The following is a 72,089-nucleotide window of genomic DNA, read 5'->3' as shown; positions in this document are numbered from 1 at the left end:
TTCAAGTAATAACAGACAGAACAAAGTAAGTTACCAAGCACAATAAAACAAAACACACAAGTCTAAGCCTAATACATTAAGAAACTGAATACAGGTAAAACTCACCGTCAGATGTTCCAATAAGCTTCTTTCACAGACTAGACTCCTTCCTAGTCTGGGCCCAATCCTTTCCCATGGTACCTTGTTAGTTCCAGCTCAGATGGTAACTAGGGGATTTCTCATGACTGCCTCCCCTTTGTTCTGTTCCACCCCCATATATAGCTTTGGCCCAAGGTGGAAATATTTTGTCTCTCTGGGTCCCCACTCCTCCTTCTAAATGGAAAAGCACCAGGTTTAAGATGGATTCCAGTATCATGTGACATTGTCACATGTCACTGTAAGACCTCATTCTTCATTACCCACCTCACTTACACAGGAAGGCTTGCAGGTAAATAGACCCATTCACAACCAATTATCCTAGTCAATGCATGAGGCAGAAACTTAGCCATTGAGAGAACTTTTACCCTGAAATCTTAGTCATTGAGTCAGTTTAAGTGCTTACGAGATTTGAGTTTTGTGGATTGCAGTGGAGCCAAAACTGGGACTTAAGTGCCTAAATACCTTTGTGGGTTGCACCCCTAGTGTCTGGGTGCATAAAACCTTGTTAAACACATGATGGCTGTTTTTGCTAGAAAGGTATTCAGGTTTGTTTATTAGCGTAGACAGCATGTAGTAGATTCCTGTCATTTGGAAACTTTAGACCTAATCTGGGGAAACAGAATTGTTTCTAATTCTGCAATACCGGAGACTTATTCTGCTTTCAGCTTGAGGAATTCATAAACCATGCAATACCTTTATGTACTTTCTTTTTTTTATTTTCTTCTGAAGTTCAGTCTAACAGAGTTGAGTGAATTTGTAGACACACTTCTCCCAAAAGGCATCTCTAATGTTTGCATTAGATTAGATTAGATTAGATTTGACCAATTTTTGTCCACAGGTACTGAGAGCACATTGGTACATTGAGCCTTTGGTAACTCAGCCCATAAGGTGAAAAATCAAACCAAAATATGGGGACAAGTATCTTTGCCTTCAGTGCTCTATATCATAGCACTTATGTACATCCAACTTGTTTTCCCTTTATTTTTCTTCTTGCTCCCTCCCCATTGCCAGTGATGTCAGGCTTGATAACCCTTTACTCTCCTCTCATAAGTATTTATCTTCTTCCAAGCTGTCTGTGGAACATCCTTCTTGAACCTGTTAAAGCTACCTCCCTTGCCATAGTCTTTGGTGGCAGGGAATTTCTTCTGTCATATCACCTATAAAAAGCGTGAGGGATGATAATATACGTCTAGGAACAAAGAATGTAGCCCATACTTGCATTCCAGGGGCTCTGTTCTAGGAAGCTGAGATTCTGGAAAAGATTTGAGGGTCATCGTGGATAATCAATCCATTTGCCCACACCATTATACTGGGACTTCATTTTCATCTGATGTTGGCCCTAGGGTGCATAAATAGTGGAATCTCAAATAGGAGTACAGAGGTTATTTTAACTCTGCATTTGCTACTGGTGTAACCACTATTGTAATACTGTGTGCAGATCTGGTGCCCACAATTCAAGAAGGATGTTGATAAATTGGTGAGGGTTCAGTGGAGAGCCACAAGAATGATTAGAGAATTAGAAAAGATATCTTACAGTGATAAACTCAAGGAACTCAATCTATTTAGATTAACAAAGGTTGAGGGGTGACTTGATTATAGTCTATAAGTACTTAACTAGAGAACACCTATTTAATAATGACAGGTTTCAGAGTGGCAGCCGTGTTGGTCTGTATTCGCAAAAAGAAAAGGAGTATTTGTGGCTCCTTAGAGACTAACCAATTCTCTGCTCCTTGAAGTCTTTAAACCACGATTTGAGGACTTCAGTAGCTCAGACATAGGTGAGAGGTTTTTCGCAGGAGTGGTGGGTGAAATTCTGTGGCCTGCGTTGTGCAGGGGGTCGGACTAGATGATCATAATGGTCCCTTCTGACCTAAATATCTATGAATCTATGAAGCATATTCCAGATACATTAGCATATTTCCATAAAACATATGGAGTGTAACATCACAGGATAACAAAAGCCGGTAAAGCAAACTAAAATGGAGAAGCCAACTTGGAAATAAAGGGCTGCATTAAGGCTGCTCTCCTGTCATATAGAAAAATGGCTGTCAACCAGGGATACACACATCCCTAGGGTATGTAGAAGTCTTCCAAGGGGTACATCAACTTATCCAGATATTTGCCTAGTTTTACAACGGCCTACATAAAAAGCAATAATGAAGTCAGTATAAACTAAAATTCCATACAGACAATGACTTGTTTATACTGCTCTATATACTGAAATGTAAATCCAACATTTATTTATTTTATAATTATACGGTAAAAATGAGAAAGTCAGCACTTTTTCAGTAATAGCGTGCTGTGACACTTTTATATTTTTATGTCTGATTTTGTAAGCAAAACCATGTAAGCAAAGATTTTGTAAGTGAGGTGAAACTTGGGGTACACAAAACAAATCAGACTCATGAAAGAGGTACAGTAGTCTGGAAAGGTTGAGAGCCACTGCTATAGAAGACTATAAAAAAGGTTTTGTTTCATCTCCAAGACTTAAGCTGTCATTGATCCTGGAACAAACTGTGAGCAATGGGAGCTACTGGGCTAGTATTCACCAGGATTTAAAGGCTTACCATAATTGGTGTCTGATAACTACTGGGTGGGAGAGATGCACAGGGTAGGAAACACAAATCCCTGCTGGTTGTGTGGTGTGCATGTGTATGATGGGTGTGTACAGTTGTATTATTTTTGTTGTTGGCCTGCAAATGTTTCCCCCTTCCTTTTACTGAGATGTGGGGTATTCCTGACTCATGAAGGTGACACCTTTAGACGGGAAAAGAGGGGTGACTGTGTAAGTCACTCCCAGGACACAAATCTCAGCACCTTCAGAACAAAATGTATCTGATATAGCTTTCCTATGATAAATAAATAAATGACATATGGGATGGTAGGGGGAAGGGAAGGAAGGTGAGAAACTTCAAATAAAAAAAGCTGTAAAAATAGTTTCTAAACATGTTCTCAGATGTCATTGTGATGGGCACAATATATAAAATATATAGATAAGTCAGATGAAAGAACAGTGGAGTGCTTGTGAAAACTGCCAACATAACAACAGACTGAAATCCACGATGACTAAACCAGAGAATACAGCAAAGGCAGTAAGTGCAGTGTACATTTGCCCACATTGCCTTGCTAATGCACCTTAATCTGCTTTGGGGTGACTTCTAGGGGGAAAGAGTAGATCAATCTTTGCTGAGATTGCAAGAGAGCTAATATGGTGTGTGCATATGTGGGGGGTAAATTGGGACAACTGTTCACCAGCAACTGAATTGAGCTCACCATGTCATATAATCAGAGAATCATAGGACTGGAAGGGACTTCAAGAGGTCATCTAGTCCAGTCCCCTACACTCAAAGCGGGACTAATATTATCTAGACCATCCCTGACAGTCCAGTTCTGCCTCCTTAGAAAACTCTCAGAGAGAAAGAGCTAGTTCTTCCATGACTAAAGGCAGGTCTACACTACAAACTTACATTATTCCACATCGCTAGGTGGGAAAAATCTATACCCCTGGGTGGCATAGTTATACCGAGCTAACCCCTAATATAGACAATGCTATGTCAATGGGAGGGCTTCTCCCGTTGGCACAGTAGCGTCTTCACTAAAGTGTTACACCAGTGCAGCTTTTTAAGTGTAGACCTGTCCTAAGTCTGTTGAGGAAAGTAATGGATGCGGCCACACTAAATGTGGGTGTAGGGTGTATATATGTGCATGCACATATGAAACAGCTGGGACTAAGCAATGAACTCTACACAGCCAACTGCATTAATTATTCCTGTTCTGAGCACTAATAGAATGCATGGGGAAACTATTAACTCCCTATTAACTATTACCTATTAACTCCCTTTAATAGCAAGTATAAGCTAAGACTGCAACAGGAGAGGTGCAAAGAGGGAAAGCAGGGGTGAAAGCCCTATTTCCACAGGAAATAGAGAGGCATAAGAAAAGAGAATAGCATGTACATGTGCCTGAGCTGTTTGAGCACATGTATTGTATTTTCTCTGCACAATCCAGAATTTGACCATATACATATAAGAAAACTTGTAATTTATTGGGGGTAATTTTCAATGCTCCGGGACTTGTGCTCCTATACAATTTAGCTGTGGTTGGAAATCTCCCCCGTGATTAGTATATTACAATGCTGATCAATTTTCAGATTTAAAATATATGGAATTTAACTCACTGGGTCTGCTTTTGATGTCATTTACACCAGAATAAATGAAGAGGAACTCTACTGAAATCAATGAAGTAAAAGAGATAGAAAATGAGTAAAAGGGAGATCAGAATCAGGCCCAGTATAGCTAAATATATTACACTATATTGAAAGTGATGCAATAGATCATTGCATTGCAAAATATGTAATGAGAAATTTAACATTCTGGATATTTTATATAAAATTATATATAGTTAATTACATGGAACATCATTCACCATTTTTAATAACCTATTAAATACCAAACTAGTCTATTATCAGAGAGGTAGTCATGTTAGTCTGGATCTGTAAAAGCGGAAAAGAGTCCTGTGGCACCTTATAGACTAACAGACATATTGGAGCATAAGCTTTTGTGGGTGAATACCCACTTCATCAGATGCACGTAGTAGAAATTTCCAGAGGTGTTCACACCTCAACTGCTAGAAGAGGGCCTCATCTTCCCTGATTGAACTAATCTCATTATCCCTTGCCTGATTCTTGCTTGCATATTTATACCTGCCTCTGGAAATTTCCACTGCATGCATCCGACGAAGTGGGTATTCACCCACGAAAGCTTATACTCCAATACGTCTGTTAGTCTATAAGGTGCCACAGGACTCTTTGCCAAACTAGTCTATGTTAGCAATGTGCAACCATTTCTGTAAAAAACAAAATTAGCTGTGGCGACAATTTAAAGAGACTGGGCCAATCACTGGGAGTTTGGACTGAGCAAGGACCGCAGGATTGAAGCCAAAGAAAGTAAGGGCCGTCTAGACTGTGGCTGACCCGTATAGGAGCCGTCCCTGACTTGCACACCTGGTGTAAACTGCAGTCTCACTCTGAGTCTTAGTGCATGCAGATTAGGTGGGAGGGCACAACACTTCCAGCCTCCCCAAAAGCAAGAGCGTGAGGCCATGACACCTTATCCCTTCTGCACAAGCTGCCAGCCTGAAGCCAGCCTGGGAGGAAAGTACACACTGTGCCCCTTCAAGGGGTGTAGCATTTACTATCCGGGCATTGCTTCCCTAGGATTCTTGCGACCATTCTGGATGCCCTAATGCTGAGGCAAGCAGGAGGCCTCAGTGACTTGCTGCTGGTCCAGAGTCCCTTCTCGTACCCACCTATGTAGCAGCCTATGGGTAAGTGGAAAATCCCAGGAGAAAGTGTTCACTGAGAGGGCGATGAGCATGTAGATTTATCTGCTAAGTAATGCCACTGAAATGAACACATAAATGAAGTCAGTGACTACAGCAGAGAGCAAGCCATTTTAATGAGGAGAGAAGATACAATGACAAAGCAGGAGGGAAGGTGAGATAAACCTAAAGGGATCAGTCTTGTCAGAGAAAGTGCCGCTATTACTGTCTTACTAGTTCCATTCCCCTAAATAAATATTATGTCAGCATGGCTGTAGTGCTGCATTAAATTCGTGCCCACATTCATGTGCTCTTAGGAGCCAGAATATTCAGTTTCATTTGGGTATCATCCGTGGGATTCCTCTTGTAGCATTTGCCTCTCCCACTGCAAGATCTCCTGCCTTCGCTAAGCATTGCTATTTTCTAAGAAAGCCTGTTCTGATGTTAGTGACGGGGAAACTCTAATGGTTCCAGTTAGAGATGCATCTAAAAATTCACATGTATGGATGACTTCAAAGCAAATTGTCACTTGGGCCCTGCAGTCCATGTTATCCCTGCAATTCATGAGCAGCTCTTGTCTCTCTTTCTCTAATAGCCAAACTGAAGGGTGACAAAACAACTCAATGCAAGAGTCCCTTTCTGTCTCCAACAACGGGACCAAAATCCAAGGCAGCTAATAACCTGATTTCCTCCCTTCCTTGATTTCCAGCAGCTTGGGGCTGTATAGATTGGAAAGCCAGCCATGTGGAGATGCCAGTGGGGCTTCAACACCAGTCTTCTTATGGGATTCTTAATACTGTCTGTTTTGGAATGGATCAAAAACATCATGAAAACTCTTTTCACAGGTTTCTGCAAGTTCCCCTTTCAGTCCCAGATGAAACAGGAAATGTAGCAACAAGAGAACATTAAAAAACAAAAACAAAAAAACACAACCCTAAACTTTAGCCAAGTCTTACAAAAGGTTTGAACTTTAGGTAGAGGTTTGAGCTTAGCCATTCACTGCTTCTGGCAGACAGTGTCCAGGGCCAGAAAAGGCAACTAGCTGCCAATTCTACAGCAGCAGGGAACCCCTAGGACAGGTGAAACAGCAAGGCCAGCGTTTACTGCTTATGTTCCTGGGACATAAGATGTGAGCTGTTATCTGTGTGGCTGACTTAGAGTGCTGTGGGGATAAGAATTCAAGCCAACTGTGGAATCAAGATTTCTCTCCCTGTATCAGTGCTCAGGATAGGGCACAATGCAGGTCCCCTCTTCCCTCCCCGTTTAACAGGAAACCTCCATCATCTTCCCCCTTAACACTCAACAAAGCAGTTCCAGGGTCATTACCTATTCACTGACCTCCCCCTATAGGATTAAGCCCCCCTCCTCTTCTGGTCTGGCAGAGCAGATTGTAGTAGGTGTGGAGACAGGGGAAGGTTGTACACTGAGTCTTGAGCCTTGCAGCTGAGGGGAGTGAGGCAAAGAAAACAGCTTCAGAAAGAGACCCAGATTTGGTTGACTCTCAGATGCATGCATGTTTTATTTACTGGAATTGGACAGCCTTAACTTTTTGCCATCATTAGCTCTCCAGTCTCTCGCCAGCCTTGGCAAACCTTCTCCTATGCTGTCAAAAGTCTGCGCCTCTATTATTTATCTGGCCCCATCTATGTCCCTGCAAAGTTAGGAGGTCACTTCAACCTATCTCAAAGTGGGTTTGCTCTGTTATCTGGGAAGCCAAATGGCAGTGGGTTTATATTTTATTTACACCATTATCCTGTTACTCTACTTCAGGCTGTTCTATGATTAAACACAGAGGCAATGGGCTTGTTCTCTTTATTATCCTATTACTCTATAAAAGGATGTTGCAGGCATTTCTGTGTAATTTTAAAATGACACAGTCAACATTTTAAAACAAATCCCCCCCCCCCCGTTGTTTATATGAACCACTTGAAAGACAGAAGCCAACATTTTCTTCCTTACCGAGGGCTTTATGGCTGTTCCTGGCATGGAGGGAAGCAAAACTACACCAGTCACATGAAAACAGGCCTCAGGATGTGGCAGGGGAAAAGGCAGTAAAGAACATGTTCCTCTCACCTCCTGTGCTACAGGAACTCCCTCTATTATTGATGCTCAATGGGATCTGGGTGGAGTGCCAAGCATTAAGAAGGTCTCAGCTGAGAAGCAGCCTGTTTTTATGGAACAATGCTTTCCTATCAAATCTACACAAATTCCACTTACTTTCCTCTTGGAAGTTAATGCAGCTGTGACTGAATGCACCCCTGTATTCACACCCTACGCACCACTGTAATAATCTTTGTACAAAATATGCCTTGTGAGGTATAATTTGAAACTATTAACTCACTGGTCAATTATATCACAATGAAAGTATGTAGCAACACTATATGCAAAGTTATGCACATAACTTCAGCTTATGACGGATATGTGTTTGCCAGACAAGTCTGGGGAGTGGGTAAATCAGTTTCTCAAAAACAAAGGAAAACTGACACCTAGAATATCAGGGGTGGAAGGGACCTCAGGAGGTCATCTAGTCCAACCCCCTGCTCAAAGCAGGACCAATCCCCAATTTTTGCCCCAGATCCCTAAATAGCCCCCTCAAGGATTGAGCTCACAACCCTGGGTTTAGCAGGCCAATGCTCAAACCACTGAGCTATCCCTCCCCTCTAGCTATGTATCAAAGATGACTGGCAATCACCAGGCAAGTAGCCATTCTTTGGCAGCAAATGGGGGCAGGAAGAGAGCAATTTCCATTTTAACAAACAACATGAAACCTCTTTCAGCACAAGATCCCATGTCTCCATCCTCAGAGCTAGAAGGAAATTAGTCTATTGGGAATCTGTGACTGAACTATAAAAGTGAGGGGCAAAAATGCTCTGGGTATTCTCTCTCTCTCATCCTTCTTGCTCTTTCACCTGAGAAGACAAAGGAACCAGCCTTTGGACTTTGAGAGGGGTTCTGACCTGAGAATTTGGTCAGCCCTGTTGCTGGGAACATGTGGTAAGAATTTTACATCTGATGAAATGAGCTGTAGCTCACGAAAGCTTATGCTCAAATAAACTGGTTAGTCGCTAAGGTGCTACAAGTACTCCTTTTCACTTTGAACCAAGTCTAACTTATTAAGTTTTAGTTACTAGAAAGCACTTTGTTCTTTATTTCTCTTGAAACCATTTCTGACTTCAATTCCTTATACTTGTACCCACTTAAAACCTCTTTATAGTTAAAGCAACTTGTTTTATTCTTTAACCAAAATGAATCCAGTGCTGTCTTTCAACTGAACTGTGTGAGTAACCCTCATTAAAGTAGCAAACGGTTGTACATTGAACCCTTTCGGGGGGCAATGGACCTCTAATATCTGGACTGTCCAGGAGAGGGCTGGACAGTGCCACACTTTTTTTGTGGGAAAAATCCAGGACTGGGAGTATGCAAATAGCAACCAAGGCTGGTGGAAGCCAGAGTGTGACTGATGTGTGGCTGCTAGGGTGAAGCTATATATAGACACTCAGGGTGTGGCTTGCATGGTGGAAGGCTGCTTGTGAGCAGTCCAGAAGGGAGCTACCACAGCAAAGCATGGTGAGGCACCTAAAGTTGCCGGGCAGGTGGTGATGCAATCCAAACCAGTGCGGGGGTTGTACCTCGCAATGTGATAGCCGCTTCTTTAATTTTGATTCTTCACTCTTGCCTAGAGGGCATCAGGTTAAATGTGCAGATGCAAATGAGGCTCAATGAGGATATAGATCTAGCTCTGCTGTCAGGTGAGTGGGAAAGCCTCCTACTTTGCATAGAAGAATATGCATACTGAGCAGATGTCCTGAGAGCCTGGCAGTTGGGATCAGGACTCCCCATCAGGACTTCCGGCAACTCGCAGAAGCTACTAGATCGCACGCCCTGGTTCTCATGGGCGACTTTAATCATCCTGATATCTGCTGGGAGAGCACTACAGCGGTGCACAGACAATCCAGGAAGTTTTTGGAAAATGTAGGGGACAATTTCCTGGTGCAAGTGCTGGAGGAGCCAACTAGGGGGAGAGCTTTTCTTGACCAGCTGCTCACAAACCGGGAAGAATTAGTAGGGGAAGCAAAAGTGGATGGGAATCTGGGAGGCAGTGACCATGAGTTGGTCGAGTTCAGGATCCTGACACGGGGAAGAAAGGTAAGCAGCAGAATATGGATCCTGAACTTCAGGAAAGCAGACTTCGACTCCCTCAGGGAACTGATGGATAGGATCCCCTGGGGGAATAACATGAGGGGGAAAGGAGTCCAGGAGAGCTGGCTATATTTCAAAGAATCCCTATTGAGTTTACAGGGACAAACCATCCCGATGTGTCGAAAGAATAGTAAATATGGCAGGCGACCAGCTTGGCTTAACAGTGAAATCCTTGCGGATCTTAAACATAAAAAAGAAGCTTACAAGAAGTGGAAGATTGGACATATGACCAGGGAAGAATATAAAAATGTTGCTCGGGCATGTAGGAATGAAATCAGGAGGGCCAAATCACACCTGGAGTTGCAGCTAGCAAGAGATGTTAAGAGTAACAAGAAGGGTTTCTTCAGGTATGTTGGCAACAAGAAGAAAGCCAAGGAAAGTATGGGCCCCTTACTGAATGAGGGAGGCAACCTAGTGACAGAGGATGTGGAAAAAGCTAATGTACTCAATGCTTTTTTTGCCTCTGTCTTCACGAACAAGGTCAGCTCCCAGACTGCTGCGCTGGGCAACACAGCATGGGGAGTAGGTGGCCAGCCCTCTGTGGAGAAAGAAGTGGTTAGGGACTATTTAGAAAAGCTGGACGTGCACAAGTCCATGGGGCCGGATGCGTTGCATCCGAGAGTGCTAAAGGAGTTGGCGGCTGTGATTGCAGAGCCATTGGCCATTATCTTTGAAAACTCATGGCGATCGGGGGAAGTCCCGGACGACTGGAAAAAGGCTAATCTAGTGCCCATCTTTAAAAAAGGGAAGAAGGAGGATCCTGGGAACTACAGGCCGGTCAGCCTCACCTCAGTCCCCGGAAAAATCATGGAGCAGGTCCTCAAGGAATCAATCCTGAAGCACTTACACGAGAGGAAGGTGATCAGGAACAGTCAGCATGGATTCACCAACGGAAGGTCATGCCTGACTAATCTAATCGCCTTTTATGATGAGATTACTGGTTCTGTGGATGAAGGGAAAGCAGTGGATGTATTGTTTCTTAACTTTAGCAAAGCTTTTGACACGGTCTCCCACAGTATTCTTGTCAGCAAGTTAAAGAAGTATGGGCTGGATGAATGCACTATAAGGTGGGTAGAAAGTTGGCTAGATTGTCGGGCTCAACAGGTAGTGATCAATGGCTCCATGTCTAGATGGCAGCCGGTATCAAGTGGAGTGCCCCAAGGGTCGGTCCTGGGGCCGGTTTTGTTCAATATCTTCATAAATGATGTGGAGGATGGTGTGGATTGCACTCTCAGCAAATTTGCGGATGATACTAAACTAGGAGGAGTGGTAGATACGGTGGCAGGTAGGGATAAGATACAGAGGGACCTAGACAAATTGGAGGATTGGGCCAAAAGAAATCTGATGAGGTTCAACAAGGATAAGTGCAGGGTCCTGCACTTAGGACGGAAGAATCCAATGCACCGCTACAGACTAGGGGCCGAATGGCTAGGCAGCAGTTCTGCGGAAAAAGACCTAGGGGTGACAGTGGACGAGAAGCTGGATATGAGTCAGCAGTGTGCCCTTGTTGCCAAGAAGACCAATGGCATTTTGGGATGTATAAGTAGGGGCATAGCGAGCAGATCGAGGGACGTGATCGTTCCCCTCTATTTGACATTGGTGAGGCCTCATCTGGAGTACTGTGTCCAGTTTTGGGCCCCACACTACAAGAAGGATGTGGATAAATTGGAGAGAGTCCAGCGAAGGGCAACAAGAATGATTAGGGGTCTAGAACACATGACTTATGAGGAGAGGCTGAGGGAGCTGGGATTGTTTAGCCTGCAGAAGAGAAGAATGAGGGGGGATTTGATAGCTGCTTTCAACTACCTGAAAGGGGGTTCCAAAGAGGATGGCTCTAGACTGTTCTCAATGGTAGCAGATGACAGAACGAGGAGTAATGGTTTCAAGTTGCAGTGGGGGAGGTTTAGATTGGATATTAGGAAAAACTTTTTCACTATGAGGGTGGTGAAACACTGGAATGCGTTACCTAGGGAGGTGGTAGAATCTCCTTCCTTAGAGGTTTTTAAGGTCAGGCTTGACAAAGCCCTGGCTGGGATGATTTAACTGGGAATTGGTCCTGCTTCGAGCAGGGGGTTGGACTAGATGACCTTCTGGGGTCCCTTCCAACCCTGATATTCTATGATTCTGTGATTCTATGCTCAAAGATATTTTAAAGCTCAGTTGGCCAAACTATGGTTATAAAACAAACTCCTACATGATGATGCAGTTTCCATATAATATACCTGCATTAGGTTTGACACAGAAAGATAATTATGTTTTTCTAGCAGGAAATGTTGCCATTAGCCTCAGCTGCAAACAGGGAGCCAGGCTCCAACTAGTGTAAATCAGTGTAGTTTCATTGAAGTCAATAACGTTACACCAATTTACACCAGTTGAGGATCTGACCATCAGCTTTTAAAGGTAAAACTTGTACTATAGTTACCTGGTACACTAACACTTGGGCAACTTTCTATAGTGCGGGAGAAACAGTTCCATTATTCAGAAGGAAATCCAAGTTCTTTAGAGTAAAGTAAGCCCATGATCTTTGCTGATTAATCTGACCAGACGAGAGCATTTCAGATAACTCTATGCATAACTCATCTGGAGTACTGTGTCCAGTTTTGGGCCCCACACTACAAGAAGGATGTGGATAAATTGGAAAGAGTCCAGCGAAGGGCAACAAAAATTATTAGGGGTCTGGAACACATGACTTATGAGGAGAGGCTGAGGGAACTGGGATTGTTTAGTCTGCAGAAGAGAAGAATGAGGGGGGATTTGAAAGCTGCTTTCAACTACCTGAGAGGTGGTTCCAAAGAGGATGGATCTAGACTATTCTCAGTGCAGAAGATGACAGGACAAGGAGTAATGGTCTCAAGTTGCAGTGGGGGAGGTTTAGGTTGGATATTAGGAAAAACTTTTTCACTAGGAGGGTGGTGAAACACTGGAATGCGTTACCTAGGGAGGTGGTAGAATCTCCTTCCTTAGAAGTTTTTAAGGTCAGGCTTGACAAAGCCCTGGCTGGGATGATTTAGCTGTGGATTGTCCTGCTTTGAGTAGGGGGTTGGACTAGATGACCTCCTGAGGTCCCTTCCAACCCCGATATTCTATGATTCTATGATTAATCTAATGCACTCCAGGCAGCTGGATGGTCACATCCCCTCTGTGCTGGCACCAATCCCTTCCTACTGAAGAGATAATCTACTTCTCCATTCATTGCAATGAGATTTGCTATTTTACCTGAAAGTAGATGACATAAGCCATACATTTTCCCTTTTCAATCACTTGCCCACCCCATACACAAACACCCATTTGAGCTGTAGGATTATCCTTTCCTAGGAGACCAACTTTTGATTTTATTTATTTATTTTTTTGGTGAGAAGAGATTAAAACATTTGAAAAATACCACTCCCAGAGGTAATTGCATTGATTTTGCAGACCCTTTGCTAAAAATCAGGTTGCTTAAAATACAGTCTAGTTTAATTAAACCTGTGGAGATCAGAGTCCATAAATATACAAAAGGTTGTGGACCATATTTTGGTTTTAATCCTTTCACGACTCCTACCTAATTCTATTGTCTGCCCTCTCCATTTTACTGGGATGACTGACAATTTACTATAGGCAAATGTGAGGATGAAATATTCATTGCTGGTTCAATATTGTCTAATTTATATGGCTGTGTTGTCATACGAGAATACTTTGCAGCAGTCTGAATGGTCAGTAATTGTGAATTAATGTGCAGAACCAGCTCTTTAATTCAAAGCTGAGAACAAGTAGATAAAATATACAAGCTGGCAGAATCACCATAAATTGCTCTAAGATTGTGATTACCATTTGAAAAAAAATTGTAGGGCAAATGTATCTACATGCACAAAAACTCCAGTATGCATATGTAAATCCTGATTTGCAGGTGTGTATAGATTTTTCATACCAACACAGCCCTTCCTCTTACAAGATGTATAGAGCAGGAGCTATCAGGTCTTTTGTGGTTCTGTATCATAAGTGGTTCTAACTCCACCAGTCTGAAATCATTACTTTCAGTAAGAACTCTGCTATCATGATCTTTTATTATGCTTGGTAGTGGGGGAAAACTTTTTGATAAGTCTTACCACTGTGAACAAATCTTTTGAATTACTCAAGTTCATTGCAGTTTGCCCTGATGCATTCACTCTTATCTCATCTGGTCTGCCTTTGAATATACCAGTTCAATTCCTTGTATTTCCTGCCACATTCTTCAGTCTAAACCACTCTTTCTGTCCATGTTAGTTATTTTTTCACCAGCACAAACATGTTCCCCATTATCCAGGTGTGGGCCAATGGTGACTTTTAGGAACACATCCTTTGAGCATGATCATTTTCATTTTATTCCAAAGTTTGTTCAGGTTCGTCTTCTCTTTCACCTGTGGAAATGTGTCAGACTCATTCTTCACAGAAGTCATGTAGTCATGCACCGGGGTAGATAAATTATCAGCAGAATTGCTAATGACGTTTGGTGACCACGGTATTGATCTCACATGGAAGATTTGCAATGATGTATGGATGACTAGCAATTGTCCAGACAACTAGATGAAAGGAATCTTTCCACCCTTATCAAAGAAAAGGGATATAACAGAATGCAGTAATTATTGTACCATCTCCCTGATATTGCACATGAATCAAGTGCTGCTCTGCATAATTCAGGATCTCAGGAAGTGAATGATAAAAGCAAAATGACCACCACAACAAGCTGGTTTCAGAAAGGGTGAGGCATGTGTGATCAAATCACAAATATCCGTCATATAACTGAAAGATGTAAGGAGTATAATCATCCATTGAATATGTGTTTCATTGACTACTCCATAGCATTTGTTACCTGGAGGATGCTGGCAAGGATGAGGATTCCAAAGTGTCTCACTGAACTCATCATAAGTGTCTACTGTGGTCTGTTGATGACAGTGTGAACAGCTGTTTGTGACAGTGAGTGGTTTTCCATTGGGCAGAATGTGAAACAAGAGTCCATACTGTCCACAAGTCTTTTCAACATGTATGCAGAATTTATTATGAGACAAGCCCTGAAAGACTTTGATAAAGTAGAAGGAACTAGGATTTCCATTGGTGGACACTTCTTAACCAACCTCAGAGATGCTGATGACATGGAACTCTTTGCTGCAACCACTGATGCAATGCAACAAGTGTTGGAGTCTGTAAAAACAGTTAGTGAGGTTTATAGACTGTTCCTAAATGTGGTATAAATGCACTACATGTGCACTGATACAAACAACCAACAAGATACAAGCAGAAATCATGATTAAAGGCCAAGCTGTACACGCAGGAAAAAAAATTAATTATCTGGGATTATGTCTATCCAACCAAGGAGGCTGCTCCAAAGAAATTGGAGGAAGAGTAGGGAAGGCTTACTCAAACCTGACCTTCCTTATGAAAAATGTGGAAAAACTGTAGCGTCTCAAAATGTACAAAGGTTCAACAGGAGAAAAGCTTTTTTTTCTCCTCCATAGCAATTATGGATATGAATCCTGGGAAACTAATGCTGCTGACAAGAAGAAACCTGTAGCCTTTGAGGTGTGATGCTGGCAAAGTCTCCTGTGTATCTCCTGGATGGAAAACAAGATGAATGCTTGTTAGAAATACAATTGGAGAGGAGCGGACTCTAAAAGGTGCAAAAGTACGTACTTTGGTCACATCAAGTGTACAGATTGAAATAACCTTGAGAAAGTTATTGTGGAAGGAATGGTGGTGGGTCATCGTAATATGGGATGACCAGCGAGGATTGATGGTGTGCAGCAGATCATTGGGAGATCAGCTGCTGAGTGTGCAAAGTTGCAATGGCTTAAGAAAGCTTCTGAAAATTCTGCTGTGATGTCACCAGTATTCAGAAATCAATAAATGAACTTTACTATAGGCTTCAGCACAAGAAAAGATATTGTTGTGATGTAAAGCACTAGATTGGAACTCAATATATTTGGGTTCCTGACTCCACTTCAGACTTCCTCTATAACCCTGGACAAGTTACTTAAACTCTTTGTGCCTCAGTTTCCTATCTGTAAAATTGAGCTAATAATACTTTGTTTCTTCCACTGTCTGACAGTTTTGCCTATTTATACTAATTTGTTCAGGGCAAGGACAGTCTGATATGATGGGTGTCCACAGTGCTCCACACAATGGGTCCCCAATATTGGTGGGTTGTCTCTATGCACTACTGAAATTCAAATTAATAATAATGAAAATCAGGATTTGCACAGTCACTGAAGTTCATTGATTACTGAAACCAGTTGGGATGATCTGCACTATTGGAATGTTAACATCTAGGTTATAACCTATTCAGGAAGGATCAAGTAGGTAACGGGGGCGGGGGGGGGGGAATGGCACACAATGTTGAAAATGGCATTACCTGTTTCTGAGTCTCTGATAACTCGGAAGAAAATTATCTTCAATGCTTATGGATCAATGTCCTAACAGATAAATGCAAGATGCAGTATTAGTTGGCATCTGCTACAGAGTGCCTCCTTCCACACCTATCTGTAATGTATAGGAAAAAAGCCATATGATCACGGGGACCTTTAATTTGAGTGATATATGATGGAGGTCTCATGCTGCCAATACTAAAACATCCCTAGAATTTATCAACATTATGGATGACGATTTCCTCACACAAAAAGTGTTCCAGCCAGCACAGGGGGATTCTTTATTAGACCTTGTCTTAAGAGATAAGGAAGAACTGATCACAGAACTAATAATGGTAGCTTAGGTACAAGCGATCATGACATGATCACATTTATAATGTGCAAGCAGAATAAAGTCCAGACAAGTAATATATACTTGGTGCTTTAATAGGATCAATTTTACAAAGCTGAAATCAGTTATGAGCCAAATCAGCTGGGAGGAAGAATTTAGTCAGAAAAATGTACATGATAATTGGGAATCATTTAAGAACAATTTACTAGATGCCCAAAAAATCGCAATCGAGGAAGAAGGCCATACTCATTAAAAACTAACCTGGTTTAGAAAGAAGTGGAGACAGCTATAAAAAAAATAAAATAAAAATATATAGGAAATGGAAGAAATAAATATATATCAATTTATAGGAATGAATATAAGTCAGAAGTTAGGTATTGTAGAAAATAAGGGAAGGCACGGGACAAGGAGAAATCTATGGCTAGCAGAGGACAAGAAGTAGTTTTAAAATACATTAGGAACAAAAAGAATCCTGACAATGGTATTTGCCCATTAGTAGATAGAAATGGTAGGATTATCAATAGTAATATAGAAAAGGCAGAAGTGTTCAATAAATATTTCTGTTCTGTATTTGGGGGAAAAAATAGATGGTGTAGTCTCATTATAAGGTGATGAGAACAGTCTTTCCATTCCAGTAGTATCTCTGAAGGATTTTAAATGGAAGCTACTAAAGTTAGACTTTTTAAAATCAGCAGGTCCAGATAACTTGCACCTAAGCATTTTAAAAGAGCTAGTTGAGGAGCCTGCTGGAACATTATTATTGGTTTTTTTCAGTAAGTCTTGGAGCATGGGGGATGTTAAAAAGACTGTAAGAAAGCTATTGTACCAATTTTTAAAAAGGGTAAATGGGATGACCTGGGTAATTATATGTCTGTCAGTGTGACATCAATCCCTGGAAAGACAATGGAGAAGCTGATAGGGGAGTCAATTAGTAAAGAATTAAATGAGGCTAATGTAATGTAATGTAACCTTCTGCTGGTGGCATCTGACTCAGATGATGAAAATGAACATGCGTCGATCTGCTCTGCTTTGGATTGTTATTAAGCAGAACCCATCAACAGAATGGACGCATGCCCTCTGGAATGGTGTTGAAGCATAAAGATACATAGGAATCTAGCTCATCTGGCATATACATATCTTGCAATGCTAGCTACAACAGTGCCATGTGAATGCCTGTTCTCACTTTCAGGTGACATTGCAAACAAGAAGTGGGCAGCATTATCTCCTGCAAATTGTAACCAAACTTATTGTCTGAGGGATTGGCTGAAGTAGGACTTTTAGGCTCTAAAGTTTCACATTGTTTTATTTTTTAATGCAGTTATTTTTTGTATATAATTCTACATTTGTACATTCAACTTTCATGATAAAGAGATTGCACTACAGTACTTGTAATGGGGGAATTGAAAAATACTATTTCTTTTGTTTTTTTACAGTGCAAATATTTGTAATCAAAAATATGAAGTGAGCACTGTACACTTTGTATGCTGTGTTGTAATTGAAATCAATATATTTGAAAAATGTAGAAAACATCCAAAAATATTTTTTTAAATGGTATTCTATTATTGTTTAACAGCATGATTAATCGCCATTAATTTTTTAAGTCTCTTGACCAGCCTTCTTGGTACCACACAACTGATTAAAAAACTAGAAAGATATAAAATTAACATGGCACTCATTAAACAAATTAAAACTGGCTAACTGATAGGTCTTGAAATGTAATTCCCAACCAGGAATCTTCATCAAGCAGGTATGCTTCCCCAAGGATGGGTTCTTGGCCTTATGCTATTTAACATTTTTATCCATGACCTGGAAGAAAGCATAAATCACTGATAAAGTTGGTAGACAATGCAAAAATTGGACAAGTGGTAAATATTGAATAGGACAGGTCACTGATTCAGAGCCATCTGGGTTGCTTGGTAAATAGTCATAAGCAAACAATGTGTGTTTTAATATGAATAAATGTATACATCTAGAAACAAAGAATGTAGGCCATACTTGTAGGATGGGGTACTCTATCCTGGGAAGCAGTAATTCTGAAAAAGATTTGGGGGTCATGGTGGATAAGCAGCTGAACATAAGCTCCCAGTGTGACACTGGCAAAAAGAATTAATATGATCCTGGGATGCATAAACATGGGAATCTTGAGTATGTTATTTTACCTCCATAGCTGGCACTGGGGCAACTGCTACTGGAATATTGTGTTTAGTTCTGGTGTCTACAATTCAAGAAGGACGTTGATGAATTGGAGAGGGTTCAGAGAAGAGCCCCAAGAATGATTAAAGGATAAGAAAACATGATTTATAGTGATTGACTATTTGATTATCTATTTAGCTGAACAAAGAAAAGGTTAAGGAGTGACTCGATTCCATAAGTATCTGCAAGAGGAACAAATATTTAATAATGGGCTCTTCCATCTAGCAGAGAAAGGTATAACACAATCCAATGGCTTGAAGTTAAAGCTAGACTAATTCAGACTGGAAATAAGGCATACATTTTTAACAATGAGCGTAATTAAAAATTGGAACAGTTTACCAAGGGTCGTGATGGATTCTCCATGACGGACCATTTTTAAAATCAAGATTGGATGTTTTTCTAAACCATATGCTCTAGGAATTATTTTGGGGAAGTTCTATGTCCTGTGTTATACAGGAGATCTGACTAGATGATCACAATGGTCCCTGCTCGCCTTAATACTATGAATCTATGCATGCAAGTCTGGTGCATTTACTTTTGAAAATTTTTTCCCCCGCATCACACAGCTCTGTGAAAACAGTCACAAAGGAAGTCTTATCTTCGCTTCGATGTTTTGGTTGCTCACATGTCAGTGAACAGTAGGGAAGTTTAATGAAAGGCTTGAAACATCCATTGACCGGGCAAACCTCCTCAGAATTAAAACTGTTCTTGGTATTTAAAGCATTTTAAACAGCAGCTGGCTTCAACTTCTTCAGTAGCCCAGGCATCTCACAGATGATAATGGCTAAAAGATAATATTAATCCCAGTTAGTCTGGAATTAGGGCTGTAAAGAGAGCCTGCAGTCCTGATAAGAAATGCCACTCCTTCAAGACTGATAAACTTAAAGATGTTGTTTTCTCCTGGAGTTTTGCAGGCTTAGCAGCAATATAATCTCCACCGTTTCTGTACTTAACTCCTTATGTCAGCCTCTCTTCATGCTGTATTTTCTATAGCCCAATATTCGAGGGATGCTTTTATATCCTCCTTCTGCTGGTTCCATGGAGATTTATGATCCTGGTCCCCAAAGTTTGGAACTGGATCTGAACATCCTGGATGTTTGGAAGTGACCAGATTTGGAATGTTGGCTTATGCCTATCTTGACCTTACATGTTTTCATTCAGCTGTTTTTCTTTTTTTAGACATGTCTTTGTCTAATTTATCTAGGCTACTGTCTATCATCATTTTAAAGAATAATTTATACCACTGCCCGACACACTGTAAGATGTCTTTTTCTTCTTCCTGTGACTCCTGTTTTCCATGCATAATTTCTGTTTGCTGTGATCCTGGGGTTTTTTGTTCTAAGTTTGTACAAAATTATTATTTTCATCCATTTATCTTCTGTTACCTTTTCTCCTAAGCCATCTTCCTTCCTCCAGCTTCTTTCTTTTCAGGTCAAGGAGTAGGACAATTGTTATGAATAGTCAACACGAAAGCATGCAAAACTCAGCACCCTCGGAGACGCTCTTATAATGAAGGCAGAATGAAACTAGGTTAATGGAAAATGTCATGGAGCTGCTTATAATAAAGCAGATGTACAGGAAGAAGGCTAGTTTGTTTAAGGGACAGGTTTAAGAATGAGGTATGAGTTATGTTGTAAATAACTGGGCTACAAATTTACCCTAATTATGAGCTCATATGTAAATAGTAAGTATAAGTTCACAATAACCTATAACAGCAAATGTTTATGGAAAAAGGCACAGAAGCAAGACAAGCTAAATTAGTCCAAACAAAAATGTGTTAACAAGTACTGTGTTAAAATTATGACTGGTAAACAAGAGGAACGAGGATAGGAAATCAATGAACCAATATTGGTGTTTCAGAAATTAGGCCTATTGGCAGGCAAAACAATGAGGATTGAGTATTCCACCCAACACGCCCTTTTGGGGTTCTTAAAAAGAAGATTTTTGGGGAAAAATTAGAAGAAGCAGTTTTCTGCCAACACCTGCTGCAGGAAGCTTTATCATCATGGCTGCCACCCTGACCATCCCCAGGGATCCTGGACCTTCTTCATGCTAATTCTGAGAGATATCCTACCCGGACTAGGCCAGAGAGAGGGACCCAAGTGACATTGCAACTTTCACTGGTTTGGCTAAATCCTGAACAACATCTGGGATGTGAGCCTTCATCTCCTCCTCCTTCCCCCCCCCCATGCCTTTTTCCTTCCCCAACTTATTTCTTTTCTTTCCTATATCTCTAATTTTGCCTTCTGTTTAATAAGAGTCCGGCTTAGCCATTCCAGAACACATGTTTTGCAATGCTGGTGTGAGCCTGTGACCAAAGAGGCAACTAAAAGCAATGCCCCAAACAGTCCAATGGTGGTATGAGTTTGCCAGGTCTCGGAGTGGCCAATAAGACCATGTGATTGGCCTGTGTTTCTCCAGCAGAGAGGTTGCAAGTGAAAGTGAGCACCAGAGACAGAGGCTGCATTTTTGGTCTTTGCTGTTCTTGTCTCTCCCTGTTTGTGAATTTGTCTTCTTAGGAAATGGGATTGGACTTTAATATTAAACAACAACAACTCCTCCAGCCCGTCTCAACTAACTTCTTCTCTTTGCCCCAAAAAGGACAGTTATTACCATCTATGTGTCTGTCAAACAAGGCAGGTTTTCCTGGTTAAAACTCTTGTCCAGCTAAAGGGAAAGGGAACAAGGTATGTTGTTAAAAAGAGAGGCTTATTTAATAATTCACATCTCAAGTGCTTTAACTATTTTTCCTCCTTTTCTATATCTTTAATAAAAGGTTACAAGGGTTTTTAATGGTGTGTTCTCCAGGGTGCTCTGCAGACTGAGTTCTCTTTATATCAAACCCAAAACTTGTTCACATCTGTTTAGTGTTGGACAGTGACTGGATTATGTTAACACCTTTGTCTCTTTTGGGCCCAAATATTCCATATAAATACATACAACAGTTTTATTCCACAGGCTTCCTAGGTGACCTTGAGCAAGCCACTTAGGTACTCAAGGGTATCTAGGCACTTTAACTCCCATTGGTTTCAATGGGAGTTAGGCTCTTAAGTCCCTTTTTGGGTCTGGCCCTTAACCTCTCTATACCACCGAGTTCCGATTTGGTAAATAGAGATATTAATCCTTTCCAAGATGGGGTTTGAAGTATTTTGGGGCTGGGCCTCTCTTTGTTCTGTGTTTGCACAGCTCCTAGCACAACAAGATCCTGGTCTGTGGTGGGGCTCCTAGGAATAACTACAATACTAAGAATAATAAATATACAAATGAGTTGTAAAGCACTTTGAGATCCATTATAAGAGCAAATATTACTTGTAGTTATTATTTTTTAAAGAGGAGTGTAGCAAAGTGAGACTCACTGCCGCAGCACCTCCTGCTGCTCATCTTGGGAATTAGCTCTCCAGCATACAGAGCGCCTCCTCCCTGCCAGTGTCAGGTCTTGCCTGCTGCTGGCCCCGTGTCCCTCCTAAACTCCAGTGCCCCTTTATCTCAAGCTTCTGCCCCCAGCAGTAACCCACAGTCTGAGTCTCCCCTCCCAGGGGAACCCCCAACCCTCTGTCCCCACCTTGCCTCAGCGGCTACTGCAGTCATCATCTAGCCCCCGCTCACTGGAGCAGACTGCAGTCTGTAAACAGTTATCATTGGCAAGGGGGGTTTTGGACCTGTTGGCTTTCCCTGCAACCCAGTATCTCTCTAAGCCTTCCTGTCAGGCTGCAGCCTGGGAGGTCTCTAGGTCTGAATTCCCCAGTGCTGCTCTGTCCACAGTACCCTATGCTTCTTCAGACAGCTAAGTCCATCTCTCTCCACAACTAGAGAGACTGACTCAGCTCCTAGCTCACAGCCCTTTTATAGGGCCAGCTGTGGCCTGATTGGGGCGTGGCCCCAGCTGTGGCTGCTTCCCCAATCAGCCTAGCCTTTTCTCTCAGGAGCGGGGTAACTGCCTGGCTACAAGGAGATATTTAGCAGCACCAAGTTTGACTCTTTGCAGCAACAATATAATTTCTATGTACCATCTGCCTTTTTCCAGATTAGTGTAACTGAAGAAATGGTTTCCTCTAGCCACTTGTGGCAGGTGAACCTCAAGATGCGTTTAGGTTTGGCTCAGATGAGGATCCTAAAGCTTATCTGAACAATCAGAAACTCTAGGTTTTCCAAAGCTGGGGTGCAAATCTCATCAGAATAGGCTATCTCTGGTCAGTCTGGAGATTCTGCAAGAATAGACTATCTTGGATGATTTTTGGCTCTTCCATTAACAATCTCAGGAAGATCTTTGAAACAAAGATGTTAATTAAGAGGAAGATTGTTAAAAGCATCTATAGGTTTTAAGGACAAAAGTCAGTGGGACTTGCATTCCTAAATCCTTTAAAAAAAAATTAACCAAAAATGTCCAGACCTCCAAAAACTTTGTTTGTTTGGGGAGAATGTCTAACTAAGGTTTGCCTGTTCCTAGTTATAATCAACCCATAAATATAACAGAGCAATCAAACCTTTAACCAAATAATGGACATTATTCTATATAAAGCATTTTTTAGGTTTCATGGGGCGCTGATGAGAAAAGACTGGCTGTCCAGAATGGACAAGTTCCAACAGCAGCATAATGTATGAAGCTTTCCCTAGCAAACTACAGCTAGAGATCAGTATCAGCACTGACATGTAAAGTTCATGGCAAGTGATTGAAGCTTTTCATTTTGGAATTGCCTAAGGGACAAAAATCTCTATTCAGTATTCATTAACCACTATTAGCTCTGTGTGGACTTCCTATCCTGTCAAGATATCAGTCTACCAAAGCAGATATTGGCTGTACCTTGTTTCTGGAAATAGCTTCTCTTTTATCTGTACTCAATTGTCAGATCCTGCTCAGCGTTTTAAATGATTTTCATTTGAAAGCAGCCTTCCTGACACTAATAACTATAAATGAAGCCATTATCCTACTTGGGAGAAGAGAACTTGAGAGTCAGATGTAAACCTCCTTCTCAAAGATTTTTCAACACAGACACACAAACTTTTGCCAAAAATATTACTTGGCTTTCCTTTAGCAAAGATAAACCAGCACAATACATAGTTCTAGGCATACCTTGCACTGAATAGTGTCCTTTTGTTTTTTAATCTACTAGGGTAAAATGTTTGCCTGCTAATTGGAGTAACTGGATTGATCCTTTGTGCAATATCCAGTTACAGCATTTTTGGCCAACACCAACATGGTCGAGGGACATCTACACAGAACACATCACTGGACATCAGCAATACTAGGAGGGATGAGCTGGAGTTCTGATGAGAAGCACAGTGCGGAAAGTAACAAATACTTTCCTCATGGATTGTATTTTCCAAATGGACAATCTACCCTAAATGCTCAATTACTGAGGGACAATCTACATTCATTCCTTTATTTGCTTTCTACTACCAACTCTGTATAACTTTTCATGAGTGATGTACCCTAGTATTCGGATTCTAATATCTAAAGTTTATTATTAAATTTATTCACCTTTGTTTGGGTTATTGCTGATTATGCACTATATGTATATTAGGACTTTAAAAACAAACTTTGTATTTGTGGATAATCTAAGCACTATACCCAGATGTACAGACACTTTTCTTAACCTGTGTACTATATAATTTTTTTAACATTAGCTTTAATAAAAATTTTAAATTTCTTCATTGCCAAAACTGTAAGGTATTTACAATTAATTTTTTTTACAGCTTCTAAAACACTCCAGAATTCAGTAGGAAAATTGGAAACCTCATTGTTGAACACACATGTTCCAACAGGATCTGCATCGTATGTGAGCCATTCACCTGGGCTGAGGCTGGTACAGCTCCTTAAGTGTTCTGGCTCTTTAAAGTTTCATGCTCAAATACCATGCAAGGTGTTTTATATTTTTATATTTTAAACCTCCAAGATGTTGAGCTACAGTCTAAAGAGTGAAATTAATCTAAGTTACAAATCAGCATTTATTTCTATCTTAGCCCATCTCTATTCTGCAGGACCAGTTGATATATAAGGAAACTGTTTGAAAAAGTGGTGCACATACAAAATCTGTGATCAGAGAGTCTGTCAGCCCCCTCCCGGGGAGAGAGGAAAGGTGACCTTGTGGTTAGGGTACTAGCCTGAGACATGAGAGACTACTCTGCTCCAGATTTCTTGGGCAAATCACTTAGGGACAATTTTTAAAGGTATTTAGGCACCTAAAGATGCAAATAGGCACCTAGTGGGATTTTCAAAAGTGCCTAAATGCCTATCTCAGTTAACGGAACTAACAGAATTATGTACGTGGGCACTTTTGACACTCCCTCTAGGTGTCTATCTGCCTCTTTAGGCACCTAAATGCCTTTAAAAGGCTAAACTTTTCTCAGTAACTCATGTCCCATTTCACTTTGATTTTGGGGTTCAAAAATCAATAACACCCTGAGATTGTCTTGGTTTGGTATCCAAGTGGAGAGGTTTGACATGAAACCATAAATTGGCTCATGTTTGCAAATCTGTCAGTGAACCTGAGCTGAGTTTAATATTTTTAACGAGAGCCAGTAGAAACATTTGAAATTTCAACATAATTTTGGTGTAAAACATGGAGAAAAAGTCATATTTTCCTGTTTTTTGACCAGCTCTCTTTGTAATGAAACCTAAACGATGAAGTTTCATGTGATTTCACAGTGACTATATCACTCATCAGCTTACAGTGAGCATGCTTTAACATTAGGATCTCCCTTGGTCTGTCCAAAAATGATTTATTACAAATAAAACATGTATCACTTTCTTATGCTGAAAGTAACAAAAAGAACATGTCCCTAAACATCTTTCCTTAAGAGTTACAAAGTACCTTTTAGATATTGTACAGTAAACAACATTGGGCATCAGTATTTTCTTCTTTCAACACCCAGGACACAATCAGAAACCACTAAAATGCACTGTGCTCTATAAATATGCAGGTTTTTTTTCCAAGGGCTTATGGCCAAATTCTGCCTATTGTTACATCCATGTAACCACATTGAAGTCGGTAGGGTTGCACATGTGTGACTGTGGGCAAAACTTGGACAGCTGCATTGATACAGCTTGCCTGCCATCTGGAACCAAGCCTCCTCCTGCTTTTTGATCAGACTCAAGCCCAGAACCACAGGGACAGGTTCAGACCTGACGATTTGTAGTTACACTTTCTGATATTTGGCTGAGTGGACTTTGGATCTGAAGTTCTAGTTTAGGCCCATTTCTAACGAGAATTACATCATTGTTGCAGATACTGGACCAGATTCTCCAGTCTGCTAAGGCCACTTAGCAACAGAAAGTGGCTTTATACCAGACAGAGCTTCTGAGTGGACATTTCCTCTGATGTTTGAGGAATCTGCACTGCCACTGAACTGGTGGATGCAGCATGGCTGCTTCCTATATTAGCTGTCCCCTCACTCCCTGCACTAGGAGCATGTCTGGAGTAGCCTGGGAGCATGTTGGAGGTGGGAGGAGTCCACCATGCCTGATCCTTCAATGCAGCAGCACCAGCCTCATAAGTTAGAGCTGGCTTCCCGAGGCTACCACTCTCCAATACATCTGAGCACAGCTTGGACATAGTGGAGAATTGGTGCCATTATTACCAATTATATCAACAGCACTAATAGCAAAAAACATATCCACTAGTTTCAGAAATAATAATAAAAAAAAGACAGAAAATAAAAAACATACATTGCTATTTTGCTTTGTTAACTATTTGTTCCACACCACATCATTCTTCTAAAATAACTACAATCAGACCCTTCATTTCTGAAGTCTCATCTGAATTTCAATAGGTTTTCTTTGCCTGATGAAGAGCAATAATTGTGTCCCTTTTGAAAATATGATGGAGAACACTCTTAAGGAGTCAAAACAGCTGTTTGTCATCATACACTCTTTGAAGCCACCTTCAACAACATCTTAAATGCTAGATCCACTTTCAAAATAAAGTTCTTTCTAGGGCTGAGCCTTAAAAATATGTAGGCAATTGTACTATGTAGAGATTGCAATTAAATTAGATGGCTCTTTAGATTAGATTTTCCAAAAAACAAAGATCAAAGACTTGTCTATGTATAAGAAGAAGGAATTAAGATGTAGCATCCAAGTCAGGTTTTACTGTTGAAGACACATACCAGGCCCCTCCTGCAAGCTCCTTTCCACAGATTCTTATACCCTCAAAATTCTACTACCAACCCAAAAGAGCTTCTGCTCACGGAGTGTACCAAATGCAAGTGTAACAATCATGTGAAAACTCATGAAGTTTAATTATTTTCAATGATTTAAGGACACATTTAAAACTCAGGCAGGGGAAACTCATTGTTTCCATTCCCCAGTGATTCCAGTGTCAACATTTTCTTCATTTTCCATCCACTTGAGGTCCCCCACAAATCACCTGAACCACTGAGTTTCTCTTGGTTTGGCATCAAAGCTTTGAGTTTAACTTGGTTCAAGGAGCTATGTGCAGGGGCGGAGTCCCTCTGTATGGAGTAACTTGCAGGGTAGGGGGCTAATATAGCACATTCAGGACTGTAATATCCCAGTCCGATGTAGGACATTTGGGGCCAGATTCTCATCTGTGTGGAATTCATGCTCAGTTGAGCTGAGGAGGCGGAAAGCATCTCTAAGCCACCTGTAACAAAGTTATTCTGCTGACTGGAGAATGGGGGTTTCTTGGCTCACCCACTGACAGGCCCAAGAGAGCACATCTCCTCCCAGATGACCAGGCCCCCTGTCTGAGGAGGTAATTTTGAGAGGAGGCTACTGGGTGTGTCTGGTCTTCCTGTCTCTGGAAGAGAAGGATATTGTTTGGCTACAGCAATAGCAGGAGAGGGAGCTGCCTCTGTACCCTCTATCAGTAATAAACAGGCATAGCTCTTGGGTTACTGACTCATGCCTCTCTATCATTATCCTGAGGCTTGTGTCTGTTTGTACTAATTTGACAATAAGTATTGATTGTAAATTTGCATTCCTTTCCAACTTCTGCCCATCCTGGGGCCCTGGGTCAATTCACTTGTTTGCTGTGAATTACTGAACAAGAGCTCATTGTATTGTAACATGGCCTTGTCATAAATATAAAGGGAAGGGTAAACCCCTTTAAAATCCCTCCTGGCCAGAGGAAAACTCCTCTCACCTGTAAAGGGTTAAGAAGCTAAAGGTAACCTCGCTGGCACCTGACCAAAATGACCAATGAGGAGACAAGATACTTTCAAAAGCTGGGAGGAGGGAGAGAAACAAAGGGTCTGTCTTTATGCTGCCTTTGCCAGGGATAGACCAGGAATGGAGTCTTAGAACTTTTAGTAAGTAATCTAGCTAGGTACAGGTTAGATTATGATTTCTTTAAATGGCTGAGAAAAGAATTGTGCTGAATAGAATAACTATTTCTGTCTGTGTATTTTTTTTGTAACTTAAGTTTATGCCTAGAGGGATTCTCTATGTTTTGACAGGTTTCAGACTAACAGTTGTGTTAGTCTGTATTCGCAAAAAGAAAAGGAGTACTTGTGGCACCTTAGAGACTAACCAATTTATTTGAGCATAAGCTTTTGTGAGCTACAGCTCACTTCATGAAGTGAGTCTCTAAGGTGCCACAAGTACTCCTTTTCTTTTTATGTTTTGAATCTAATTACCCTATAAGGTATCTACTATCCTGATTTTACAGAGGGGATTTCTTTACTTCTATTTACTCCTATTTCTATTAAAAGTCTTGTAAGAAAACTGAATGCTTTTTCATTGCTCTCAGATCCAAGGGTTTGAGTCTGTGGTCACCTATGCAAATTGGTGAGGCTTTTTATCCAACATTTCCCAGGAAAGGGGGGGGGTGCAAGTGTTGGGAGGATTGTTCATTGTCCTTATGATCCAAGGGTCTGGGTCTGTAGTCACCTAGGCAAACTGGTGAGGCTTTTTACCAAACCTTGTCCAGGAAGTGGGGTGCAAGGTTTTGGGAAGTATTTGGGGGGAAAGATGTTTCCAAACAGCTCTTCCCTAGTAACCAGTATTTGTTTGGTGGTGGTACCGGCCAATCCAAGGGCAAAGGGTGGAATATTTTGTACCTTGGGGAAGTTTTGACCTAAGCTGGTAAAGATAAGCTTAGGAGGTTTTCATGCAGGTCCCCACATCTGTACCCTAGCGCCCAGAGTAGGGGAGGAACCTTGACAGGCCTGAAGCTCTAAAACATTTCAATCAAAATGTCCTGACAATACATTGGTGTTTTATCCTTATGTTTGTAGTGTGGGTTTTTCCATAAGGGGTATATGGGGAGGTGGAAAGATCAGGGCTGGTAAGACTCTCGATATGCCGAAGGACACCCCAAGTAGAGACGAAAACTAGGTTCCTTCTTATAGGAGCAGGCAGACATGATAGCAAGAGACAGCATGGATGGAATGTGCTGAAAGGAAGCTGTGAGCTTTGTTTCAGTTTTAAGACAAACTAGTGCATAGGTAGGGAGATAAAGGGTGAAACAGCTTACAATAGGACAAATCTGAAAGACCAGAAAGCAGTACCTCTGTCAGTACTATATAATCAGTACTGTAATGGGGGCTATGGGTGCCTTAGCCCAGTGTGGGATTGTTACACCCTGTCACAAGGTTGTCAGCTTTTCCTGCTAATACAGAGTTGCAGAAAGCTGGGCTCCAGTCCCTGGCAAGGCCACGTAAACAAATAATCCATGGTCCCTGCGTCTCTGGGTTAAGTCTGACAACCACAACTGGAGTCCTGGCCCCCTTGGACGGGGTAGAACAATGATCAGTCCATAGCTCCTGGGAGGGGCAAAACGAACAAGCAGTCTACGGCCCCTAAGCCTTCTGGGTGGGGCAGGCAGTAGCAACTGTGGAATTGGCCACCTGGGCAGGGCAAAATAGCAGTAAATCCATGGCCCCTGGGCAGTGCAAAACAATCAGGCAATCTATGGCCCTAAACCTTCTAGTGGGGCAGGTAGTAGCAATTGGGGGAATCAGCCATTTTGGGAAGAGCAGAACAGTAATCCAACTGTAGCCCCGGGCGGGGCAGAGCAAACAAGCAGTCTATAGCCCCTAAGCCTCCTGGCTGGGGCAGGTGGTAGCAATAAGGGAATTGGCCCCCTGTGCTGAGCAAATCAGCAGTCTGTGGCCCTTGGGCAGGGCAAAACAAACAGTCTATAGCCCCTAAGCCCTTAGGCTGGGACTAGAGCAGACAGCAGCCATGCCTTGTGGCCTGTGCGGGTGGTAGGGTAACCCAGCCCCACCCTCTCCACCAGGTTCCAACCCAGGGCCCTATGAAGCCGGGGAACTCCCCATTAGGGGTTCAGGCATCATCTTCTACCACCTTCCCTGGGTCACTTCCTACCATAAGTTGTGTCATGGGATCTCCTCAGCTGGTGGCAGCTTGGCTTCCCCATCAGTCTCCACAGTCAGTGAGTCATCTGCAGGGTAATCCGGATCCTCGGGCTCCACCACCTAGAGCGTCACAGGCACCTCTACAGGAGCCTGCAGTACACATCCTTCCTCCTCTGCTGCCAGCCCTGACCAAGTTGGGCTGCTTCTTTTTATCTGGCCCTTTCACCTGGAGCACGCGCAGCAGGGGAAAGGGGGCATGGCCTCCTGGGCTTACAGCAGTTGGTCCATCCCCATTGGCCCAGTGCAGGGTTAGTTACCCCATCACAAGTACATCATGATCTTTTTAAAGTTGCATGTGAGAACCATGCCTGTTTTTTTTTTTCTCTCAGACAAACAGGGTTTTAGTTTTGTTCAAATGTCTAAAGAGTGAAGTCAACATTGCTAGGCAAAGTAACCCCAACCCATTAGTGTCAGTAGAGTAGAGGTATATTTTGGCTCTCTCTATTCTAATTAGAAGGACAAGAGAAGATATCCAAACCCTTGTTTAGATTCTCTAAGATACTCTCAGAGTTTAGAGAGACATATTAGCTGGAAATGGATAATGTTTATGGCCTAGAGCAGTGGTTCCCAAACTGGGGTTCGTGAACCCCTGGGGGTTCACAAAATGTTACAGGGGGTTCTCGGGGAAAAAATTCCCTAATGGTGGACCGAGCTGTCCCTAGGGACTCTGGGCAGCAGCCTGGAGCCCCTGGACTTCCAAGAGCTAAGCAGATCAAATCAAGCATATCTATCACACTGAGGAGATTTAAACTTCAAGACTCCTTATTAAAAAATGGAAAGGGAGGTGGATATTTTTTGCTGCTTTTAACATTAAATAGGCAGCTAGTATTGTTTTTAAAATTATTATGAAGAACAAGTTTAAGCTTTGTTGTAATGTGCGTTGTTTGCCTGGACTGCTCAAGACCTGAATGCTTGTGTAGGAGGAACGATTTGAGTTGGCTTCTTAAATACCATCATGCTGTTTCACATCTGATACTCCTTGATCAAGCACAGGCTTATTCAAGTGATACAAGCTATGAAAGTGAGATCTTGGAAGAGTGTTGCCATTTTCATAATGTAATAAAATACCATAATGATAAATAATATTAATAATAAATAGTGTGTAATAAGCATGTCATAAAAACATATGTCCAAGATCACTGCTTTTATAATTTACACTCAGGTAAAGGGGAAAATACGTGGAAATATTCATTTTTAGGAGGGGGTTCGCGAGCCTTGACATTTTAGTGAAAGGGGTTCACAGGTTGTTAAAGTTTGGGAACCGCTGGCCTACAGTGTAATTTCAGGCACAGCCATGAACAAAGTGCAGCATGTAAAGAACACCACTTCAAGAGTAGCCCAAGGAGGCACAGTGTGTCACAATTGCCTTCCTTCTTACTCTAGGAAGTGCCCTTAGTAATTTACGGCTGGCCTACACTAACATTAAATTAGGATATTCCTTGTCCTTGCTCAGTTGCACTGGCCACAGAGGTTTTTAAATTAATAAAATATATCTTCTGAATATAGGTTAATTTGTACCCTTCCTTTCTGAGCATCACACATTTAATATCTGGTGATGTTGTGCTGCTAGGGGCTCCAGGAAAAGCTCAGAGGAAAGAATGTAATTATTCTTATTTCTGCAAGGTTCACTCAGCACATTGCAGGATTGCCTTTCCCCTTATCCTTTAGTCCTTGTCCCTGACAGCCTGGAAGTAAACACAGATACTGTTTTAATTCCAGATCACTGTCCTGTCCTCTTGATATCTGACCAGGGACACACCTCTTACACATTCAGGATACCGACTTAATAACTCCCTGGTGCAAGATCACTGGCTTCATCCTACACTGAGAGCCTTCATTCAGTCCCTCCAGATACTGCATTCTGGGAAACCCTGAAAGCAACTTCTGTGGAGAAGGTGTCAGCAAAAAACCAAAGCTGTGATGGCAGGAAAGCTGCTGTGTGGACACAAAATGAGCCAAATAACCTATAATAAATAGTTACGCTGACTGTGACTCTGATTACAAAATCATGGCTATAGCTGTAGTACGATCAAGACTTGAAACCTGTGAGGGGAAGGGGGAAAAACATAACAAAACCCCATAGAATCATTGCCTTTCACTGATTCAGACCCAAGCATAAATTTTATATAATACAACAGACCTTCTAAGACTTGGGAACAACAGGCACTCTCTGTATTTCCAAAGATTTATTATTATTAATTATTATTATTTTGCTTTTCTGAGACTTGAAAATATTATTTTACAGTTTAGGTAAATATATGTTTTGTTTTCCATTTGCTGTTTTTTTCTTCTTGAGGCTGGGCCAGAGGGGAAAGGTGTGAGCAGAAAAGACAATCTACATAGACTGTGAGCTTGTTGGAGCAGGGACTGCCTTTTTATTCTGTGTTTGTACAGTACTTAGCACAATGGGGTCCTGATCCAGGACTATGGTAATGCAAATAATGTATAATAACAATAATAGTATTCTTAGGGTGAAATCCTGGCCCCATTAACTTCACTGCAGCCAGGATCTCACCCTCAGTCTTTTATGACCTTAATGAGGTCAGGACTCTGAATTTCCAAAGGAGAGTTTTAGATTTTAAATTTGTTTCAAAATTTGGCTTAATTCCAATTAGAAATATCCCCTAATTTTCAAAATTATCTGAGAAAAGGAATGGTGCCCCCACTCCAAGACAGTCTACCTTGCAGGCTGCCCCAGAGCCATAGATTGTGGGAAATCTTGTGGTCTTTGGTCCTGCGGCAGTCCGCATGGCCATCTGCCCAGAGCAAGAGATCCTGGAAACTTTGGCTCCTCAGAAGCCTGACTGGTGGGCTGCCAAGGAGCTGGGCCGGGGAGCTGGCAGGAAACAGGCAGGGTTGTGTCAGAAGTTCAGTGAAATTGAATAATCTCTGCGTAATGTTTCGATTTCACGGAATCGACAGTTCTAGTGGATAATTCAAGATAACTGTAGCAAAGATAGGCCCTAAAAGTCAGCTGTGAGGCTGGGTTTCCTTTGCACTGCTCTGAAGCTTTACTAAGCACATTAACAGCATAGTCACATCCTCTGACTTAATCCAAAGGAAATGAGAAAAGTCAGTTGTTAGGCACCTTGGGCATAGACTTCATTTTGATGCAGCATCACAACAGCACTGATGGCAAGTCTTCAGAACCAGGAATCAGGAGAAAGTGTTTGTGGGGTTTTCTGTGTATAAAATATCAGGAAAACACTAATTTTTATAAAAATTGCATCATCTTCAAACCCTGAAGCCAGATTCCAAATGTGTCAGCAGCTATAATCAATAAAGCAGAGTTAAGTGGACCTTTAGGGTATGTCTCCACAGCAAAGAAAAATCTGTGGCTGGCTGTGACAGCCAACTCAGGCTTGTGCTATGGGGCTGGGTCATTGTTGTGTAGACTTCCAGGCTCAGGCTGGAGCCCGAGTACTGGGACCCTCCCACCTTGCAGGGTCCTAGATCCCAGTCCTTCAGCCTGGATTAGCTCTAGATCAATTTGGAGACACAAAATCTCTTGAATGTTTAATTGACTTGTTAGTTACAGTATGGACACCCAAATGGATCAGTCAAGTGGCAGGGTTTCACAGCTACAGCATGAAGCTCCAAACAAGAGAAACCACTAGCATTCTTGTTTATTTGGTCTAACCTGGAAAAAGACTGATTTTGTTTGGAGCCTCTAAGGTCAATAGGAAACTGCAGCTGCCTAATGAAATACATGCAACCAAAGGAGAGTTTGCTTATCATTAAATTGTCTTTATTAGACAGTGACTGATGGTCTCATTATGGTCTGGGAGTGTGCATTCCCCCTTCCCCCCTTTCAGTGATTATTCTTGCTGTTCTTTGCAGAGGCGCCAACGTTCCCTCTTTCCCATGGGTGCTCAACCCCCCTCTGGCCCCGGCCCAGCCCCCACTCCACCCCTTCCATGAGGGCCCACCGCTTCCCCACCTCTTCCCACCCCTTTCCCGCCCCATTCCAACCCCTTCCCTAAAGTTCCCACCCCAACTCCTCCCCCTCCCTGCTCTTAGTCCAATGCTTTCCGCCAAATACCCGCCCCGCCCCGGCCCTGCCTCTTCCCCACTTCCTTCCTTGAGCACGCCACATTCCTGCTCCTCTCCCTCCCTCCCTCCCGGAGCATGCTAATGTTGCCAAACAGCTGTTTGGCGGCAGCTGGGTGGGAAGCGCTGGGAGGTAGGCAGAGGAGCAGGGATGCAGTATGCTCAGGGGAGGAGGAGGAGGTGGGGCAGGGGGTGAGGGGAGCTTGGCTGCCAGTGGCGGGGGGTGAGGGGAGCTTGGCTGCCACACAGTCGGCGCCTATGGTTCTTTGGCTTATTGGCCTTTTAGAAGGAAAATTTGGTTTAAAAAAGAGTAAAGGTGGCAAGGTGTGTTTATTCATTTCAGGTACAGAAAGAAAACTCCCACAGAGGTATGCAGTCGTGCTTCAAAGTCCGCTGCTTTTGACATGCTCCAATGCCCACTAAATCAGTGGGAGTCTTTCCACTGACTTTCAGTGGGTGCTGGATCATGCACTATCTAAGGAATGATATTATGGGATATATCCCCCCAAATTTGTTGTCCCTTCAAAAGTGGTTGCAGGATTCATGCATTTTCACTGCTGTTCCTCCCTCTATCAAGTTTTTGCTAGAGCTGCTCAGAAATGTTTTGATGGAAAGTTTGCCCGTTGCAAAATGCCAGTTTGTCAAAATAAACATGTTCTACAAAACTAGGCAGGTTTCCAATGGGTTTCTGATAGCTGCCCATCCATCCCCCCTCTCTGGTTCCTCAGTGCCTGGTGGCGAGCTTAAGAGTCAGGGCTTCTACTCACCCAGGCTCCTTGTTCTTCAGCAGCCCACCTGATTGGTACACTGAGGAGCTGGGCAGCTGGCTCCCTGGGCTGTCAAGCCTGCTGGCTACTTGCTATCTGGGCATCCAGACGGCCAGCTGGAAACATTCAAAAAAATCCATTTTGGGGTCTTCTGAAATGGACTTTTTCAATTATTTCCATTCAGCAGGAAACTTTGCATTTCTGACTTTTCATTTGGATCCAGAATGATTTTTTGGGGAGGGAAATGTGAAATTTCCTTCAGGACAGAAATTCTGATTCCTGCCCAGCTGTAGTAGTTATTGCATTTCTCCTGGCCCTATTTTGTCATGCCTCACAAGCGATTTGAGATTTCGGAAAAGCAGAATTGTCCTATGGCAGGGAGAGTATATATTTTTTCAGGAATGTGTTGCCAAAAATGCAAAAGGAGATATTTTATGAATGGTTGGCAATAAAGGTACTGCAATAAACACACAGTTCACCAGATACTAGGGCATGAAGGATAGATCAGAAAGGCCCTGTTGATCTAATCTGGCCCCTAAATATAAAGTTCAGCCATAAACCACAATGTAGTCTCTCTTTTTAAACAAGCCAAATAATTAACAAGAGACTTTTATACTGGGGAAAGTATCTCATTTGTCTTGCTTTTCATATGCCAGATCTTCAGCTGGTGTATTCAGAGTAGCTCCATTGACTTCAATGGAGTTACGGTGATTTACACCAGCTAAGGATGTGGCTCATACTTTTTAAGTCATCTTTCCTGCCATTTTTGCTAACTTGCAAATAAAATTGTTGTTTAAACAAGGGTTTGTCTCACAGCTTATCTCAACCTTTATCTTGATCCTGCTATGAAGTCCAGTTTAGTCTGTGTTCCCGTCACAGCCATTTTCATGATAAACTCTTTTGTCATAGACCCAGAAGTGTGACTTACCATCAAGACTGAGCACGTGAAGAAGAGAAAGAAAGTTCTTATTTAAACACAATTGCAAGAGCAGCAGCAGGCAAAATCAACATAAGAACTGGAATTGGAGTAAACAGCTTTTTGATTAATGCTCTTTTTTCCAATTTATCCCAGTGTGAAAGACTCTCCCTTTCAAATAATCTGGTCTGAACTTTGCCTCTTCCCTTTTTCTTGTCCCACACCTCCTGATTGCATCCAAATGTTGCCCGTCCTTCCTCCAAAACATTTCTGAGATCAGTCCTTTTTATTTCTGTCCAGAAACTCTGAACTCTCATCCACTCTCATCATATACAGACTTCATGATTGTAACCTCTTCCTTGCTAGACTCCCTATCATTCCCCCCACCGCCAGTCCATCTAAAATGCACTGCTGAGATCATCTTTCTTGCTTATTGTTCCGACCACATCATCCCTCCTCTTGGAACACTTCCACTGGTTTATAATGGGAAGTTGGTCATAACCCTAACTACAGTGTTGTTACGGGTGGCTTCCTACGAAAATGCTGAAGAATGCAGTTTTCAGAAGTATGTGAGCACCCAGAGCTCAGGAATGAGACCAGGAATGAGACCAGGAAGAAGCAGTGGCCGTAGCAACACAATGGTTTGTTGTTGCAGCAGCTGTGCTGGACGCAGCACTTTTACATTTAATTGCCTGGCATTTGAAATGGCATCCTAATCTTTTTTTATACTGAGCAAGGGCTCTCTTGCAAATATACGATGCCTGCTTCATAGTCAATGAAAAATTTAAGCACTACAGGAAATTAAATCCAAAAATAAGAATTCATAAAATAATAATAAATAACCACCCCAAACTGGGAATTTCACAGCTTAGGCTAGTGATCTGTGTTAACCTCAGTACTTTTCATATGTAGACCTCCATTACTTGACCAAGGAAGGTAAATACCATTGTCCTCATCCTACTGATGGAGAGAGTACAGAGAGATGTAGTGACTAGCCCAATAGGGGTAGGAAGTGCTAGATGGGTGGAGCCTCAGAGGATGGCAGGAAGCTTCATTAAGGGAAGGAGAGGAATTTTGGGGGGTGGGATGGGTGAGGATTGATTGGGAACAGGGTGGACTTCAATAAGGAAATGGGATTAGGGAGTTAACAAACCTTTGGATAGGACCAGGAGGCTACTGGGGTTCCCCTATTTTGTGATTCCTGTACAGCTGTTTACGTTCTGTAAGACTGATGTCATGTCCTGGGGGCATCTCTTCCTGTTCCAAAAGTCAGGAAAGAGAATCAAAGAAGAGACTGTCTTCAGAAGATGCATCCTGGGTCTTAAACAGAGTCCATAAACGTTCGTAATAGGACAGGACTACAGGAGTTCATGGAATCATGGGCAGAGACTTATGCAGTTCAGACACGATCAATACATTTGGAAGTCAGGTACCTTGCTATCAAGTCTCAGTGCCTTGATTTAAGGTGCTCACAGCAGCTAAGGACATAGCAGCTAGTACCTGACCTTCACAGTAATGCCAAATAAATTAAAAATGATACATTGTATTTTGTACTTTCCTTCAGCCTCTTTCCTGAAGAGTAATGATTGCTAATGAAACTGACATACATTTTCATGTAAGTAACAGTGCAGTTCAGAGAAACTACTGTATTACAGATCCATGATTAGCTCCCTTTTCTCTTTCATTCCTTTTAATTACAGATGGACCTGAACCAAAAGCCCTAATTTGAACTCCCCCAGGAATTTTGAGACATTCAAAATCCCAGCCTGGATTTGAATTGTTCAGCATAAGCCCATCCTTAATGCTCATAGGAACTGACTGAGCTGCTGTCTTTGTCCTCCATCAGTGGGTACAGCTAAGATCATTGCCAGCAACTTCAAAGAGGAAGGCATTGAAATATTATAGTTTAAATTTCCATTTTTCTCTTCATGAGCCATAAATTAATGTGATTCTGTTAAAAAAAAATCTTAATTTAAATGTGGACCTGGGCTGCTGATCTTAACTGACAACAAATGGTTCTTTATCTTGGCTTTTGATTGCCCAGATGTATTTAAATCAGTCCACATCTCTCATTGAAATGGTACTTCTAGTTAAGCTGGTTTAATTTCATGCTCCACCTCACAGCCACAACTTCATTGTACACACACGTTTGTTCCCAAATCTAGCTCTTCTATTAAATGTACAAACCATATTGACCTCTGCTACAGCATTAAGTTATGCAACAAAGAAAACCTGTGGAGTATTCTTGCCTAGCGTTTCACAAAGACACTTTCAAACTTAACATGGAGATCTCTAATTGACGGTCAGATTGCACGTTGCTCAGTGTGGGTGAGCAATAGCTTTCCACCCCCAGCTTGTACTACTGTGACCATTAATGGAGTTCATCTGAATTAACACCAGTATAAAGAGAGTAGAATTTGGCCAAAAACAAAGAGCACTTTTCCCTCCAGGTACTGAATTAATACTCTAGTTGGTGTTGGGGTACTTTGGTGTTGTAAGGGCATTCATTAGGAGAGATGTAAGATCAAAGTGCCAGGTACTTCTGGTTGCTAAGAGGCGCATAAAATTTTCACATGAGGAGAAATGATAACCTGGGTGTTCAGGTTAAATACTAATCTGGGTTACTAAAGTACTTTATAACACCTAAATTCCCCCCAAAATTAAATTGGTAATGTTCTCCACTAACTGCTCTAAACCATTGTGTTGATGTGAACTGTTAGGCGATTGCTGTGTTTTCAGCAGCAGAGGCTGTATTTCAGCAATGGCGTCACAGCTTGCCCACTGCTATTGCACCCCCTGTTAGTTAGTCTGGGGAATAGCTGATTCCAGGTCCAAAGCCTCCTTTCCACCTCTTGCCATACACCATGCCTTCTCTTCCTGGCTCTCAGTGAGTCTAGATGCTCTGTGTTCATGGCTTAGCTTCCAGCCAAGTCACATGTATCCTCCCCTTCCAGGGTATCAAAGTCTCATCTTATGAATGACTCAGGCAGTCTTACCATTTACTGCCCAGCTGATGCCACTTCCCCAGGCCTTCCCTCTACTCCAGGTTCCAGTTTAAGGACCCTCTAATCAGCAACCTAGGTCTGTTCCATTCTGCACCTTACTGCATTTTCCCTGAGTCTTTCCTAACCTTCTGGCTCCCCCCACCCCCAAACTTTGTCTGGGTTTGCTAACCCCAAAACTCCCCTGCCAGGGAGTAACTGTATGCTACTTTGGCTTTGTAACCCCTAAACACACCTACCTTCTCTCATGGAATGCTTACAGACTACTTCCCTACAACCCCCCAATCTGCTGGCAAATTCCTGTCTTTATATACCCAGCCCAGCTCGTTCCTCCTCAGCTGGACTCCTGCATTATTCAGTCAGGGGATTACTTAAACCACTTGATTTCCCGCAGCTATGGTCTGTCTGGTTGATGGTCCCCTTCTTAGCCTACATTAACCCCTTCAGGGCAAGTGTGGGGTGAACACCATCACAGATGGCTAAGTGGCTCCTATCTGTGTACTGCATAGGAAAGCATGTCAGGAAGAAGGGTGCTATATATGATCAAAGTAACAGTAAAGAGGTCATAGAATTTAGTATTTGAATTCACTCGTATCTGCTGTTGTGTCTCAGGACAACAGGTCTTGGAGGTGGAAAGTCTCTAAGCAGGGGACGAGAGATAGGACTTTGGAAGTAGTCAGTGCTGGCCAGAGAGGGCACCTGTGTGCATTTCTTCACTAATAGTCTCAATAGCAATAAGAAAGACCAGATGATCTACAGTATAATGGTATGGGGGTGATGGGGTCATGGGCACAGGATACTTTTTAAATCTCAACAGTTAAAGCAGTCCAGAACCTGTTCTTACAGGGGTCAAATTCTCCAGGGCCCCTCATTTCAAGCAGTGTTTCCTGGTGTTTTGTTCTCCCCCTCCCCACCAGCTTTTGGGAGATGCTTGGCCCTGACCTTGAGTCAGCTCTGCATATAAAGCTTCTGCTCTTCATTTGGTTGACTCACTGTACTCTCTTTGTCTGTGACTGGCATCTCTTATCCCCTGTTTATATCAGACAAGGTTAAAGAGTTGCTCTGCCTATTGAGAGGCAGTAACTGAGTGGTATATATTCCTCACTCTCAGGTGAACCCTGGCATAATTCCACAAACTCATTCCCTTTAGTGAAACCACCAAGTGGACTGAATGAAGTCTGCTGGACTATACTTTGCAGTGTGATAAACTTTTCAAGTTTGTTGGCACATATGGAAAAAATAAGAGCAGCCTCTGTTTCAATTCTTTTAATAGAGGATATTGAAGGGTCTGAATTTTCACATTCTTTCCCAACACTAATAGATTACGCAGTAATGTAGTATGGTAGCAGTCGTTTAGCTAATGCCATAAATTATGGCTTACTAACCGTAGTCATGACAAAGCGCATTAGGAAAAATGTTAGCACAATCAACTCATTCCATTTCCCCTGTGATTCCTCTCCACCTCCCCCCCCCCCACAAGTAAATAAATAGATGCTGGGGCATATAGCGAACTATTAAACCAGCCAGCAGAGCTGGGGCTAAGTTCCACAGACCCCTGGCTCCCAGGCCATCGGCCTTCCCCTCTGCCACAATTAACAGCCCTGCCAAATGAAGTTCTCTTTGTCTGCAGAACAAGCCCCCTGTAGTACATGTTACTCCCCATTGTCCCGCTAATGGGGCGCAGCCATTTCTAGGAGATAGAGGTAGTTCAATAGCCCTGCTTACAAGTCACTTGTTCCTTCTGCTCATTGTGCCACTGTAGTGGCTTTTCTGGTGATACATGTCTGTATAGGTCAGGTCCTGTCTGCTAGGCACTATCTGAATAGGTACTGCTATAATTACTATTATAATAATTCTGGACTAGATCTTCTGCTGGTATAAATCAGCACAGTTCCTTTGAATTCAATGGTGCTAAGTTGGTTTATACCAGCTGAGGTTCTGGCATGCTACAGTTTTAGGAAGGTTGTACGTAGCCCTCTACAATGGGCCTGCTTCTGCAGTTCATATTCAAGTAAAACTCTGATTGACTTCAGAGGGAATTACATGCCTTTAAGAACTGCAGCATCAGGACCAATGTGCTAAACATCACTAATTGAAAGCAGCGCTCTATTTTATGTAGCTCCACTCCAAAAAATGCTCTCTTATAGATCAGAGTCAGATCACTAGTGTTCCTCGTTTGCCTCTCTCTCTACAGTTCACACACACACAGTTCAGAATCCAGTCCTCGCTAAAAGCCAGATTATTCCACCCTCCTCCGTGCTGGAATGTTTATATCAGACAAAGTGAGAGAATTGCTATATCTATTGGGAGGCAGTAATTTACTTCCAAATAATCTCCAGTGAGACTGAGGGTCTACACTAGGACTTTAGGTCGAATTTAGCAGCGTTAAATCGATGTAAACCTGCACCCATCCACACAATGAAGCCCTTTATTTCGACTTAAAGGGCTCTTAAAATCGATTTCCTTACTCCACCCCTGACAAGTGGATTAGCGCTTAAATCGACGTTGCCGGCTCGAATTTGGGGTACTGTGGACACAATTCGATGGTATTGGCCTCCGGGAGCTATCCCAGAGTGCTCCATTATGACCGCTCTGGACAGCACTCTCAACTCAGATGCACTGGCCAGGTAGACAGGAAAAGAACCGCGAACTTTTGAATCTCATTTCCTGTTTGGCCAGCGTCGCAAGCTGCAGGTGACCATGCAGAGCTCATCAGCACAGGTGACCATGATGGAGTCCCAGAATCGCAAAAGAGCTCCAGCATGGACCGAACGGGAGGTACGGGATCTGATCGCTGTTTGGGGAGAGGAATCCGTGCTATCAGAACTCCGTTCCAGTTTTCGAAATGCCAAAACCTTTGTCAAAATCTCCCAGGGCATGAAGGACAGAGGCCATAACAGGGACCCGAAGCAGTGCCGCGTGAAACTGAAGGAGCTGAGGCAAGCCTACCAGAAAACCAGAGAGGCGAACAGCGGCTCTGGGTCAGAGCCCCAAACATGCCGCTTCTATGATGAGCTGCATGCCATTTTAGGGGGTTCAGCCACCACTACCCCAGCCGTGTTGTTTGACTCCTTCAATGGAGATGGAGGCAATACGGAAGCAGGTTTTGGGGACGAAGAAGATGATGATGATGAGGAGGTTGTAGATAGCTCACAACAAGCAAGCGGAGAAACCGGTTTTCCCGACAGCCAGGAACTGTTTCTCACCCTAGACCTGGAGCCAGTACCCCCCGAACCCACCCAAGGCTGCCTCCTGGACCCAGCAGGCGGAGAAGGGACCTCTGGTGAGTGTACCTTTTAAAATACTATACATGGTTTAAAAGCAAGCATGTGAAAGGATTACTTTGCCCTGGCATTTGCGGTTCTCCTAGATGTAGTCCTAAAGCCTTTGCAAAAGGTTTCTGGGGAGGGCAGCCTTATTGCGTCCTTCATGGTAGGACACTTTACCACTCCAGGCCAGTAACACGTACTCGGGAATCATTGTAGAACAAAGCATTGCAGTGTATGTTTGCTGGCATTCAAACAACATCCGTTCTTTATCTCTCTGTGTTATCCTCAGGAGAGTGAGATATAATTCATGGTCACCTGGTTGAAATAGAGTGCTTTTCTTCAGGGGACACTCAGAGGAGCCCATTCCTGCTGGGCTGTTTGCCTGTGGCTAAACAGAAATGTTCCCCGCTGTTAGCCACAGGGAGGGGGGAAGGTTGAGGGGGTAGTCACGCGGTGGGAGGAGGCAAAATGTGACCTTGTAACGAAAGCACATGTGCTATGTATGTAATGTTAACAGCAAGGTTTACCCTGAAAGAGTGTAGCCACTGTTTTATAAAATGTGTCTTTTTAAATACCGCTGTCCCTTTTTTTTTCTCCACCAGCTGCATGTGTTTCAATGATCACAGGATCTTCTCCTTCCCAGAGGCTAGTGAAGCTTAGAAAGAAAAAAAAAATGCACTCGCGATGAAATGTTCTCCGAGCTCATGCTGTCCTCCCACACTGACAGAGCACAGACGAATGCGTGGAGGCAAATAATGTCAGAGTGCAGGAAAGCACAAAATGACCGGGAGGAGAGGTGGCGGGCTGAAGAGAGTAAGTGGCGGGCTGAAGAGAGTAAGTGGCGGGCTGAAGACAGGGCTTAAGCTCAAATGTGGCGGCAGCGTGATGAGAGGAGGCAGGATTCAATGCTGAGGCTGCTGCAGAACCAAACCAGTATGCTCCAGTGTATGGTTGAGCTGCAGCAAAGGCAGCTGGAGCACAGACTGCCACTGCTGCCCCTCTGTAACCAACCGCCCTCCTCCCCAAGTTCCATAGCCTCCACACCCAGACGCCCAAGAATGCGGTGGGGGGGCCTCCGGCCAACCAGCCACTCCACCACAGAGGATTGCCCAAAAAAAAGAAGGCTGTCATTCAATAAATTTTAAAGTTGTAAACTTTTAAAGTGCTGTGCTTAAAGTGCTGTGTGGCATTTTCCTTCCCTCCTCCACCACCCCTCCTGGGCTACCTTGGTAGTCATCCCCCTATTTGTGTGATGAATGAATAAAGAATGCATGAATGTGAAGCAACAATGACTTTATTGCCTCTGCAAGCGGTGATTGAAGGGAGGAGGGACGGGTGGTTAGCTTACAGGGAAGTAGAGTGAACCAAGGGGCGGGGGGTTTCATCAAGGAGAAACAAACAGAACTTTCACACCGTAGCCTGGCCAGTCATGAAACTGGTTTTCAAAGCTTCTCTGATGCGTACCGCGCCCTCCTGTGCTCTTCTAACCGCCCTGGTGTCTGGCTGCGCGTAACCAGCAGCCAGGCGATTTGCCTCAACCTCCCACCCCGCCATAAACGTCTCCCCCTTACTCTCACAGATATTGTGGAGCACACAGCAAGCAGTAATAACAGTGGGAATATTGGTTTCGCTGAGGTCTAAGCGAGTCAGTAAACTGCGCCAGCGCGCCTTTAAACGTCCAAATGCACATTCTACCACCATTCTGCACTTGCTCAGCCTGTAGTTGAACAGCTCCTGACTACTGTCCAGGCTGCCTGTGTACGGCTTCATGAGCCATGGCATTAAGGGGTAGGCTGGGTCCCCAAGGATACATATAGGCATTTCAACATCCCCAACGGTTATTTTCTGGTCTGGGAATAAAGTCCCTTCCTGCAGCTTTTGAAACAGACCAGAGTTCCTGAAGATGCGAGCATCATGCACCTTTCCCGGCCATCCCACGTTGATGTTGGTGAAACGTCCCTTGTGATCCACCAGAGCTTGCAGCACTATCGAAAAGTACCCCTTGCGGTTTATGTACTCGGCGGCTTGGTGCTCCGGTGCCAAGATAGGGATATGGGTTCCGTCTATAGCCCCACCACAGTTAGGGAATCCCATTGCAGCAAAGCCATCCACTATGACCTGCACATTTCCCAGGGTCACTACCCTTGATATCAGCAGATCTTTGATTGCGTGGGCTACTTGCATCACAGCAGCCCCCACAGTAGATTTGCCCACTCCAAATTGATTCCCAACTGACCGGTGGCTGTCTGGCGTTGCAAGCTTCCACAGGGCTATCGCCACTCGCTTCTCAACTGTGAGGGCTGCTCTCATCTTGGTATTCATGCGCCTCAGGGCAGGGGAAAGCAAGTCACAAAGTTCCATGAAAGTGCCCTTACGCATGCGAAAGTTTCGCAGCCACTGGGAATCGTCCCAGACCTGCAACACTATGCGGTCCCACCAGTCTGTGCTTGTTTCCCGAGCCCAGAATCGGCGTTCCACAGCATGAACCTGCCCCATTAGCACCATGATGCACGCATTGGCAGGGCCCATGCTTTCAGAGAAATCTGTGTCCATGTCCTGATCACTCACGTGACCGCGCTGACGTCGCCTCCTCGCCCGGTATCGCTTTGCCAGGTTCTGGTGCTGCATATACTGCTGGATAATGCGTGTGGTGTTTAATGTGCTCCTAATTGCCAAAGTGAGCTGAGCGGCCTCCATGCTTGCCTTGGTATGGCGTCCACACAGAAAAAAGGCGCGGAACGATTGTCTGCCGTTGCTCTGACGGAGGGAGGGGCGACTGGCGACACAGCTTACAGGGTTGGCTTCAGGGAGCTAAAATCAAGAAAGGGGGTGCCCGTACATCAAGGAGTATTTCAGGCAGGACTTCACGGAGGGTTCCAATAAGAAATGGTGCACCTAAGTTACCGTTCTTATTGGAACAAGGAGATTAGCCTGGCCTCTGATTGATACATGGCTAGATTTACCTCGCTGCACCTTCTCTGTGAGTGACTGCAGTGTGACCTAGAGGAATGAGTCCCCTAGACAGGGGAGGAGGCAAATGAGTACAAAACAAATCTGGTCTATTTCTTGTTTTGACCCACTCCATCTATCTTTTACATCTTTGGCTGGCAGCAGACGGTGCAGAAGGACTGCATGCCATCCACATCTCATGGCTGCTCGGCAGAAGATGGTACAGTACGACTGCTAGCCATCCTCATCTCTTGCCTGCCTGGCAGAAGATGGTACAATACGACTACTAGCAATCCTCATCTCTTGCCTGCCTGGCAGAAGATGGTACAGTATGACTGCTAGCAGTCCGTATTGCCTGCCTGCTCACCATAAGACGGTTCAATAGGACTGACTGCAGGACTAAAGAGAATGACCTGGTCAAGTCACTCCAAATTTAGTCCCTGCGCCCATGTCTGCCCAGGCGCTCCCAGCCGACGTGGCCAGGAGCACCTCGGACACGATGAGGACGACTACCAGTCGTATTGCACCATCTGCTGCCAGAAGGCAATGGGTTGCTGCTACTGTGCAGCAAAGCCGTACCGCGTCTGCCAGCACCCAGGAGACATAGGGTGACGGTTACCTGAGCGGGCTCCATGCTTGCCGTGGTATGGCATCTGCACAGGTAACTCAGGAAAAAAGGCGCGAAATGATTGTCTGCCCTTGCTTTCACAGAGGGAGGGAGGGAACGGGGGCCTGACGATACGTACCCAGAACCACCCGCGACAATGTTTTAGCCCCATCAGAGTGCTCCATTGTGACTGCTCTGGACAGCACTCTCAGATGCCCGATTGTTTGCCGTTGCTCTGACGCCGGGAGGGGCGACTGAGGACACGGCTTACAGGGTTGGCTTCAGGGAGCTAAAATCAACAAAGGGGGTGGCTTTACATCAAGGAGTATTTCAGGCAGGACTTCACGGAGGGTTCCAATAAGAAATGGTGCACCTAAGTTATTGTCCTTATTGGAACAAGAAGGTTAGCCTGGCCTCTGATTGATACATGGCTAGATTTACCTCGCTGCACCTTCTCTGTGAGTGACTGCAGCGTGATCTAGAAGAATGAGTCCCCTAGACAGGGGAGGGGGGGAAGCAAATGAGTACAAAACAAATCTGGTCTATTTCTTGTTTTGATCCACTCCATCTATCTTTTACATCTTTGGCTGGCAGCAGAAGGTGCAGAAGGACTGCATGCCATCCACATCTCATGGCTGCTCGGCAGAAGATGGTACAGTACGACTGCTAGCAGTCCGTATCGCCTGCCCGCTCACCATAAGACGGTTCAATAGGACTGACTGCAGGACTAAAGAGAATGACCTGGTCAAGTCACTCCAAATTTAGTCCCTGCGCCCATGTCTGCCCAGGCGCTCCCAGCCGACGTGGCCAGGAGCACCTCGGACATGACGATGACGGCTACCAGTCGTACTGTACCATCTGCTGCCACAAGGCAAGGGGTTGCTGCTACTGTGTAGCAATGCCGTACCGCGTCTGCCAGCACCCAGGAGACATAGGGTGACGGTTACCTGAGCGGGCTCCATGCTTGCAGTGGTATGGCGTCTGCACAGGTAACTCAGGAAAAAAGGCGCGAAATGATTGTCTGCCCTTGCTTTCACGGAGGGAGGGAGGGAACGGGGGCCTGACGATATGTACCCAGAACCACCCGCGACAATGTTTTAACCCCATCAGGCATTGGGATCTCAACCCAGAATTCCAATGGGCAGCGGAGACTGCGGGAACTGTGGGATAGCTACCCACAGTGCAATGCTCCGGAAGTCGACTCTAGCCTCGGTACTGTGGAAGCGCTCCGCCGAGTTAATGCACTTAATGCACTTAGAGCATTTTCTGTGGGGACACACACACTCGAATATATAAAACCGATTTCTAAAAAAACGACTTCTATAAATTCGACCTTATTCCGTAGTGTAGACATACCCTAAGGCGTGACATAGTGTGAGTAATAGGGGCAGAATCTGGCCTTGAATGATTTCTTTACTTTCCTTTTTGCCTTCTATAAATAAACTCTTTGTGCTGGCCTGGCATCTCTTCTCCCTGGAGAAATGGATTGACTAGATGCAGTTTAATTACAGCCCCCACAAGACATGGCTGGGCAGGGAAGGTCATGCTGTTTGGATCTCAGCTTATGCTCAGAAACATCAGGGAAAACGGTTCTTAATAAACACTGATATATACCCAAGCTGTCTGCTGGGAGAGAACCTTTGAACACGGATAGTCATTGGAGCAGTGCAAATGGAAGGGTCCCAGTGAATGAAAGCAGGAGTCACGGATTGTCTCTCAGCTCAGACTGAACATTCTCACAGCAGCAAGTGTGTGCCTGTAGCATTTGTACAGATGATACATAGCAAAGAGTAGCTGGCAGGCTGTTCACATCATTTCTGTGTCACAAGAAATAATGTGGGGGGAAGAAAACGCAAGAAAAGAGCTTCTCTTTCCATTCTCAGATGCTTACCCTGAAAATAAGACTGTAGTGTTGGCTCACAAAATTAGTGTGCGAGTCTGAAAGTAACACCAGAATCACTGCTGCTGTGCTCTAATGTGATTTCCAGCTGAGAATGCTGATAAATTCCAAGTGCTGAAAGAAAGTAACAGAAATGTCTCAGATGTTGTCGGTAGCTACCGGTGTGGTGCTCTGCTCTTGTTCGATGATAATACTCGTCGGCTGCGTGTGTGTTCCCTCTGTGTGCTGCCCCAGCTCTGCGCAGATAGCTGACACAGCAGACACCGAGAGAAGCCCCAAAGACCACAAACTCTAGTAAGGTACAAAGGCACCGGGCCAGGTTTATTGTCAAACAAAGCACAGTAATAATTTCCTATAGACTCTACAGGGCATACTACGAATATGTGCCCCCTGGCAATGGACACAGCTCAGTCAGTGGCGGGACACTCCAATGCCCCCTAGGCTGGACAAAGATATGCGCTCCGGGACCTATTTTTATAAAGTTGCAGGACAGATTACTCATCCCTACTGACGTATTGAGGTACAGTCCCTTGACTCATTAGGGTGCTGTCTCCCCTTTGATCATGTTGGTTCAAACAAACAGATCTGTCCATCATGCTGTTCCTTGTTATCTCTGTGATGTGTCCTCATATCGGGATGTCCAGGTGCCATCTTGGCATATGTTCCTCTTATTACTACTTATATCATTAGCGCGTGCTTTCTAGGAGCCCTTTTCTTGCCAAGTTCTGCAGTTAGGGCCTGCCTCTGGCTCACAGCCCACCTTTGCTTAGCAATGCCTGGAAGTACTTTGGTTCAGGCTTTAGGCCTCAGACCAGGCCTCTAATACAAGGTTTATGTTTCAGGGCCTCTTACTACATCAGATAATATAACACCACAAGTGAGGTGGTTGTCATCAGAGCCCTCTTTTCAATGCTAAAAGTAGTTTGTCTCCCTTTGATGTGTTCTTTGAGGTGCGGCTGGTTTGGATTTCTTGGTGTGCTGTGCACCCCGCTCAAAGACCTGTGAACTTGGAAGCTCATATTTATCAGCACCTCCTAGACAATACATTACTGAAGAATACAAAAGTATGTATTTTATGATTACACCACAGACAACTACAATGCTGTGGTGATGTCTGCTTGCTTTCTTCGGGGCTTCCCATAAGATGTGATACTTATCCAAGTCCTCTTTCCAGTAAGCGCATCTCCTGAGTTAAAGCAATGCTCATCACCAGCCAGAGTCCTCTTTGGAGATCCCCTTTGGTAAAACGGCAGCCTGTAAACATGCAGAACTGCTGGGAGAGGCAATGTCTCTGAATAAGTCTTTAACTCACAGCCAGAACGTGAGACAACACAGAATTCCTCTGGCATATTCTCAAGTCCTACTGTTTCTATGGATCCAGCTTCCCTGATTTTATATGACAAACACTTCAGACCTATTTCTAATTTCCAGTCTGGTGCATAAGTGGTTTCTAGAATGTTCAGCCATAATCTTATTTGTAGCCAGACCTCTGTGAAAGTATCAGCTTTTTAAAAATGAGACAGGATTTTTTTTTAAAAATGGAAATTATGAATGCTGTCAATCATGTTATAAAAGAAGGTGAGTGTGGAATATAATTTTTCAACAACAAGAATGTTTCCACATAGAAAGCTATGCAGACATGTTTTTCTGGGCTGTGTCTATTTTGGCGGTTGTTTCTGGAGTGACAAAGCTTCACTTTCTCACCTATTATTGTTTGTATTCTGGTGGTTTTTAAAGGACTCTCAACCAAGATCAAGGCCCCATTACACTATGCACTCTACACACGTATTATAAGAAGCAGTCTTACCCCAGATAGCTGCCAAGCTAAACAAACAAGACAGACAGAGGGTGAGAGAAAGGAAATATTACTATCCCCACTTCACAGATGGAAAACTGAGAGCCAGAGAAGTTAAGGGACTTGCCAAAGGTCACACAAGAAATCTGTTGCAAAGTTGGGAACTGAAACCAGGTTTCCTGAGTCCCAGGCTAGGACTTTACCCACATAGCCGAACTTCCAAAGTAGAAATGGAGTTTGCTCTTTATTTTCATGCTTTATATTTATTTATCAAATATGCCCAATTACTTCTCACAAGAAAGGCCTTCTCAGTATAAATGACTCCCAACTCATCCATTCCACCCTGTGGCAAAATGCTCAGAAGAAGATGACCTTTCACCATGGCCCCAAAGCTCAACCAACTCTGGCTTTATTGGGCGAGTTAGGCAGGTGAATTCCAGAATCCAAGATCTTCTGATGAGCATGTCCCAGTCCCAATCCCAATCCCCATATCTTTAAGTCTAGGAATGGTTGCATCATCTGTCTTCACAGAGGTGCCAGCTCAGCCACAGCATGCCACGGGAAGGGTCTGTCATGGGGTGCTCTACTCACCACTGGATCGCCTCTTCGTGGCCACAGCTAGGGATTAGCTCTGCCAATCTGATTCCCCTTCCTGCAGATGTTCTCTCTCTCTCAGGACTCAACTGGTCCCTCTTTAGGGTTTGGGCTCTCTGGCCTACTCACTGTAGTTTTCACCTTCTAGGGCCGGGCGTGTGGGAGGGTTGAGTACCAAAGCCTCACTGCACCCACTGTCCCGGGCCAGACACCCTCTTCTCCAGGTTCCAGCCTAGGGACCCTACAACCAGTCACTAAGGTCTGCCCTGTCCCACACCTTACTGCTATTTCCCTGGACTGCTTCCTTTGTTGCCTTTATCAAGTTCCTCCTCAACCGTCCTCAAGGTATGTGCTTCTCTCTAGGCCAAGCTCCATGCTCTCCCTAGCCTCTAAGAGAATGACTGCAGGCCTCCTCCCTGCCACCCCTTTCTGCCCTTAGCTCCCTGGCTTTACACAAGCCCCACCTGTTATTGTCAAAGTGAGCTTAATCTTTTAAGTAGTCCTCACTGTTCCCTGGTTCCTCCTCCAGATGCAGGTTAATTGGCCCACCTAGGCACCTTAACACTTTCGGGGCAGGTGTGGGATCCACAGCCCATTGCAGGGCTTCTGTCTGGCCCTGAAGGCCACAGTGTGATGGGCCAAGTTTGGCCAAGGCAGAAGTCAGAGGTCCACATTTGCACAGAACAAGTGGGCCCAGTAACCTATACACCTCGAATGGAAGGGCTGCAACTAATAGGCTAGAAAAGAAACTATGGAGGAGCTTCAGAGCAGCTTCACACCTAGCCCTGGGTTGAGGAAGAATGGATTTCACCTTTCCAACTGCTCCATATTCTCCCTGTATAGACCCCAAATACTCACCAAATAGATTTTATGACAGCTGTCTTCATTATCCCCATCCCATCCTTAAATTTACACCCATACTTAACCAAATCCTTAACCAAATCAAATCCTCACCTGGTGTCAAATCTACACAGTTCCATTGATTTAAATGAAGCTACTCTGATTTACATTAGCTGAGGATCTGGCCACATATATCTTTTTCACATGCATCTGTCTGCTCTGAATTAGATATAAGACCCCTCTTCTCCCTCACAGAACACAAAACATGAATTACCTGTTTTTTTAAAACTATTATACAAAATTGTGTATTGTGTCTGCAGGAGCCAGGCACCAGAGACTGAGTCTATAAGGAATCCCATAGTCAACTTTTTGCCAAAAAGAATAACATAGAGTAATCCCTTTTATTGGTAACAGACAGTGCAGCTCAAACAACAAAGGGATGAGGAAAAGCCTCTTCAGAAATGTAGAGCGTGAGATCTATTAATGCTGGGTGGAAGTCTCAGGGAAAAGATGGACAAGAAACATGAGTTTGTTGCAAAGACTAAGGTACACAGTTCAGGTTTATTTTGTTTATTAAACTGTTTAGGATATAGAAAAGTTGAAGTGGATAAACATTTTCCTTCCCCAAAGCCCGCTGTCCTCTTTAGAACTGGGTGGAAAATGTTGAGGAAAAAGTAGGGCTGTCAAGCAATTAAAAAAATTAATCGCAATTAATCGCGCTGCTAAACAGCATTTATTTAAACCATTTATTTTAAATATTTTTGGATGTTTACTACATTTTAAAATATATTAATTTCAATTACAACACAGAATATAAAGTGTACAGTGCTCACTATATATTTCAATTTACCTCATACAAGTACTGTAGCGCAATCGCTTTATCATGAAAGTTGAACTTACAAATGTAGAATTATGTACAAAAAATGCATTAAAAATAGAACAATGTAAAACTTTAGAGCCTACAAGTCCACTCAGTCCTACTTCTTGGTCAGCCAGTCATTCAGACAAACAAGATTAGTTACAATTTGCAGGAGATAATGCTGCCTGCTTCTTGTTTACAATGTCACCTGAAAGTGAGAACAGGTGTTTGCATGGCACTGTTGTAGCTGGCGTTGCAAGATATTTACCTGCCAGATGTGCTAAAGATTTATATGTCTCTTCATGATTCAACTACCATTCCAGAAGATATGCGTCCATGCTGATGACGGGTTCTGCTTGATAATGATCCAAAGCAATGCAGACTGATGCATGTTCATTTTCATCATCTGAGTCAGATGCCACCAGCAGAAGGTTGTTTTTCTTTTTTGGTGGTTTGGGTTCTGTAGTTTCTGCATCAGAGTGTTGCTCTTTTAAGACTTCTAAAAGCATACTCCATACCTCATCCCTCTCAGATTTTGGACGGCACTTCAGATTCTTAAACCTTGGGTTGAGTGCTGTAGCTATTTTTAGAAATCTCATATTGGTACCTTCTTTGTGTTTTGTCAAGTCTGCTGTGAAAGTGTTTTTAAAACGAACATGTGCTGGGTCATCATCCGAGATTGCAATAAAATGAAATATATGCAGAATGAGGGTAAAACAGAGCAGGAGACATACTATACTCCTTGGGGGGAGAATTGTCACAAATTTAATTGATGCATTATTTTTTTAAATGAGCATCACCAGCATGGAAGCATGTCCTCTGGAATGGTGACCGAAGCATGAAGGGATGAAGGGATACGATGAAGGGATACGATGTTTAGCATATCTGGCATGTAAATACCTTGCAATACCGGCTACAATAGTGCCATGTGAACACCTGTTCTCACTTTCAGGTGATACTGTAAATAAGAAGCAGGCAGCAGTATCTCCCATCAACTTAAACAAACTTGTTTGTCTTAGCGATTGGTAGCATAAGAAGCAGGACTGAGTTGACTTGTGGGCTCTAAAGTTTTACACTGTTTTGTTTTTGAGTGCAGTTATATAACCAAAAAAAGTCTGCATTTGTAAGTTACACTTTCCCAATAAAGAGATTGCACTTCAGTACTTGTATGAGGTGAACTGAAAAATAGTATTTCTTTTATTTATCATTTTTACAGTGCATATATTTGTAATCAAAAATAATAATATAAAGTGAGCACTGTGCACTTTGTATTCTGTGTTGTAATTGAAATCAATATTGAAAATGTAGTAAAACATCCAAAAGTATTTCATAAATTTCAATTGGTATTCTATTCAAAATTTAATTTTTTAAATTGCGATCAATTTTTTTGAGTTAATCGCGTGAGTTAACTGCGATTAATTGACAGCCCTACGAAAAAGCAGTGTCAGTGAAATATTGAAACTTTATTTCACAAACATTGTCACTTCCTTTTTCTGTTTTCCAACTACTCAAGCCCATAAGACCAGAAATTACTGGTGGGGGAGAGGATATAAAAAACATAGTCATGGCCTACATTTTTAAAAAGTAACTAGTGATTTCAGATCCCCAACTTGAAGTGCATTATAAGGGCCTAATTTTTAGAGAGTGGATGCTCAGCACTGTCTCAAAGTCAGGCCCCCAAATAAGGTGTCTCAAGTTGGGTACCCAGAAACTGAGGCGCCTAGAATCAACAGCCATTTCTGAAAAGCTAGGCACAGCCTTTTATAATTGTGAGTACACCATTATGTATGCAAAAATGTATGTATATATTTTGCATGTGCAATTACCGTGTTTGTGCAATTGCAGTAACTACCTAGAGAAATGATTAGTTTGTGCATATAGGCCCCATTTTAGAACAGCACTAAAATTCATTCATATTCAGCATAGAATTTAAGCATATGCTAAAGATGAGCATGTGCTTAAATGCTACCCAGAAAAGGGCTGCACTCCTGAACAGAGGTCATAATTACTGCAACAGGACTCACAAATGCCATAATTGTACATACACTTGCATGAAGTATTTAGTATTCTAAAACTCTGGTCCATTCGTTCTTCTCTAAGTACTGGTTTGAGTGTGGCTCAAGTCAGTAGACAGATTGTTGAGTGCATGATGTGAAATGAGCTGGTATTTTTAATCTAGGGCCTTGTTTGGAGGATGTCATCACAATTGCCAATTTATTGGCAGTATCACTGGAGATACCTAAGGTTGAATGGAAGTGGAGACCGAACTACCACTGTACACCTAGGAGCAGGCTGGAGCTACATTAACATGGTGAGGCGAATAAACTACAAATGCTCATTTTGTACTTATTTTGCTGGCACAGGACTTCAGTCTCTAGGGCTGTTGGTCATGAACACCAAATTTACTTTAATTAAATCCATTCCACAAAAAGAATACTTCACCATGAAATAAAAATCTAGAAATGAAAGGATGAACAACCTAAAGTCAGAAAAGCAAATGTAGCTTGCCCTATTGAGTTGGTCTTTGCCATTTCTCATGTATGGTGTATCTACACTGCAAATGAAGGTGTGTCTGTAGCGCAGGCATGACTACCCACAGTAGCTTTAATCCATCTGGCACTGGTAACACTTGCAGTGAAGATGTGGCAGCATGGGCTTCAGCATGGGCTAGCTGCCCTAGTACAAGCCCACAGGGAATCATAGAATCATAGAATATCAGGGTTGGAAGGGACCCCAGAAGGTCATCTAGTCCAACCCCCTGCTCGAAGCAGGACCAATTCCCAGTTAAATCATCCCAGCCAGGGCTTTGTCAAGCCTGACCTTAAAAACCTCTAAGGAAGGAGATTCTACCACCTCCCTAGGTAACGCATTCCAGTGTTTCACCACCCTCTTAGTGAAAAAGTTTTTCCTAATATCCAATCTAAACCTCCCCCACTGCAGCTTGAGACCATTACTCCTCGTTCTGTCATCTGCTACCATTGAGAACAGTCTAGAGCCATCCTCTTTGGAACCCCCTTTCAGGTAGTTGAAAGCAGCTATCAAATCCCCCCTCATTCTTCTCTTCTGCAGGCTAAACAATCCCAGCTCCCTCAGCCTCTCCTCATAACTCCTAGTACATACTTGGGTTGCTTGCCCATGCTGAAGTCTGGGCTGCCATGTCTTCAATGCTATTGTTACCTGTTCTAGCGAGATTAAAGCAGGGCTAGCCTTAGCATGAGGTGAACTGAGGCGGCTGCAGTCACGAGTGAAAGAAGAAAACACCCCTCTGGGGCAGCATTAAGAAAAAGTAAGAAAGCAAAGGAAGCTTTTCTATCTAAGCAGGAAGAAGCCCTCCTGAGATACGTAGACACAAATGTTCACGGTGAGCCTTCCAGCCCCAGTGAGGATGTGCGTGGTGAGGAGATGCCTGATCTTCCAGTTAGTCAGAGTGCAGGTGACCTGGCAGCTACTGCAGCATCCATTCTCCATCTCAAATGGATGCAACCATGCACATTCCTGAAGAAAAGTATAGGTCAGAGAAGAGTGTGGTGGAGGCGCAAGAAACAGCTGCTGCTGAGTCTAGTTCCTTAAATCTAGATGATCCAGGACTGTGGACCCACTCGAGCAGTAGCCTGAGGGACTTCCTTGTACTGCATGGGCCACAGCAAGTGAAAAACTCCATGTTCCCCAAAGACAATGAAAACAGAAGTTTCCATCCAACACATTACTGGCGTGAAATCCCCAATGGTGAAAGTGGAGAGGCCATGACTTATGTACTCAAAAACCCAGAATGCTGCATACTGTTTTTGTTGCAAACTCTTCCAGTCTAATGTTCCAGCCACATTGGTTCTACAGGAACAAAGGACTGGAAAAATCTGGCTAGAAATCTAGCATGCCATGAGAAGGCAGCAAATCACCAGAGAGCATTCCATAGGTGGAAAGAGCTTGAGATAAAAGGTTAAAGGCCACCATAGATGATCAGAATTAAGAGAAGATTGCACTGGCAAAATGTTCTGAAAAGGCTCGTTGCCATTGTGAGAATGCTTGCTACCCAAAACCTAGCACTGCGTGGCACTTCAGATCAGCTGTAACTGCCAAACAATGGAAACTTCCTTAAAATTGTGGAGCTGTTGGCTGAGTTTGATGCTGTACTCCAGGAGCATCTAAGAAGAGTCACCACCCAAGAAATGTACACACACCACTACCTTGGAAAAACAATTCAAAATGAGATCATACAGTTACTGGCAACAAAAGTCAAACAGAAGATTGTGGCAGATCTGAAGTCAGCAAGATATTACTCTGTTATTCTGGACTGCACACCTGACATCAGCCATACAGAATAAAATGACTTTAATGGTGCGTTTTGTAACAACAGAACCAAGTGAAAACGTCCCTGCAATGGTGACTGTCAGAGAGCATTTTCTAGAATTTATTGACATTGATGATACTACAGGAGCTGGTATGAAAAATGTGCTTCTTAAAAAGCTGGAAGATATGGGAATTGCGATAGCTGACATGAGAGGTCAGGGCTATGATAATGGTGCCAACATGAGAGGAAAGAACAGAGGAGTGCAGACATGGATCCGAGAGTTAAACCCTCAAGCTTTTTTTGTCCCATGCAGTTCTCATTCATTGAACTTGGTGGTCAGTGATTCAGCATCAGCTTCTAGTGAGACTGTTGAATTTTTTAATGTAATTCAAAGCATCTATGTATTTTTCTCTGCATCAACTCATAGATGGCAAATTTTGAAGCAACATCTGGGAACATCCTCTCTGACACTGAAACCACTGAGTGCCAAATGATGGGAAAGTCGAGTGGATGCGATAAAGCCTATCGAACACCAAATTGGGAAGATAGATGATGCCATAGTTGCTATTATGGAGGATAATGCTATGACAGGAACTGTTCGTGGGAGAACAGTGGCAGAGGGAAATGGAATCACCAGAAACATACATAACTTCACATTTCTGTGTTGCTTAGTGTTGTGGCATGACATACTGTTTGAAATAAATTTTGTAAGCAAGAGACTCCGAGGTGTTGACCTTGATATATCTGGAGAAATGGAACAAGCGGACAAAGCAAAGTCATACCTGCAGTCTTACCAGTCAGATGAGGGATTTCAAAATGTTCTGAAGAATGCACAGAAGTTGACAGAGGAACTTCACACTGAAGCTGTTTTCCCACCCATTCAAGAATACAAGAGTCACTGAAGAAGAAGGCATTTTGATTACGAGGCATGGGATAATCCCATAAAAGACCCCAAATGACAATTCAAAGTTGAATTTTTTAACTGGGTGCTAGATTGTGCAATACAGTCAGTTGAAGAACGTTTCATGCAGCTCAAGGAACACTGCAGTATATTTGGGATGTTGTATGGTATTCCAAAACTCCTCACTATACCTGAAGAAGACCTACACCAGCAATGCAGGGCACTAGAGACAGTGTTGACACATGATGACATGCACGATATTGATGCGAGTGATTTACATGATGAACTGAAAGCCCTTTCAAGATACATTTTATTAGGATCAACTCCAAAGGCTGTTCTGGAATATATGTGCACAAATAAGATGACCACTCTCTTTCCAAATGCTTTTGTTGCTCTGCACATACTTCTAACACTTTCTGTAACCGTTGCCAGTGGAGAATGCAGCTTCTCCAAACTGAAGTTAATAAAAACATATCTACACGCCACAATGACAAAGGAGAGGCTGGTCGGCCTTGCAACCATCTCAGTAGAGCATGATCTGGCCCAGACTGTGGACCTTCAGCAGGAAGCAGTTCAAATCTTTGCAACCAAGAAGGCACAGAAAGCACCACTTTGATTATTCAAACAGATAAAAATGCCAGTGTTTACTATGCAGACAAGAAAAGTTACATTTGCTGTTCAGGCGTTTGAAAGTGAAGCGTTACTTACAATTTTTGAACAAGGCATTTTAAGTTGTTAGTTCTCCTTTACTGGGGTAGGTAGCAGAGCAGTACCATGAGAGGAGTAGAAGAAGGCAGAATTGAGACCTTTCAAAGTTTTGGCCCAAGTGAAGGGGCATGGGGGCGTCATTTGAGCTCCCCGCCTCAGGTGCCAAAATGTTGTGGGCCGGCCCATTGATTAAAGCTAGCATGGGTATGCCTACCTGTGCTACATTCACACCTTAATTTGCACTGTAGACCATTAGGTAGAAAAAACTGCAAAACTCTCCTGACTGCATTGAAGTTGTATAAGGGTGATGCATCATATAAAGATTATGCATCACTGCAATGGAAGACAATATATACTTGCTCATTGCTCTTTAAAAAAGAAACATGTTATTTTTAGCCAGCACAAACCATTGACAAATTGTGAGAACAGAGAACTGCCATAAAGACCTATTGACTCCTGTGTTTTGGGAAGAGAAACTATTTTATTGTTGACCCTTCCATAAGGATGTCATTTTACAGTGGGAATCAAGCAGCGACCCACCAACTACAAGACAAGAGAGTCACTCCTCTTTCTCATGCCTGTTACTCTAAGTGACTGAGGCATGACTCACGGCACATACACACCAACAAGTGGACTCCCCAGGTTCTCAATGAGTGAAAATATGGAGAAGAGAAAAGCTTTCCCACCAGCAAGCATTTATTTGGTGCCCTAGTGTCAGAACCTTCACATGCAGTAACTCCCATGGTCTGCTGCTTCCATGCCTTCCTTAATTGCTCTTCATTTCAAAGCTGAACTTGCAATGACGAAAAAACCCATGGGGACAGCCCAGAGGGATGGAGGTTGAGGAATAACATCTTTCATCCTGACTTGTATTTATGATCCCCAGTATGACAAGTCTCTGCTGTTGAGTACCCGCCCACATCCTGCATATTTCATAAAAATGTATCTCTTAAATAGACAAAAACGTACAGCTATGTATGAAGACGTGTGCGCACAAGATTCAAGTGTTTTCCACATGCAGGGAGATGTGGCAGGTCTCAGCTCATATTGTATATTATGGCTTTTCAAAGGACTGTGGGAGAGAGTCAATGATGAAGCCAGTTAGGAGACTTACACGGCAAAAGTGTTAGACCCGTTTAGACTCTGATTTAGCAAAACATTTAAGTATGTGTTTAACTTTAAGCATTCAAGTTCAGTGTGCTTAAGTGCTTCACTGAATAGAGATGGGGTTAGTCATGTGCTTGAAGTTACACAGGAGTTTAAATGCTTTGCTGAATCAGAGCCATAACAACTAAAGTGGAGAAAACATTTGTAATACTAATTTATTCATTAAGGGGCAGATTGTGATGCCCTTATTTATGCTGGTGAAGTCAATGTGAGTAGTTACTCACCAACTTGAGCTCCACCGTATGGCCCTCAATAATTTACAAACACACCAAAAGAGAGAGAGAGAGATGGTTATCAGATAACAGAGCTTACCTTCCAGAGCCGCCTCAGCTCCCATGAACTTCAACTGAAACTAGGGCTGATCAGTATATTTAAAAGTGAAGCCCAAAACACTTAGCACTTTAAATCTTCAAGACACTTTTTACATCCTCACAGCACCCCTAAGAAGGAGTCAAATATTCTAATCAGAGAAGAAACACCAAGTAAAGAGGGAAGTCAGCGCTGGGATCAGCATTGAGAAGGTTTATTCCAGGGATCGGCAACCTTTGGCACGCGGCACGCCAAGGTAAGCCCGTTGGTGGGCCAGGCCGGTTTGTTTACCCGCCGCGTCCGCAGGTTCGGCTGATCGCAGCTCCCACTGGCCACGGTTCGCTGTCTCAGGCCAAAGGGGGCTCCGGGAAGCGGTGCGGGCCGAGGAATGTGCTGGCTACCACTTCCCACAGCCCCCATTGGCCTGGGATGGCGAACCACAGCCAGTGGGAGCCGTGATCGGCTGAACCTGCGGATGCGGCAGGTAAACAAACCAGCTCGGCCCGCCAGTGGGCTTACCTGGGATAAAAATTAACAGTTCACTTCCACACACAAGTGCTGGTGCAGAACATGTACTGAAACTGCAGTCAAAATGGAAATTGCATAGCTGCAAGTATGCAGTGTTGTTATAGCAATGTTGATCCCAGACAAGAGAGACAAGGTGGGTGAGGTAATATCTTTTACTGGACCAACTTCTGTTGAAAACCAACTTCCTGTTAAAAGCTTGTCTCTCTCTCTCACCAACAAAAGCTGGTCCAATAAAAGGTATTACCTCACCCACCTTGTCTCTCTAATAGCTGCAAGTAGCAATCAAAATAGTGAGGCATCCACTAAAACAGTTCATTGGAATATTACTACCAGCAAAGTTCAGTATATTTTTTTCTTACTTCATTAAATGCCATTAAAAAAAAATCATTCACCCACCCCAAACCACCCCACCAATATTTGAATCCATAGAGACACACACATTAGCAGAGCATTCTGTCCTAAAATATTTGAGCTGTATCTAATGATCCAAGAAAACATACTCTTTTTTATTCTCTCCCATTTAAATACATCTTGTTCACTTCACAAGAAAAGCAAGAAAGAATCTTGCAGCTCCCTATCAAGTAGCTTGCAGTCACCCAGCTAAGAACACAGGATTTCCCATGCTGGGCCAGATCATTGGTCCAATCCCATCCTTCAGACAGTGCCAATATACCACTTACGTAGGACAGAATAGTAAAATCAGAGATTGCTCTTCATATGGAACCTGATTCAATTACCATTGACATCAAGCGTTCCATTGACTCCAATGCTCATTAGATCAGCAGAAGCTAGTGATAGCCACACTGCAGACTCCTTATTAAGTTCAAGCTGCTAGCCGTGGACTCATGAGCTGAAATCTTGAAATACAGTGAAAACAAATATGATTGTATAATACACTGGCTCCTTACCTTGCTATTTTATGGGCCCTCAGCACCGGTTTCATGGTGGCTATAATTCTGCCTGCCACCTCTCTCCCCCTTCTTCTTGTTTCCAGTGGATGGGCACTTCCTAACACCCTCTAGCACGAGCTGGAGCATCTGGAGCAGAAACTGATCTTTTGCACTATTAAATTATATATTTAAATGTATGGGTTTTTTTAATAGCTGGTTTGAAGAGAGCTGGAGCCAGTTTGGGGGCTGGGATGATATCTTCTGCTATATTTGGATGGAGAAGGAACAATTTGTGGGGTGAAGAACTATATTTGGATGGCTAGGGACTTCCATGATGCAACTCCCTACCCTCAAAATGAAGAGAGTCTACTGTGCATTATGGGAGATATAGTCCAACTATATGCCCAGCGGACAGAGGAGAATAGGAACATGACACACACAAACTACAACTCCCATGTGCACTATGGGGACATTTCTGAAGAGTAATATTTCAGTATTGGGGCACAATATTTCCATTTTAAATTTTTTGCTGAAAAGTTAAAATATTCTGTGAAAAATGGAGACAATTTTTTTTTCATTTTTGTAAAAATTTTCTGTGTGGCAAAAAAAATTCTGAAAAGCTCCAGGTATGATTCCAAGGCCTCTGAAATCCATGGGAGTATTTTCATTGGGCTTGATGGACTTTGCATGAGATTCAGTCCCTCTGACCCCACTTAGGCCTATTGAGAGCTAGAATCATTATTAGAACTGGACAGGAAATGGTTTTTCTGTCCCACAAAAATTTCAAGTTTTCAAAAGTTTTTCCCATGCCAGATCAGGACAAAAAGTTGAAATCTCAAGAAAAAAAATCCCTAACTGAAAATCTGGGGGAAAAAAAATCTATTCAAGTTAATTGAAACATTTTATTTGATAGTTTTTGAAAAAATTCCTTTAATTTCAACCATTTTAATTAAAAAATTAGTCTCATTAACTTATTTTTTTAAAACAAAAAGTCATTTTGAACTGAAAACCGGATTTTGTTCATTTTGAAAATATCAAAAAAGGGAGACTTTTCACAATTTTGAAGTTTTTTTTAAAAAATGTTTGAGTTGAGAAATTAATCCAAACCGACCCTTTCTTGCAAAGAGATTCAATATCAATGAATTGGCATGTAAGCCATGGGCCCACATCATGTGGTGCTCTGCCCACTCTAGCAATGGCTATGCCAACTAGAGGTTGTTGAGCCTGCTACAGCCATAGCTACGAGAGTTGGGGCTCATGCATTAAGATCCAGCAAGTCCCAAGTTCCACCCATAGGTGTCTTTCAGTGAAAAGTGTTTTGTTGAAAAAATCCCAAGCATGTTCCTACCTTGCTGATAAACACGGTCAGTTTTCATACTGACCTGAGCAGTCACAACCCTGGTTAGTGATTTACCACTCATTTCTATTCAATTGCAGTAAGGTCTGTGACAATATTAAAAGAATCGTGCTGCTCAGAGCCAGTCCCCCTGAGTCACAGACCCTCTTATTTATAGCACTGCTCTGTCTAAAAGCATATTTATAAATTATTTAAAATAATGTGTACATAATCTCAGTCAGACAAAAAAAAAAAAAAAAAAAAGAGAGCGCGACAGAGAGAGAGAGAGAAAGAGATGTCTGGGTGCTGGGTGAGCCTGGGAAAATCGCAGAGCAGTCTTGCTTTTTTAGGGGAAATCAACTCTCTGGGTTTACCCAACTCTGGATTCCGAGTCTGGAGTTGATGAAGGGAAAAAATAAACATGTGAAACTGCTAGTCTGAGATGCGCCAAGTAGAAAGAACTTCAAATGTGAAATATTTAATGATCTTAGCTTGAGAAGCAGGAGGTTCCAAGCTACCTTAGGAAAGAATCTCTCCCATGTAGACATCACAAGCAACATGTGGGAAGGAGCAGTGACAAATAAATCAGATTGTCGGGCCAAAATAACTTCTGCTGCACAAAATGTTGCAGACGTGCTAGGTGATCACAAGAAGAAATGGTGCTTGGTGAACACAGAGAGTTACAAACACATCTAGCAAATATGACTGCATGTCTGTGCCTGACTGGTGAAAAGATCTGTCAGTCAAGACCTGGCCTATCACGCGCCACCTGTCAGATCACATAACCTCTTGCTATACATATTGAAGCAAACAATGGCTACTAATCCCAAATTTGTAAACATTTTATCACACAATCCATTCCCCTTTCTGTTCCTCTTCACCTTTCTCCACCTCTGTGATGCTATTAGAAAGGAAAGAGTCCCTGAAAAGGAGTGTTGTAGATTTTCTGTGCTCAATGGATGCTCATTCTCATCACTTCCCTCCTTTCATCTGGCCACTGATGCTTAGCAACCGGAGATCAAGCTCACCTTGCACACACCGTTCATACAGCCTCCCACACTAGACCTATTGGCCATCAGAGGCAAATCACCAAGCTGTGAACTTACTCTAAGCCTTCTCTTAACACATTAGTCACCCTGTTAGCTTCAGCTCTTTTGAGAGGTGCTGGTTGGGCTTTTTAAAGTTTTTCGTCTTTTAAGGCTTATGATTTGATGCAGTTTCTCTTTCCCCTCTCTGGTGATAGAGCTGGAAATTTGGTAATAATCAAAGCGTTATTTTCTGGGAAACTAAAATGAGGCAGAAAGAGTGGCTGCTGCTCTCCTTTGAGACTGCTGAGAAAGAACTGAAAGGAAGTGAATCGTTACTCCAGCATGGACAATTTCACTAGAGTCTTTTGGTCTCTGATGGAAGAAGCTTTCATTAGAAAAGTCAGAGAGGTCAAGAGAATCCCAGTTACCACCCAAAACATTTAGCAGAGTTCTCAGCTATTTGCTGTGCTTTGTGCTTGACAGGGTGAAAGTCACACTCCTTTCATTCATTATGCACCAAGTTCTGGAAAATTTTACAATCTCTGCAAACTTAAATAACAAGCAAACCCGGTGGCTAACAAAATTAACCCTTAGAATGGATGACTGTCAGTCACTAACCCACTACTGTAAATAAGCTCTAAAGGGACAGATCCTCAGCTGCTGTAGCTCATCAAAGCATCACTGGAATTAATTACATTAGCTGAGGATCTGGCCCTCAGTGAAGCACTTCTGTGTATCCAGGGGACCTCATCAAGTTCCACTGAAATGGAGACACTTTTCAGACCACCACATAAACATAAAAAAATGCTTGAAGTGGGAATGCGTAAGGTAGGGGAAGAGACAAAGAGCCATCAACTGCTCAGAGGTATGACACTACCATGTGCCTATGGGACAGAAGAGCGATGGAAAATGAAAGTCAGTTTCTATGCTAAAGTCCAAAATATTAAGAAGAGCTGGAAAGATGTCCCCTCAAATAATTGGAAATAGTAAAAAGACTTTCCATTAAAATACAAGGAAGCAAAAACTATGCATGACCCTGTGAAAAAGGAAAGTGATATCAGCAATAGCATCACATCATGTAGTATTTGGCCCCAGATCAGAAATGGACAACATGGCAGATGGGTACATGGATAAAACCGTAGGTCACTGTAGAGCTATGTACTGGGTAGGCGCTTATGTACTGTATCCACCGCTAACAAGTACCATTTTACACTCTTTGTAGTTTGTCCTGCCAAGAAAGTATTGTTAAAGATCAATTTGTGTGTAAGGAGCTCTAAGGAAGCAAACAACTATAAATATTTTTGCTACCTCTGAGGCTGGCCAAAGACAAGGCTGGTTAAAGCAGAAGCAAATTAAATCGACACAAAGAGAAAGGAGAAAGAATCACACATCATGGAATCTGATTTTCACATGTTTGCCCTAAAGTAAAATGGTGGTGGGGGGGGGACAAAAGAAACAATGCAAAAAATGCTTTTCAGACAGAAAAGATACAGGCAACTTCTGTTTCACACTGGAAGGTGCTGCAGTTCCAAGTGCCCATGTGACACCAGAGTTCATCTTTGAGCTTCATGCTCTCTCTCTCTCTCTCTCTCCGTCCACTTTCAGTTTTGCTAATCTGCACTGGGTGAAAAGTAAATTTCCTCATTGGCACGAAGCCTCTAAGCAAGAGGCATTTTGGCAGTTCTGTCCTTTGAGGAAAGAAGCCACTGGGTTTTCCTAATGGTGCTGAGTTTATTCATCTTGTCTAGAAAAGGGAAGCTCTGAGTGACAGTTTCCTTCCTATTGTCTGTCCCACTAGTCTCTCACAGAAACAGCTACTGATATAGTTTCCTCCTGGCTTTGCTTCTTTCAGTGAAAACATTCTTCAGAAGACAGAGCACCTGACTCATGGAAAATTCAAAACTGATAAGTATCTTTTCTAGGGCTAGAAGTACTCCCTAAGAAATGGGATCATCATTTGTTTTTGAGAGAGAAATTGACACAAAGTCACATTATCAACCAACCAAACACCCTTTCTTTAAAGCTCTCTACATTTATTTATCAAAGGTAAGATATGAAGTAATATATTGGTTATACGAACATTGGGTCTGATCCACTCTTCCATCCAGGCCCCTTTATACCACTCCAATGTCATAAATAGGCCATAAACCAGGTGGAAATTGCTCCCAGGGCATACTCCAGCAAAAGAGGACTTTCTGGCCATCACAGGGCTACCAGAATGGCTTGACTGCAATCCCCTCCTCAGCCCCTGATGAACAGGGAATTCTGGGAGTGAGGCTGGCGTGCACCACACACTGTTTGTTCTTGGCTAACAGATGGCAACTAATGACTCATTGCTACCAGAGCATAAATTGGGGCAGATATAAGGCTGTTCTAACTTATGCTGGAAGCCAGGCTAAAAACATGGGAAATACAAAGCTGGCTGAAAGCTGCCTTTGCCCTCACTCCCTTTCTTGCTCCAAGACAGGAATGGAGGAACAGGGAATTAGGCCCCTTTTGTTATTTATTCCATTCCAAAGAAGAAGAGAGAGGAAAACAAGACAACCTAGGGGAAAAAATTCAGAAATGTTCAGACACTTAGTTTAAAGATCTAAAGTTTTTAGCAAGACACAGTTCTATGGGGGGAGGGGTAGCTTAGTGGTTTGAGCATTGGCCTGCTAAACCCAGGGTTGTGAGCTCAATCCTTGAAGGGGCCATTTCAGGATATGGGGCAAAAATCTGTTGGATGATTTAATTGGGGCTTGGTCCTGCTTTAAGCATGGGGTTAGACAAGATGATCTCCTGAGGTCCGTTCCAGAAAATATGGGCAGGTATCTCAGCCCAACCAGCTTTAAAAACAAATGGCTCTATTCTCTTGGCAGAAATAAATTTCAACTCACAGAGTTTCTATGGGGAGCATGAAGAAACCAGGGATTCCACAATTGTTAATCCATGGATCTCTCAAGACCCACACAGATAGCAGAAGACCTCTGGGAAGCAAGGACCATCTGTATGGAGAACTCTTTGCCTTCACTTTGCCACTTGGTTCCCATGGCTTCTGTCTGCTCCTGGACAGCATAGCTCTTTCAGCAGCTGTGCTTTCAGGGGTCACCCTATCACAGTTATCCTCAGAACCCTTCTTGATTGGAGCTCCACAACATGAAAAGGAAAGCAGCATAAATGAATACATCCTCAGGTTCTATTAAATGGCAATGCTTTTGCTGCAGGCCAGGGGGCAAATCCAGAGGAACCAAACTGGTCCCTGTCCATCCATTCCAGTTCCATGAAGCTGGAATCCTGTAGTGTAGAGCTGACATAGACTTCCTCAGGGTGGGCTGAAGGGGTACGCTTGTCATAGAAACAGAACTGTGCCCTTCTGACAACTTCTGACAACACCAAGGATGGATTTGGCCATATGCCATTAAAACCAACACTTCTTGTTTTCACCCTTTACTCTTTGACATTTCAGCATAAAGCAAAAGCAACAAGCAAGGAAGTACCGTGCAGGAAAAGAGGTCAGTGTGCCTTGTACAAAGTGTGGACAAATAGTAATAAAGATGGATAGCCAAGGAAAGGTAGAACAGGATAAATTTTTCAACCTAAGGAACCTGTTCCACTTGCATCAAAATGTGCTATATGGTAACTGAAGGAAGATCAAGAAAGAAAGCATTTATGCAAAGCGTTTCATAAATACAAGGGATTAAGGATTAAGCTTTATTTTGGGTGATACTTCAGTGAAGCATAGGCTTTGTGCTGCCCCTCAGCATGGGGTGAATTTCATCCCCTGTAGGGCCTAGACATTCAACCTGACCACCTGTCCAGGGCAGTGATCTCTCTCTCACACACATACTTCCCCTGGACTGTCTAGGTGATTTATGACCAGTGATTGGAGATCCCACCAAGAGAATGAGTTCTTGCTTTCAAACAAAGCAGAAAGCTGGATGCCAACCTCAGAGCAGCTCACCAGCTGGTGATTTCTCACCATTTCTCACCAGCTAGTTGGTCCCTTTCTGGTGGCTGTTAACTTTCCAGCTTTCTGTTATAGCCCCAGTGGGTGCAGTCAAGACCATGGAGCCAAAGGGTGATCAGCAGTCTGCAGGCTTTCATGGGTTTGTTGGAATTCTGGTGATGATTACAGAAGAGCTGAAACATTCTGGTTATAGTATTTGCTTCTTATTCAGGAAGTAAATTGCTGGGATGTGAAAATGAGGTAACGTGTCTGATTGCTGCTCTCCTCTGAGATTACTGAGAGACAAATGAGAGGAAGAGAGCCTTAATAGCAATCCAATATGGACCATTTCCCTAGACCTTCAATTTCTTACTGAAGATTTTTTTATTAAGTGAAAATCACCTTAAAGGTCAAGAAATTCCTAATTAACACCCACATGCGATATTATGCATTCAGCAGCACTCTCAGCTATTTGCTGCAGTGTAGGCTTTCTTGAGCAAAACTTCTTTTGGGAGTTCTCCTCATTGCAAATAAATTACAATTTTTTAAGGCCTAGTTCTGTAAATGGAAGTAATAACCTTAAAACGGCCCTTTCAATGGAAGTACTGCATTAATTACAGCCCAATTTCAGGAGAGATTGTTAAAAGAAACTAAGAAATCCCATTGTGGGAGTTTTGCCTGCAGTAGGACTTGACTGCATCCCAACACATATGCAAATGTTTTCCAGCATATCCATAATATACCTGGCACTGCACACTCATGATAGAGGGGGCAGTGGATTCAGGAAGGGAAGCCAGAAAGCAGGCTGTGCTGGTGTCTGGACAGTATGGCTGCTGAAAGATTTCATTCATACGTTTTTAGGGTGACTAGACAGCAAGTGTGAAAAATCAGGACGGGGGTAGGGAGTAATAGGCATCTATATAAGAAAAGGCCCCAAATATTGTGTCTGTCCCTATAAAATCAGGACATCTGGTCACCCTATATGTTTTGTTAAATGTATGTGATTTGACACAATACCAGTCAAAATAAACAAATAGAGATGTATAATGGCTCCAGGGCTGGATTAAGGTAATAGAGAGTCCTCGGCACACCATGATGTGGCTCCGCCCAATGTCATGGCCTCATCCTCCTTTTGGAGTGATCATAGTGGGGGGAAGCCCTTCATAGAATCATAGAATATCAGGGTTGGAAGGGCCCTCAGGAGGTCATCTAGTCCAACCCCCTGCTCAAAAGCAGGGACCAATCCCCAATTAAATCATCCCAGCCAGGGCTTTGTCAAGCCTGACCTTAAAAACTTCTAAGGAAGGAGATTCCACCACCTCCCTAGGCAACGCATTCCAGTGTTTCACCACCCTCCTAGTGAAAATTTTTTTCCTAATATCCAACCTAAACCTCCCCCACTGCAACTTGAGACCATTACTCCTTGTCCTGTCCTCTTCTTCCACTGAGAATAGTCTAGAACCATCCTCTCTGGAACCACCTCTCAGGTAGCTGAAAGCAGCTATCAAATCCTCCCTCATTCTTCTCTTCTGCAGACTAAACAATCCCAGTTCCCTCAGCCTCTCCTCATAAGTCATGTGTTCCAGAGCCCTAATCATTTTTGTTGCCCTTCGCTGGACTCTTTCCAATTTATCCACATCCTTCTTGTAGTGTGGGGCCCAAAACTGGACACAGTACTCCAGATGAGGCCTCACCAATGTCGAATAGAGGGGGATGATCATGTCCCTCGATCTGCTCGCTATGCCCCTACTTATACATCCCAAAATGCCATTGGCCTTCTTGGTAACAAAGGCACACTGCTGACTCATATCCAGCTTCTCATCCACTGTCACCCCTAGGTTGTTTTCCGCAGAACTGCTGCCTAGCCATTCGGTCCCTAGTCTGTAGCTGTGCATTGGGTTCTTCCGTCCTAAGTGCAGGACCCTGCACTTATCCTTATTGAACCTCATAGAGCAGGGGCAGCAGAATGGGTACCCCTCCCTTAGAAGCAGGAATAGCAGCATCAGGCATCTCTTCTACCAACCCAAGAGAGGCTAGGGTGTCAGCAGGAAGACCCCCAGTACTTACCCCAGAACTTGAGGTGTCTCTTCTGGGCTGGATGTGCTGCACCTTCTGCACTCTTCTCTTCCAGCCACTCCCAGGGTCCTCGAAGAGAGAGCCCCAGAACAGTGAGTGACTGGGGCAGTTCACACAAAACTGAGATTCTGATGCAAACACATACCCAGGAGCCAGCACTCTAGGCAGGAGCCATTAGTGTCAGTTGCCTTAATCCGGCCCTGATTGGCTCCACTCCTTAGCTCTGATTGAAGAGTACACAATGCAACTCTGAAGAGGGACTTAAAGCCACATTTGCAGTCCCATGATCCTGGGCTGGCTGTGTGCTGGGCTGGTCACCCTGCATAATTTAAAGCAGCCCATAAACTCTTCTAAATTTCATCACATGCGAAGGGACTATTAAGGCAGTGGGGGTGCAGGCACACCCAACCACACCCTCTTTCATCTTTATCCTTTAGGCCTGCTGCCGGGAGGTTAGTGGTGTGTGAGCCATTACATCAACTCTATGCCATTCAAGGATCTTCTTCTGCAGAAGTGAAGCTCCATGGCTGGTTAAGCTGGCTTGAATATTGTGTGCATCTCTCTATTTTTCTCTTTCCTCTGAAATGATTAATAGTCCTTGAAATAAATTACCCACTGCAGCCATTTTTGAGTATTGAGTTTATCCAGACTACTGTGCTAAAGGCTATGATAGCATTTGCCTAATTAAACAGAGTTTGTTTTCCAGAAAACTAGAATAGTAGGGGATAGCAGAAATACATCACAGAGCATCTGCAGGCAGTGGGAGAATTTTTTCTAAGTGTGAAACTCTGTAGGGAATTCGCATCTTAGCTAATTTTATTTACTGCAGTTGTCTTACTGAAGTCCTAAAATATACAGGGTGTGATATGGCAGAGATCTGTAGGGATGAAACTACACTTACATGTGAACATGCACAACTTATTGTTTTGGAGGTAGAAGTCTGGGAAAATATTGACCTTCAACTGCCTACTGCAGTGTAGAGAGAACTTTAAAGGGACAGTTCCCTTTTTGGCCTTAGTTATGGACTATGTTCTAATGCTGGAGAAACGCAGGGAGCCAGTGCTCCTAGAATAAAAAGGACATAAGACAGATGTGTTGAACTGCACAAGACACAATGAAGATAGGAGTGATTCAAAGGCATTAAATGGAAGAAGAGCATTTTTAAAAGTAATTAACAAGAAAAAAAATATTATTAAGCACCTGTCTGTATCTTTAGGCAGATACCTAAATACCTTTGAAAATCTGGCCTCTGCTACGCAAGACTGTGAAAAGACACACACAACCAAAGGTAAAGCCATGGAAAATGCAAACCCAAGACGTCTGGCAGATGAATAATGGGGCAGATTCAAAGCTCTCTGAAATAAGTAGGAGTCTTTCCATTGACGTGGTGGGCTTGGATCAGGCCCATTGTAGGCAGCAATCCAAGTCAAGTGCAAGTCATCAATAAGCTACAGTAGCAAACACTATTTAGAGCTCTCAACCAACCAGGCATATCATCACCCCATCCTGCGAAGGCAAGATTATTATTGCAATGCATACATCTGAGAGCAAATTGGGGTACACATTCTGTCATAGCTGTGCTGGTTTTGGGACACTGCTTTGGTGTTTAGCCCTATGGCTCATGATATGATATGGAAACTGTCTGCTTTTCCTGTGGGATGATGACCAGGGCGGAGGAGTTTGGGAGAGGGAAGCACTGGAGATCAACAAAGATATGGGCTGAAAGCTGTTCCCAAGTGTAATTTAATCTAATGCCATCACTTAAAGGCCTTCCCCTACCTCTGTGGGAGGACCAGAATTAGTTGCTTGGGCACCTGTGAGAACAAAAACTGCTTGTTCATGTATCTCAAAGTATCAGAAGTTATTTTTTCAGTACATGGATACAATATGCATGTATAGTTTTCAATATATTTTCAAAATGGCAGAGAGCCTCGGTGATCAGATTGGAGAAGAGCCTTCATAATGTAAATGGGCTTGAACCTACACTGCAGTCTGAACACTCCTTTGGGAGGAAGGGTGTATTCAAAATCAGATCTGGAGCTGCATTCTTGGTCTTGAGCCCCTCTCTGTTTTGTCTCCCTCCCTCCCATCCCCTCCACAATCAGGTCATCTTGTAAAGGTCATTGTGCAATATCTGGAAAAATATTTAAAGCAGAAAACAAAGGGATGTTCCCAAGCTTCTGCTTCTACTCTTTGCTTTCATATAGTGATACAACTTTTCAAATAGACACAAGAGAAATTAGGAATATAGGAACTGCCATACCATGGTTCATCTAGTCCAGTATCCTGTCTCTGGCAGTAGCCAGTACTAGAAGCAAGAAATTCCATAAAGGATAAGTAGGAAATAAATTGACCATGAGGGAAATTTCTTCCTACCCTTGAGCAGTTAGCAGTTACCAGATGCTGAAGTTTCACAGGATGCCAATGCACAAGAATCCTTTTATTTTACAGGGAAACGAATGTTTATAATTCTGTTTGTCCCTGTGACTGGTAGTCCGGCCGTTAAAGGCAGTAGTGCCTTGTAGTCAGCCCACCCCACCGCATGGCACGGCCTTTCAAGGATTTGAAAGGTCCAAACTAAGGACCTAAATGGGATGTGGAGAGAGAGGAAGCAGTTCTAGGTACTTGGGAGAAAATCCCACCACTATATCTTTAAGGGCCTGGGAGCCAGAAGCCTTGCAGAGAGGGAAAAAATGTAGGCCATTATCAGACAGACTTTCTCTGCTGCCCCAAAGAGGCAGACACTCTCTGCTGGTAGCAGACAGGCTGGCTGGCAAAGGGGCCTTGAATCACCCGGGATGCCATGATTGCCACCATCACTACTTTCAGAGAAAAGGCAGGCTATGAGGCTAAATAACTGCAATACAGGTGGACGTCTCCCTGTACCAGGAGAGCAGGGAAGGTGGTTGAGGGCATATGTGAAGGCAAGGGGATGGACAGGATAGTTGTATCCAAAAATGCATCCTTGTCAGATTTTGCTCCCAGTGGCAAATTTTGACACGATACGTAGCAGTTTATACTTCCTTGTATAAAATACGATCCTATTGAAATGTTCATTCTGTATTGCGAGAACAGGGAGCAATTTCTGTGCTTTTCTCTCTTTTATTCATTGGAAACTGTATCCCCCATCCCAGGGATAAGAGGAGGAAGGGCATGCTACTTCTGAAGCATGACAGACAGAAGCACTTCAGAAATTGCTTTCTCTCTTCTGTCAATTCCCTAATCCAGGAGAATAAGGGTGTGGAAATTACCCTTCCCACCGCTAAAAATTGGTTCATTTATTCACTATTATTTCCCCATTCAGTATATTAAAATACTTAGCTAGAAATTACTTTAATTGCTTTGGCCCTTGTTCAAATGTACAGTGAAGTAGGACTTGCTACAGTTCCTCCTTTCAACACCTACCACTTCACATTCAGTGTTTTCCAAAGGGCCACATCCCACAATATTTGATCTGGCTGCTAAGCCTTGCTCGCGCAAACAG

At 43.1% G+C, this 72,089-nt stretch overlaps 1 protein-coding gene across 1 annotated transcript; it reads left to right on the top strand.

The window, feature by feature from the left end:
- The first annotated feature begins 41,184 nt into the window (after positions 1-41,184).
- On the top strand, positions 41,185-43,079 carry LOC125641659 (myb/SANT-like DNA-binding domain-containing protein 7). Its single transcript, XM_048861931.2, has 2 exons — positions 41,185-41,916; positions 42,505-43,079. The coding sequence occupies exons 1-2, from the start codon at positions 41,334-41,336 to the stop codon at positions 42,588-42,590; spliced, it is 669 nt and encodes a 222-aa protein (XP_048717888.2). The 5' UTR covers positions 41,185-41,333; the 3' UTR covers positions 42,591-43,079.
- Positions 43,080-72,089: the final 29,010 nt, after the last annotated feature.

This window comes from Caretta caretta, chromosome 8, assembly GCF_965140235.1.
Source record: "Caretta caretta isolate rCarCar2 chromosome 8, rCarCar1.hap1, whole genome shotgun sequence".
Classification (NCBI taxonomy): Eukaryota; Metazoa; Chordata; order Testudines; family Cheloniidae; genus Caretta; species Caretta caretta.
Note: the sequence above shows the minus strand (reverse complement) of the source record. Positions and strands in the feature narration are given on the sequence as shown.

Excerpts from the sequence above, each read along its gene's own strand:
- LOC125641659 (XM_048861931.2), top strand. The coding sequence starts at position 41,334 with ATGCAGAGCTCATCAGCACAGGTGACCATGATGGAGTCCCAGAATCGC. Across the intron at positions 41,917-42,504 it reads AGGCGGAGAAGGGACCTCTG|CTGCATGTGTTTCAATGATC; the intron begins GTGAGTGTACCT and ends TTTCTCCACCAG.